Genomic DNA, 72,089 nt, shown 5'->3' on the forward strand with positions numbered 1-72,089 from the left:
AAGCCCAAATAGACATCCGCAGACACCACTGATACCTACTGAAAGTACTATGAACTGTTGTGACAGATAATTGAGCAATGTCAGGATGTATTTCTGCGGACTAGCGGTTAACGATCAAGCAGCTGCTCATTGTCTAGCATTCATGTCGTTATGAAAAGGTAGACGACACTACAAAACTGATAAAATTGTACATACTACCTGCAAACTATAATCAACCACTCCACATGTAGGATTTACGATTAGTAAAGTGTCATTCCAGGCTGCCGACGTAGCTTTGATGTCCGTTATGTGTTCCGTAAAACCGTAAAATAACTTTACGCACCGGTATAAACGGTGCAATGATCTCGTAACAGTGTTCCTAAATAGCAAGGAATGATGCTCCATCTTCAAGTGATATAAGTGCTATACTACACTGACTCGCCTTACGATCCCCTGGGGAAGTTCCGTTTGGACAATCTTCTTTGTTCGAGCTGATAATCCCGGTGCTCTTTACGTCTTATCTGCTCACGTCGGCGACAAATATGAGGACATTACTCAACATGCCCTACATGGACTCGCGCAAAGATTTTTCAGGGTTGCATATAGGTCAACTTGTTATCCCAGAAATACATAATACTGATAATGGGCTAGGGTGCGTTTGGCAGGCATTCTCAGATCATGAACAGCAGGTTGCCATTATCCCTCAAGAGAAAGTTTATAACAGCTGTGTCTTACAAGTACTCACGTACAGGGCAGAAACCTGGAGGCTTACGAAAAGGGTTCTACTTAAATTGAGGACGACGCCATGACCCATGGAAAGGAGAATGATAGGTGTAACGTTAAGGGATATGAAAGGAGCTGATTGGGTGAGGAAACAAACGCGAGTTAATGATATCTTAGTTGAAATCAAGAAAAAGAAATGGGCATGGGCAGGACACGTAATGAGGAGGGAAGATAAGCGATGGTCATTAAGAGTTACGGAATAGATTCCAATGGAAGGGAAGCGTAGCAGAGGGCGGCAGAAAGTTAGGTGGGCGGATGAGATTAAGAAGCTTTCAGGGACAACATGGCCACGATTAGTAAATTACCGGGGTAGTTGGAGAAGTATGGGAGAGGCCTTTGCCCTGCAGGGGGCGTAACCAGGCTAATGATGATGATTATGATAACAAAGCTCAGTAGTAAGTTTTATTCATGAAAATAAAGAAATGTGTCCTATCAGAAGACAAGTCGTGAAAGATGTTATTAACGCGATAGCGTTAAGGAGCTCGTGTCGCAGAAAAGCCGGTGTGGTCGGCGTCGGTGTCGGGTGTTGGCGTCGGCGTCCGCGGCGTTGACCGTGAGCGATAAATCACGGCAGGCGCTTCATAAATAAAAAGCAACTTCCAAGATTGGCTCGGTGGGAATCGAAGCAGGGTCTCCGTAGTGTGAGACGGAGACGCTACCCCTCAGCCACGAGTTCGATGCTTCCAAGCGGTACAAACGCGCCCCTAGTGAATGCGGTGTTGCCTTCGAAACGAGCCGTGGAAAGTTATGCTGCGGTGTATATCGGTAATTATGAACATATAACGTACAGAAGTCGCAATTACACGAGTTGCGAAGTGCGTCTCCGCTGCATTTCTTCTGCGCTTTCCGCACACGCAGAGCCTTCTTGCGGCAAACACAGAAGACCCCCTCCTCTCAATGTACGGCGCTGCCCCGACAGGAGGCGCGCCGCGCGCGCATTGGGACCGCTGCCAGGCGCGTCGCGGTCCCGACTCCCTCTCCCCTGACGACGCTTCGCCGTGCTTCCGGTTGCAGAAACAAGCGCCGTTCCTTTCTTTAGATTACTATCTATCTCTCTGCCCGTGCCGATCACGACGTTTGGCTGGCGTAGATCGTTTCCCCTCCGAGACACCGAGTTCTTTGGTTCGTTCCGTTCGCTCAAGCGCACGTTTCGTTGCCGCGCCGAACGCTGCGTTGCTCGACGCCCACCGCGTGATAGGTGGGCGCTAAGTCCGATGCGGGGCGCCTCGTAAGTGATCGCTGTGCCGTAGCACATTGTCTTATACCCCTTGGCGGGTCGACGGGAACGCTGTCGCGTTCCACTCTTGAAGGCGAAGCTTAAGCGTCCTCCAATTTTTTCAATTACCTCTCCGGTGACGACCTGTAAAACGTGTAATTTAGGATGCAAAAATATTCGAATTTTCAGCACTACTCACAAAGCTGCAAGCTAGAGTACAGATCATTTGTCCCTTGTGGAACAGACGGTGCCAAAGTCTGGATATATTGCGAATGCCAAGGGATTGAATTGATCGGCATGCGCTGCAGCTAAATGCTGAGTACTTGATGCGCTGTTCTTGCAGGCCCAGGCAAGGTTCGATCCTGAAAGCGACATGCGCGGCACGCTAGAGCTCGCCTCTGTAGTTTAAAACCAGAAGTGGTGAAAACCTAAACCTAAGCGAGCCGTGGTTTATTATTGGACAGGTTTGGGCATATAAACCGCCCACAGAATACTTGGGAGATACATTCTAAAACCAAAGAGAGGTCCGGGAACTCTCTTCGAGGGAGTACCTGCTTGTCTCATATTTCAGTCCATTATCGAGAGTATATCGACGCCATTTAGGAGAGAGTAGAATAACTCCGCCTGACAAAGTTTTGTTATTCCACCGCAAGGGAGTGCTAGTACTCTTCCACAGAGTGCCCATACTTCTCCAAACAGAGTACTTCTACTCCTCCAAAGAGAGTGCTTCCACTCCCCCAAGCAGATTGCTTGTATTCCTAACTGAGAGACTGTACTTCAGAAAAGAGTATTAGTACTGAAATCAAGAGTCCGACGAAAACTCTTCTAGAAATGTTCCCTTTGAACAAGGCCCCCGTATGGTAGCCGAAACGTTTTGTTTTCTTTTCATTTAAAGCTTTTCCTTGGCGTCCATTTTGCCCTTGACTGAGCGCTTGCACTCTTCCTAATAGTGTGAAAGCGTTCACGATGTAGAGCAATCATCACGTTAGAAGGGATTCGCAATAGATACGCTTGGCGGATATCTTATTCCCTCATAAGCAGCTGCTGTACTTATGCTTGGTGAATTGAATGTAAAATGTAGTCGCCGAGTTACTGAAATGAAACATTTTTCTCTTAAAAGGTCAAAATCTTTACCGATCAGTCACATGACAAACTGAATTTGAGAAACATACTGACACACTCACAAAATGAGATTACAATGATGCCCATGAAGTTTACAACACATCTTGTAATAAAACACAAGTGTATTCTCTAACGTTTCATGAGTGTTACAGTGTAGAAATTTTCTTTATCTTTAATTGGCTTAATCTTTTCATAAACATAGTATACAATGGAATGTTAAGCATAGAACAAACCTGCACAAACGAACTCACGAAGTATTGACACTACGATCGAAGAAAAATATGCGCCAAATTACCAGCCACGAAGCGCATTTCTAGCACAAAACGCATGCACTTATATGGAAGAGGTCAGCAGAAGAGCTGCTAAACATGGGGCTGGTAACGTAGATCAATTGTGCAAGAAACTTTTTGTGTCACATTCCAAGACAGCAGCTCAATAGGTAACGCCCTGTACAAGATATGGATGTTCCTACCTGAGTACAGTGAATTTAGAACTGTGTCGTATATTCTCATGTGAGGCCGCAGGTCTACCTTTGCTTTGAAATATTTCACATAAAGTTATTCACGTATGGACTGTACCCCATTGTTTCTAAGCGCATCTTGTCGTGGTATTGGAGCAATATCCCACCCAGTCTCAAAGCGTAGAGAGGCGTATCATATTTCCGATTCAGTTGGTGTCCTCACTAAAGTATTTTTCTGGTGCTGTTGGGGTTGATGGGTTACGCTTTCTCACAAATAAATAAAATTAAATTTACTATCTTACCTAGCGTTTTTTAGTTCACAATGTCCTAGCTGCTGGGGGACATGTAATTCAGATGACATACTCTGGCGGTGTCCCTTGTTACGAGAGGATAAAGACATCACTGAACAAAAGTGGAACTCGGCCATCAAAGGCTTTGAATGCCATCCTGAGCTTCCGGCTGCCCAGAGTGCCTGCTATGCGGCGGTTAGGTTAGGCTTAACGGTGCCCACGTGGAAGCGACCCGCGGTGTCGCCCTAAGGGGCGGTGCTTCTCAGGGTCCTTTTAATAAAGTTCTTCGTATCCGTATCTGTGTTACCTGGTGTGTAGCAAATGAGTATAAAAGTGCATGGAGCATTGCCATTAAAATCTTGCGCATCAAGTTTCTTGTCATATATGATAGCTTTTCATTCCGCATTACGGTATGCACGCTATACTTCTGGGGAGCGGCTTGCATAATTGCATGAACAGTTATTTTTACTAGTTCAAAATACAATCTAACTGAAATATGGCATGGCTTCATATGTGAACCAAAAATCTTATGTGAATAATATCCCGCATCAAAGGTGACGTAAGCATAAGTACAGGCCGGCCAGTGCACGAAAAAGACAAAGGAAATTATTAATTGAGAAAGGCCCCATCCTCTTTTACATATCCCTGCCATGCACGTGGATCTTGCATGCGGCTATGCATATACTTGCACAATGAACAAACTACCTGAGACCAAAGCTTTTTCCTACTAAAGTGGTAAGGTAGGCTAAAGTAAGAAACATTATCATGCTTTACAGAATCTTCGTCTCAAAACAAGTATGCGTGTATGTATGTATGTATGTATGTATGTATGTATGTATGTATGTATGTATGTATGTATGTATGTATGTATGTATGTATGTATGTATGTGTACTATATGTTCACATCCGCCACTTGATGTCCAAGTGTTCCACGCAGATGGTCTCAGTTCTTTGCATTGAACAATTCCCTGCCTCCACTAGCATACCTGGTTGGCAAGTGGATAGATTCACCCTATTCAAAATTTCAATACCTGCGAAAAGCATTCATATTACGATTTCACAGAAAGAGAAACCACAATTTTACATGTACCAAATAACTTTTCAATTGCAAGCGACCCTGTTACACTTGCTCATGTGTTTGTCTCAAGAGCCCCGCAGGGGCGTCTGCGTCAGCAGGCGTTTGGTGTGTTGCGACACCACGTACCCGAGCACACGAGGGTTGGACCCTCCCGCGTGTAGCCGTGCGCGGCTTAGCCGTGTCCGGGGAAAGGGGGATTCTGGGGCTTGAGCCAATGCCGGGTGCTCGGACCTTTAAGGCCCCCCGGCGGAGGCAACACGCCTCTTTGCCCTCTGCTTCACGTAGACGGCACCCCCGGACTGACCCACCCGGGGGAAATCGGTAGTCGCCTTTTCCTGTCTCTCTCTTCTCAAACCTTCGTCTTTATCTCTCACTTTACATCTTTCCTGTCTTCTTCTCTCTTCTATTTACTTCCTTCTTCTTGGCGGCAAGGGTCAACTCTGTGTGGCTATCCAACCTTGGGTACACCACATTTGGTTATAGTGGCGGCGTACGACTGGCGTCGTGCAGACTTGCATGTAAGCTCTGCCGCGTCCCCTTCGTTGGGCTCCATGGTGGGCGGTCGGCGCTGTTGCCGAATTTATTATGCCTATTCATGGAAAATTCTTTTCCCCCACTTCCTGATCGCCCTCCTAAACGAGGGCGCACCGAAGTCTTTCAATTTTCGGGCAACCCAACATGTAACTTTCCCCGCTTTCACGTCGTCCACTCTGATCAATCTGCAAAGACGGTGAGAATGATCTCACCTTTTCTGGTATCGAAATCCCTGAATGAAGTCTTTGGACCTGGCGGGTAACAGCATGAAAAACTACCTAAACTAGTGTCCTTTGGCGATGTGCCGGTTACAGTTACCCCACACCGTACCATGAATACCACCCGCGGCATCGTCTCCGATGCTGATTTGCTAGAGCTATCTGAAACTGAACTCCTGGAGGGCTGGAGTGATCAGAACGTCATCAGCGTGAAACGAATTAAGATGAGGCGGGAAGGGAAAGAAATCCAGACAAAACATCTAATACTTACTTTCGGCTCTAGTGTTCTGCCCGACACCATCGAGGCTGGGTACCTCAAGATTCGTGTTAGGCCATATGTGCCAAATCCCCTGAGATGCTTCAAGTGTCAAAGGTTCGGCCACAGCTCACAGAACTGTCGAGGCCGGATGACTTGTGCCAAGTGTAGTGAAAACGAACACTCCTGTGAAACATGCCAGAATACCCCACACTGTGTCAACTGTGATGGCGAGCATGCCGCGTACTCGCGGTCCTGCCCGTCTTCGAAAAAAGATAAAGAAATAGTGACCATAAAGTGAAAGAAAATACCACTTTCAAAAAGGCACGCAGGCGGGTTTCATACCTGCCCAAGAAAAGTTTTGCCGATGTGACGCGTCAGGGGGCAGCGACACAAAGGCTTCCAGCGGCTGTCCGACCCACAGTCAGAGAGTCGGCAGTTATGCCATCTGCCCCCGCGGCGGTTGCAGCTAGCGCTGCTCCGTCAACCGAGGAGAAGGGACCATCGACACCGAACGTGGGCGCAGCCGAGGCTGCCTCATCCTCCCAGGACCCTTCCAGCGCTGGCAACGGCCGGCGCAGCCAAATCCCCCAGGGAACCCCATCGACCTCCGGGCTGGTGGGCGCAGGGGTCTTGCCCTCCAAGGCGGGACTCTCCCTTGTAACTTCTCGCTCGCAAGAGCACGTGTCCGGCGCCTCACAAGAGGCAATGGACACTACACCTATCCTCCAGGGGCGCCAAGCGCCTAAGGAGCGGCGAGGTTCCCTCGAACCCTCCAGAAAGGGCAAGGCCCCGATTATGGGGCCTCGAAAGAGCTCTGTAATCTAATCTCTGAAATCTCTGTAATTAATACTTCTGTTTCCGTACACACAGCACCTATTTACTCTAAATATGGATACACAGATAATACAATGGAACGTCAGAGGTCTTCTTAGAAACCTTGATGATGTGCAGGAACCCATCCACAAACACAATCCAAAAGTGCTGTGTCTACAGGAAACACACTTAAAATCGAAACACACAAATTTCCTCCTACAGTATGTTACGTTTCGCAGAGATCGCGATGATTCTCTCGGATCATCGGGCGGTGTTGCCATTGTTATTCAGAAAAGCATAGCGTATCAACTTTTGCAGCTACAAACGCCCCTTGAAGCAGTGGCGGTTCGTGCTGTTCGCCTAAACAAACTTAGCACTGTGTGCTCGCTCTACATACCCCCACATTACAAATTAACTAAATATGAATTTCAGTCCTTCATAGATGAATTGCCAGAACCTTATATTGTTCTTGGCGATTTCAATGCTCACAACTACCTGTGGGGCGACCCTCGTATAGATGCGCGAGGACGACTTGTTGAACAGTTCCTTCTCTCTTCTGGTGCGTGCCTGTTGAATAAGAAGGAACACACATATTACTCTCTTGCAAACAGAACATATTCTTCAATATATCTTAGCATAGTCTCCCCGTGTGTACTGCTTGAACTTGAATGGAAAGTTGCCTACAACCCTAACGGCAGCGACCACTTCCCTATACTGCTAAGATCACCTAAAGAAAACGAATATCCACCACATGCTCCTAGGTGGAAGATTGAGATAGCTGATTGGGAGAAATTTCGATCTCTTACTAGTATCTCATGGGCTGACATGTCTTCGTTAGGAATGGATGCTGCAGTGGAGTTTTTCACAGCTTTCATAATAGATGCCGCATATAAATGCATATCACAAGTGAATGGCTTGGCATGTAAACGGCGTGTCCCGTGGTAGAACGATGATTGTAGGATCGCTCGAAAGAAACAAAACAAAGCGTGGGGGTTGCTACGCGCCTCCCCCACTGCGGAGAATCTTATCAACTTTAGAAAAGTAAAATCACAAGGCCGGCGAACCTGCCGACGGGCCAGAAGAGACAGTTGGCAGAAGGTTTTATCGGGTATCAACACGTATACAGATGAGGCCAGAGTCTGGAACAAACTATATAGCATAAGAGGTCGACAAACATACTCCTTCCCTTTGGTAAACACACAAGGCGATACCCTGCAAGACCAGGCTGATGCTTTGGGTGAACACTGCGAGTGCGTGTCTAGCTCCACTCACTATTCAAAGAACTTCCTTAAATATAAAGAAATAGAAGAACTCAAGCCTCTGAATGGGAAATGCACGCCAAACGATCCCTATAATCGCCCTTTTACCATTGCTGAACTTTAAGCCTCCTTGTCAGTATGTCGGAGCTCTGCACCGGGCCCCGATAGAATCATGTATGATATGCTTAAACACCTGCACTCCGACACACAAATCACGCTACTTACACTTCTGAATGCCATCTGGGCTGCTTGTTATCTCCCATCGAAGTGGAAGGAGGCTATTCTGATCCCCATTTTGAAGCATGGTAAAGACACTTCATTGCTCACTAGCTACCGTCCCATAGCGCTTACAAGCTGCCTTTGTAAGCTTTTCGAAAAAATGATGAATCACCGTCTGATACATCTCCTAGAGTCTAGTAAAATGCTTGACCCATTTCAATGCGGTTTTAGGGAAGGGCGATCTACAACCGACCACCTCGTGCGCATGGAAGCGAGCATTCGCGATGCCTTCGTACACAAACAATCCTTATGTGCATTTGGAATCCTGCGCGACCTTTCGGCCCTGGGCATCCGCGGCAATATGTGAACTATCATAGAGAGCTACCTAGAGACCATTTCGGGTGAAAATAGGTCCTGCACTGTCGCGTACATTCATACAGGAAACTAGGGTACCCCAGGGTGGCGTACTCAGCTGCACACTCTTTGTCGTAAAGATGAACACGCTTCGTGCATCATTACCACCAGCTATTTTTTATTCCGTCTATGTAGACGATATACAAATAGGCTTCAAATCCTGCAACCTCACAGTCTGCGAGAGACAGGTACAGCAGGTCCTAAACAAGGTGTCCATGTGGGCAGACCAAAATGGATTTAAAATCAACCCCCCCAAAAGTTCCTGCGTCCTCTTCACAAGAAACAGAGGCCTGGTCCCAAATCCTTTTCTATAACTGGGCGGACAGCAAATTCCTTTTAACAAAGAGCACAAATTTCTAGGCGTTATACTTGACTCCAAGCTTACTTTCATTCCACACCTAAAATGCCTAAAAACAAAATGTCTAAAAGCAATGAACCTACTTAAAATCCTATCCCACACAACATGGGGTAGCGACAGGAAGTGCCTGATGAATCTTTACAGGAGCCTAGTTCGATCACGAATAGACTATGGTGCCGTAGTATATCACTCTGCCGCCCCGAGCGCACTAACGATGTTAGACCCCGTTCAAGTCAACACGAGGACATGGTGTAAAAACATCAACACACTCAAGAAATAAGGTCACTGCCCTAAAATAAAGTCTTAGCTCTTAGTCTTCCTGCTGAAATAATTGCGGAACACCTAAATGACTGGAATAGTCAACTGGTAAAATTACTTCAATTTTTAGATTAAAGAAAAAAAGAAATACCTGACAGGTAATCCTTATTCAGCACCAATGTGGCAATACTCCTACTAACAAATAGAGTATTGCTCATTGTCAAATGTCACATGTTTCAAATGTTATCCAGAATGTCCAATGTCATCCACAATTTTTGGATCGCTGGAATGAATTTCTTAGCTCCCATGTAAATGAAAACACAAGACTAATAATGGCTGGTGACATTAATTTGCCGCATATTAACTGGGAAAGTCTATCAATGGGTAATGTAGAAATAAGGAGTGCAAATAAAATGATCCGGATCATGTTTTCACATAACCTTAAGCAAATAGTTAAGGACTTCACAATAGTTAGACCAAAGTCGCAGTCGTTGTTGGACGTTTTTTATTTTTTTTATAATGAGGTTTTACGTGCCAGAACCACTTTCTGATTATGAGGCACGCCGTAGTGGGGGACTCCGGAAATTAGGACCACCTGGGGTTCTTTAACGTGCACCTAAATCTAAGTACACGGGTGTTTTCGCATTTCGCCCCCATCGAAATGCGGCCGCCGTGGCCGGGATTCCATCCCGCGACCTCGTGCTTAGCAGCCCAACACCATAGCCACTAACCAACCACGGCGGGTGTTGTTGGACGTGGTTTTCATATCCAGTAGAATACCTGCCTATACTGTATCAGTTGAGAATGGTTTGTCAGATCATAAGATGGTTTGCTTGAATGTACCGCTGCACACAAGAATCTGTAAGCAAGCACACGTCGTGATGCATGTTAAGGATTATGGCCGTGCGAATGACACGTCTATCCTAGACGTTTTAGAAGAAAAGTTTAATGAATTTGAAATAGCATCCAACCGTGAATGTGTAGAACTATGGGACAGACTTAAAGGCATAATCATATACTGCATAGATCATTTTGTCCCCACACCTATAAAGAGATCAACGCAAAGAAATTCATGGATTACTAGGAACATCATACATCTTAAGCGTAAGATAAAAAGATTAAGGAAGAAAAAAAGCAGGGCAACAGAACTTTCAATAACCAAACAAATGCTGAAATCTGCATTGGTGGAGTCCAAGAAAACATTCTTCAATAAAATGCTTACAAAGTTCCTCAAATGCTCGCCACGAAAGTTTGGGCGATATTTCACAGATAGAAAGGATGAAATAGAACATATAGCGGATGGCGACGTAGTCGTGACAGAAAAAAAAAAGATATTGCAAACGTACTTAATCAATTCTTCCAATCAGTTTTCACCAAGGATAGATGTGATAGTGACAATGATCCTTTAGTGTGCGCAATACAATACCCAACGGAAGACTTACGCATTACAAGGGAAGGCGCGTTCCAACATTTGCTTTCGTTGGACGCAAAAAAGCGTGTGGCCCAGATGAAATACCGACGGCATTTCTTCAACGGTACGCTGAATGGATGTCGTATTATTTGCAGCTTTTATTCAAAAAATCTTTGCGGGATCATTCAGTACCTCAGGGCTGGCGCGATGCCACCGTCATTCCGATATTTAAAGGCGGCAATTTTTTATTTATTATGTGGTTTTACGTGCCAAAACCACTTTCTGATTATGAGGCACGCCGTAGTGGAGGACTCCGGCAATTTGACCACCTGGGGTTCTTAAACGTGCACCTAAAGCTAAGTACACGGGTGTTTTCGCATTTCGCCCCCATAGAAATGCGGCCGCCGTGGCCGGGATTCGATCCCGCGACCTCGTGCTCAGCAGCCGAACACCGTAGCGACTGAGCAACCACGGCGGGTAAAGGTGGCAGTAGGCTATTTGCAAACAACTATAGACCAGTCTCGCTCACTTCTGTGTGCTGTAAAGTCCTAGAGCATGCAATACCTAGACATATTCTGTATTGTTTAGAAAAAAAACCATTTAATATGCCCAGTTCAGCACGGTTTCCGATCTGGCCTTTCGACAGTGACACAGTTGACACAACTGTACATGACCTTTCTAAAGCTACAGATGAATGCCAACAGATAAATGTTGTATGTATAGACTTTGCGAAAGCAATTCATAAAGTTTAACATCATAAACTGCTTTCCAAATTGACAAGCCTAGGAATTAGTGAAAATATAGTATTGTGGATTCAGGTATATTTAACAAACCGTTATGAAAGGGTCAGAATCGGGAAAATTGAATCGGGGAAATTTGAAGTTGTGTCTGGAGTGCCGCAGGGGTCTGTTTTAGGTCTACTATTGTTTTTGTTATATATTAACGATATTCCTTCTAATGTTGATCGCCCTGTAAAAATTAAACTATTTGCCGATGACTGTTTAATTTACACGCGTGTAACCTGCACGGAAGATCAAAATAAACTAAACAGGTGCCTGCAATCATTAAACTCGTGGTGCCAAAGTTCGGGCATGGTAATTAATCTTAAAAAATCTACATACACTCACGTAAGTAAAAAACAGAACTTTATCAGATTTGAATATAATATAGGAGAAAATGCCTTGGTCGAGGTACAGAGTTTCCGATATTTAGGGGTGACAGTGACACATAATCTAGACTGGCGTATTCACATTGAGAATATCTGTTCGAAGGCTTACCAAAAGCTCTGCTTTCTTAGGAGAAAGCTTCCAGATGCGATTAAAGAAATTAAATTGGTCGCCTACAAAACGTTTATACGACCAGTTCTGGAATATGCGAACGCTGTGTGGAGCCCTCACCAAAAATGGTTAAAAAAGAAGGTGGAAAGGATTCAGCGGATATCAGCACGCTTTATATGCTCCAAGTATCGCCGTACTGACTCGCTTACAGAGATGATACAACAGTGTTAATGAAACAAAGTTGCACAAACAGGCCTGGAGTGCGGCCTGATCCCGGCGATCAGAACCGGTAACGCACTCTCTCACCAGAGCAGGATTGGCCATCCTGGTGCAGTACTTGGCCACAACCTCCCATATGAATACAACAATCAAACCCTGGCCCTCAGTCCCCAGCAGCCGCGAAGCAACTGACCACGGCAGCGGTCAGATCTGTGACGCTGCAGAGGGTGCTAAGAATACCTGGCTCCGGACAGGCCGCCATTGGAATCTGAACCTGGCAACGTTTAACGTTAGAACTTTATCTAGTGAGGCGAGGCTAGCAGTGTTATTGGAGGAATTAGAAGGTAGTAAATGGGATATAATAGGGCTCAGTGAGGTTAGGAGGACAAAAGAAGCATATACAGTGCAAAAAAGCGGGCATGTACTGTGTTACCGGGGCTTAGCGGAGAGACCAGAACTAGGAGTCGGATGCCTGATAAATAAGGAAATAGCTGGTAACATACAGGAATTCTATAGCATTAACGAGAGGGTGGCAGGTCTTGTTGTGAAACTTAATAAGAGGTACAAATTGAAGGTGGTACAAGTCTATGCCCCTACATGCAGTCATGATGATCAGGAAGTCGAAAGCTTTTATGAAGACGTGGAATCGGCGATGGGTAAAATCAAAACAAGATACACTATACTGATGGGTGACTTCAATGCCAGGGTAGGCAAGAAGCAGGCTGGAGACAAGTCAGTGGGGGAATATGGCATAGCCTCTAGGAATAGCAGAGGAGAGGTATTAGTAGAGTTTGCAGAACAAAATAATATGCGGATAATGAATACCTTTTTTCGCAAGCGGGTTAGTCGAAAGTGGACTTGGAGGAGCCCGAATGGTGAGACTAGAAATGAAATCGACTTCATACTCTGCGCGTACCCTGGCATCATACAAGATGTAGACGTGCTCGGCAAGGTACGCTGCAGTGACCATAGGATGGTAAGAACTCGAATTAGCCTAGACTTGGGGAGGGAAGGGAATAAACTGGTACACAAGAAGCCAAATAATGAGTCAGCGGTTAGAGGGAAACTAGAGGAATTCCGGATCAAGCTTCATAACAGGTATTCGGCTTTAACTCAGGAAGAGGACCTTAGTGTTGAAGCAATGAACGACAATCTCATGGGCATCATTAAGGAGTGCGCAATAGAAGTCGGTAGTAACGCCATTAGACAGGAAACCAGTAAGCTATCGCAGGAGACAAAAGATCTGATCAAGAAACGCCAATGTATGGAAGCCTCTAACCCCACAGATTAAATAGAACTGGCAGAACTTTCGAAGTTAATCAACAAGCGTAAGACAGCAGACATCGGGAACTATAATATGGACAGAATTGAACAGGCTCTCAGAAACGGAGGAAGCCTAAAAACAGTGAAAAAGAAACTAGGAATAGGCCAAAATCAGATGTGTGCATTGAGAGACAAAGCCGGCAATATCGTTACTAATATGGATGAGATAGTTCAAGTGGCTGAGGAGTTCTACAGAGATTTGTATAGTACGAGTGGCACCCACGACGATCGTGAAAGAGAGAATAGCCTAGAGGAATTTGAAATCCCACAGGTAACGCCAGAAGAAGTAAAGAAAGCCTTAGGAGCTATGCAAAGGGGGAAGGCAGTTGGGGAGGATCAGGTAACAGCAGATTTGTTGAAGGATGGTGGCCAGATCGTTCTAGAGAAACTGGCCACCCTGCATACGCAATGCCTCATAACGTCGAGCGTACCGGAATCTTGGAAAAGCGCTAACATAATCCTAATCCATAAGAAAGGGGACGCCAAAGACTTAAAAAATTATAGACCGATCAGCTTACTGTCCGTTGCCTACAAAGTATTTACTAAGCTAATCGCAAATAGAATCAGGAACACCTTAGACTTCTGTCAACCAAAGGACCAGGCAGCATTCCGTAAGGGCTACTCAACAATTGACCATATTCACACTATCAATCAGGTGATAGAAAAATGTGCAGAATATAACCAACCCTTATATATAGCTTTCATTGATTACGAGAAAGCGTTTGATTCAGTCGAAACCTCAGCAGTCATTGAGGCATTACGGAATCAGGGTGTAGATGAGCCATATGTAAAAATACTGGAAGATATCTATAGCGGCTCCACAGCCACCGTAGTCATCCACAAAGAAAGCAACAAAATCTCAATAAAGAAAGGCGTCAGACAGGGAGATACGATCTCTCCAATGCTATTCACCGCATGTTTACAGGAGGTATACAGAGACCTAGAGTGGGAAGAATGGGGGATAAAAGTTGATGGAGATTACCTTAGCAACTTGCGATTCGCTGATGATATTGCCTTGCTTAGTAACTCAGGAGACCAACTGCAATGCATGCTCACTGACCTGGAGAGGCAAAGCAGAAGGGTGGGTCTGAAAATTAATCTGCAGAAAAGTAAAGTAATATTTAACTGTCTCGGAAGAGAACAGCAGTTTACGATAGGTAGCGAGGCACTGGAAGTGGTAAGGGAATACATCTACTTAGGGCAGGTAGTGACCACGGATCCAGATCATGAGACTGAAATAACCAGAAGAATAAGAAAGGGCTGGGGTGCGTTTGGCAGGCATTCTCAAATCATGAACAGCAGGTTGCCACTATCCCTCAAAAGTAAAGTGTATACCAACTGTGTGTTACCAGTACTCACATATGGGGCAGAAACCTGGAGGCTTACGAAAAGGGTTCAGCTGAAATTGAGGACGACGCAACGAGCTATGGAAAGAAGAATGATCGGTGTAACGTTAAGGGATAAGAAAAGAGCAGATTGGGTGAGGCAACAAACGCGGGTAAATGACATCTTAGTTGAAATCAAGAAAAAGAAATGGACATGGGCAGGACATGTAATCAGGAGGGAAGATAACCGATGGTCATTAAGGGTTACGGACTGGATTTCAAGGGAAGGGAAGCGTAGCAGGGGACAGCAGAAAGTTAGGTGGGCGGATGACATTAAGACGTTTGCAGGGACAACATGGCCACAATTAGTACATGACCGGGGTAGTTGGAGAAGTATAGGAGATGCCTTTGCCCTGCAGTGGGCGTAACCAGGCTGATGATGATGTTGAGGATGCATATTTGCGAGTGGCATTACTTCGGTCTATACTCAACATGTAAGAATACATGCTACCATTTCAGTCAATATAAAAATTTACCGCATTGTGTTCATATGCGTGGCTTCAGCTCTACTACACCTGGCACGTTTCACGTGACGCCGTGGTTACTAGTTCAGTACTACAGAAACGTACCGCAAAATGTGAGTGTCTTTATTCCATAAGGCCACGAAAATATCCTTATGCACAAGGGCAACAGTTAAATACAAAAGCATTTGTGCCATCCACAGCAAACCAAATGCAAAGGGTACAATACGATTACCAATACCAGGGAGCAAGCTTTACTTCATTATTGCTTGTACCTTACAAGCGGAAGTCATCGCATAAAGCGGTAGTTCTAAAACAGAGCACTGAAGTTATTTATGACAGCGTGCTCATTTATTATTTCTATATGTAAAAATTGAGATCATTGCAGTAAGAAATCTTAAGCCAGCTCTCTGAAATATGCACGCAAGTTTGGCTTTCATAGTCAATGGATAAGGGCCGTCGATACAATGCCGAGCCACCTCGTGGCTACTTCGAATTGGCATGTCAAGCTACATATCAGAATTTTGGTTGGCCGAGAAAAGACTTAAATGATTATTTAGTATCTCTTGCCAAATTTTATTGTTGACTTAGTACGTCAGAGCTGTTAATAACGTATTAGTTACTTTCGCTTTCGAAGCCATATGACAAACCATTTCCAAAAAAAAAGAAACAGCGATGTTTATTTTGGTGGGCATAGCAGCAACAAATGCCCTAAAGTCAATACTTCAGTTTAGGCAAATATCTCCAAAAGGTTGCAAGTCCAATAAAAATATCCGGAAGAATCTTTACGAGCAAGAAACATGAAAGACTGACTTCAAGGCAATAACAAATTTCATTTGAATAAGCCCCGCAGGGGCGTCTGCGTCAGCAGGCGTTTGGTGTGTTGCGACACCACGTACCCGAGCACACGAGGGTTGGACCCTCCCGCGTGTAGCCGTGCGCGGCTTAGCCGTGTCCGGGGAAAGGGGGATCCTGGAGGTTGAGCCGATGCCGGGTGTTCGGACCTTTAAGGCCCCCCGGCGGGGGCAACACGCCTCTTTGGCCTCTGCTTCACGTAGACGGCACCTCCAGGCTGACCCACCTGGGGGAAATCGGAATTCGCCTTTTCCTGTCCTCCTCTCTAATCTTCGTCTTTCTCTCCCACTTTTACATCTTTCCTGTCTTCTCTTCACTTCTTATCACTTCCGTATTTCCTGGCGGCAAGGGTTAACCGTGTGTAATGTATCCTGCCTTGGGTATATTCATTAGGTTATAGTGGCGGTGTAAAGCTGGCGCCTGCAGATTTTCGGAACCTGCAGCGTCCCCTTGTTGGGCTCGGTGGTGGGTGGCTACCACCGCCGCCGAAATTTCAAACCATGTTATGGCAGAATCTTTCCCCCGCCTTCCAGATCGGCCTTCGAAACGAGGTCGCACCGAAGTACCTTTCGATTTTACATTCAAAGTAAATCCAGAGACATTTCTGCGTTACCATGTCATGCACAGCGAAGGAACCACCCCAATGCGACAACTCTCCCCCTTCTTAGTGGCAAAATGCCTCAAAGAAAAAATTGGAGAAGACTACAAAGCCTCTAAAATGACTAGTGGAGACATTCTACTGGAACTTAAAAAGAAAGAACAATTGGAAAAGATGTCCGATCTCACCAGTATTGGTGACATCAAAGTAACGATCTCACCACATCGATCACTAAATACATGCAGGGGCGTGATCTCTGAAGAAGATTTCCTTAACTTAAGCGACGAAGAACTGCTGGAGGGTTTCCAAGAGCAAAACGTAATCAAAGTGCAGAGAATAACAATCAGGAGAAACGACGAACAAATCCCAACCAAACATGTGATACTTACTTTTGGCACAAGCATTCTTCCCAGTTCACTCGAAGCAGGGTATGTAAAAATCAACGTGAGGCCATACATGCCGAACCCAAGACGGTGCTTCAAGTGCCAAAAGTTCGGGCATGCATCACAATCATGTAGAGGAAAAGCAACATGCGCAAAATGTAGTGCCAATGATCACCCTTCGGACAACTGCAATGCTCCTCCGCGTTGCGCAAACTGCAAAGGAGATCATGCTGCTTATTCGCGTTCTTGTCCCCTTTGGCGGAAAGAGAAAGAAATAATTGCACTCACAGTGAAAGAGAAAATCTCCTTCTATGAAGCAAGAAAGAAAGTATCTCACCTACCTCAAATGAGCTATGCCAGTGTGGCGCGACAGGGGGCAGCACCACATCGGTTCGAGGGGTCTACAGGGGTCACAGCTAGTGGACCCGTAGTACCTCCATGCGCCCCCTTGGTGGCAGCGGTCAGTGCTGCGCCATCGTCAGCTAAGGCGGGCCCCCAGACTGCTGTGACGCAGGGCCCAAGACTTAATCGAGCTCCGAGGCCCGTGACGAGCGTCTCACGGTCTCAGACCCTCGTTCGATCCTCCAGCGCCTCGGAGAAGGCTATGGAGATCGACCCAAAAACCACGGCGTCGTCGACGCCAAAAGACCAGCGCTCCCTGGAGCGCACTAAAAAAGACAAACATCTCGTAACTGCTTCATCAAAGGGTCAGGTAACCTGAACACAGTTACCGCCCTTGTTTAGACTAGCTATCTTATCATTACATGTCACCTATAAACTTCTAAAACACACACACATAAGTGAACCGTTCTAATTGTTTGACAATGGCTTTCATCATCCATTGGAACTGTAGAGGTCTGCTACATAATTTAGGTGACATAAAAGACATAATAAATAAGTATTCACCAGTGGCATTCTGCCTTCAAGAAACAAACCTAGGCCCCAAGAACAGTCAAATCATCAAATCCTTAAAGGTTTTACCGTTGTCCGAAAGGACCGCGAACACTCTAGCCGTCTATCAGGAGGAGTCGCCATAGTCGTCCAGGGCGGCACCCCTACATGAAATGTTCAGCTTAATACCTCTTTCGAGGCTGTTGCCGTCACCGTTCTATCCCATAAAACCATCACCATCTGTTCACTTTACCTACCACCCCACACACATTTTACTACTAGACAATTGGAAAATCTAATACACCAGTTACCGGAGCCTTTTGTTTTAGTAGGAGATTTTAATGCCCATTGTACCCTCTGGGGCAGCGATAAAACAGACCAAAGAGGGCAAGTAATCGAAGATTTTATTTTGTCTAACAGCATATGTCTTTTAAACTCGGGTTCACCAACGTATTTTTCACCAAGCTCACGCAAATTTAGTTGTCTCGATTTAGCCTTCTGCTCACCATCTGTCTTTAGTGATTTTAAGTGGGAAGTCCATGACACTTCATATGGAAGCGATCATTTGCCGGCTTTTATCAAGCTAACATCCCCATTACCTACCCTAAACTCCAAGCCACGTCGCTGGAAAGTACATCTTGCCGACTGGCCGCTTTTTATGAAACACGCAAAACTCGAAGAAGTCTTTTCAAACGAACTTAGTGTAAATGAAATCAATGAAAAGTTCACTGCGGTTTTAATTTCAGCGGCAGAAAAGTCCATACCACAAACATCCAACCGTCTGCACAAAAAAATCTACCCCTGGTGGACTCCCGAGTGCACAGAGGCAAAAAAGCTTCAAAATAGGGCCTGGGGCATGTTACGAAGACACCCCACCTACACCAACCTCTTACGCTTTAAGCAGGCAAAGCCAAAGCACGATTTATCAGAAGGCAGGCAGAGAAATCATCGTGGAAAAAAATTACCGACGATTACGTTACTTCCTAATGCGAAATTTGAGCGCAGCAAATAAGCTGTTTCACCTTTTCGATAGATTGAGGCAAAGAAATCGAGCAACACATGTATGCGCTATCACAGAATTTTTTTTTATTTTTCACACGTATTCCTTTAACAAAGACTCCACTAACAGTTCTTGACAGTCATGAAGGAAGCTTTGTGGTCGGAGAAATAGACTGATATATGTTCGACTTGGTACACCAATGCTTGATTCTCAAAGACGAGATCTATACAAGTGCCTCGCGAGGTTGTCACAGCCGTGGGACGCGTTACGAGCGAGAGGAACGGGATGTTCTCCCGCATAAGTGTTAGGAAATTGCTGTTTGTCTTTATGTCAACATTAAAGTCCCCCACTACTAACATCGGTGTGGATCGATGGACGGTTAATGCGAGTTGCAGGAAGTGCACGACGTCTTTCGTGAGTGCGGTAGGGGCGAAGTAGGCAGCTACTACCAGCAAGCCATTGGGCAACTTTGCGGCGCACAGTTCGCCAACTTCAAAGTTCGAGCCGGCGCTTTGACAACCGGAGACTCGTAGGAAGGGGTGGGAGGGGGGCGGCGTGTACACCCAGCGGCAAACGATGGGGGCAGAAGCGCGTGCAGCAAGCGGACAACACGATAAAGGGAGGAGGGAAGAGATAGCAGCGACTGACTGATGCCGCTGACGCCGATAGTGAGTCAACCCCAGCTGCGGAGTTGGTTTCAGGGACAACGCCGCCGATGCCGACACAAACAATATGATACCCTCGCTTCCGCAGCGCTAAGAACCAGGGGGGGGGGACCCTTTCCTCCTCTTTCTGCATGGCGGCGACGGTGTTCTATGCAGTCACGTTATCTTGACTCTCTAGCGGCGTCAGCGGCATCCAGCGGTATCAGTCGGTCGCTGCTAGCGCTGGGGGGATGAAAGGGGGGCGGAGCTGGTTACGAGGCCGACGACAACGCCGACGCGAAACCCAGGAACGGACGCCAAAGAGCTGCGCTCTAAAAATACGTATCGTCCATAAGCAGTTCAGTCACGTCTAAACGCATGTGGGAACAGGTAGGAAAGTTTCGGGGAGATTACTCATCTTACACAATACCGTTACTTACAAGTCCAGACACACAGACAACAATACAAGAACAGGCAGATATACTTGGCGAACATTTCCGTGGTGTATCCAGTTCAGCAAATTATACAAAGGAATTCCTACAGTACAAACAGTCTGCTGAAAAACAAAGGCTGCCCACTACTGGGGCATCAAACGAACCGTACAATTCCCCCCTCACACAACAAGAAATAAACAGAGTCCTTTCTGCAGGAAAAAACACAGCGCCAGGACATGACCGTATTCACTACGCCATGCTGGCTCATCTATCCCAGGCATCTGTAGAAGCTCTCCTTAAATTTTTCAACATAATCTGGGAATCAGGTATAATGCCCGAAGAGTGGAAAAAAGCTATAGTAGTCCCATTTCTAAAAGCCGGTAAATCCCCAACATCCGCGAGCAGCTACAGACCCATTGCCCTCACGAGCTATTTGGCAAAATCATATGAAAGCATTATCAATATCAGACTCTCATTTATTTTGGAATCAAGAAACCTCATAGCCCCTCACCAGTGTGGATATAGAAAGGGATGTTCAACTACTGACCATCTTGTCCGTCTTGACCATGAAATCCGACATGCATTTTTACACAAACAACACTGTCTTGCAGTTTTCTTCGATTTAGAAAAAGCCTATGATACCACATGGAGATACGGAATTTTAAGAGACTTGGCTGACCTCGGCATCCGTGGTAAAATGCTTCAATGCCTAACTGATTTCATGTCTAATAGAACATTTCAGGTACGTCTGGGTACAGTTCATTCTAATACATTTACGCAGGAAAATGGCGTTCCGCAAGGCTGTGTTCTCGGCACGACGCTGTTTATAGTAAAGATGAATTCAGTTAATAAGATTATACCGTCGTCTCTTATGCACTCCGTTTACGTAGACGATCTCCAAGTGGCTTGCCGTGCTTCAAATTTGACAACCTGTGAAAGGCAGCTTCAAATAACAATAAACAAACTTACACAATGGGCTAACAAAAATGGTTTCCGCTTCTCCACGCAAAAAACAGTTACTGTTGTCTTCTCTCAGAAACGAGGGCTACACAGTGATCCAGTCTTAAAACTGAACGACACCATACTGCCGGTGAAACAAGACCATAAGTTTTTAGGAGTAACCTTTGACTCCAAACTTAACTTCCTAACTCACATAAAAGCACTAAAGGTTAAAGCAAATAAAGCTCTAAATGTCCTTAAAATTTTGTCGCATAAGCACTGGGGTTCTGACCGAACGTGCCTTTTACGTGTTTACCGGTCTCTTGTGCGTAGCCTTTTAGACTACGGCTCCGTTGTTTACGGCTCAGCCAGACAGTCCTACATCCAAAGACTGGATCCGGTACATAACCTAGGACTGCGACTGGCAAGTGGTGCCTACCGAACTTCACCTATTCCAAGTTTATACGTCGAGTGTAATGAACCCTCCTTACAACAGCGCAGAGCATTCCTCACTTTTTCCTACGTACTCAGAATTCAGTCATCACCCCAACACATATGCCACAACATCCTCACACAATGCAACACACGCTTACACTACACAAATAAACCGAACACGATTAGGCCACTTGTCCTGCGGTATGAGCAATACTGTCGGGATTATGACATTCCCCACGAAGTCCTACAGGTTGCCAAGAAACCACAACGGTTGGCCCCGTGGTACGATTTCACACACCTATGTGATTGGACGTGAACACATCTAAAGAAGAGAGACACCCCACGCGAACACATTACACAAGAATTCCGTGCACTTCAGGACAAATATCAAAATAACATGCAATATTAAACTGATGGCTCTAAAACAAAAGATCACGTGGGTGTGGGGGTTGTAGCGGAAAATTGGGAAACAAGGATTCGATTACCACAACACGCTTCTGTGTTCACAGCTGAAGTTTACGCTATCTGGGTTGCTGTTAAAAAGATTATAACTGATAAACACAAACATGCAGTCATATACACTGACTCTTTAAGCTCACTGAAGGCTCTACAATTGAAATCTGAGTGTGAACCCCTGATAGGAGACATCTTAAACATGTTGGTGCTTAACGAATACGGGAGGTCAATTCGTTTCTGCTGGGTCCCAAGCCATGTTGGGATACCAGGTAACGAAGCAGCTGATAGATGTGCATTGATGGCAGCGCACAAAGATATTACAAACACGAAACTCCCATATAATGATAGCATCCGTGCAATTAGAAAAGCCTTCACGGTAAAATGGCAACGCGAATGGGACCGTTGTGCCGACAACAAGCTACATCTCACGAAACCCATAGTTGGCGAGTGGAAGTCATGCTGTCATCAGGAGCGGTTCATCGAAGTAGTTTTGTGCCGACTACGCATCGGGCACACACACATCACACACAATTACCTACTTAGGAAAGAAGACACACCAACATGCGAGAAATGTCAACAACCACTAACAGTTATGCACATATTACTCACATGTACGCAGATTGAAACACACAGACGAGCACTCTTGCACAAATTATATGAACAACACATACCGTTACACCCTGCTCTAATTTTAGGCGATGATCCACTAGTCCCATTTTGTGACGTCCGTAAATTTTTAAACGACACTGGATTTTTACATAATATATAGATTATTAACACAGTCTTTCACTTTATAAACTGTATTTTAGAACACCTCGTGCTTGGCGCAGCATAGCCTTAGCTGCTTTTGCGCCATTAAACCCCATTAAACTAACTAACATTTGAATAAGCGTTGCAGCTATTGATTAAAATAAATTGCCTTAAAGTGCAAAGCAGTATTAAAGAGGGCACAGAGTTCATTGGTACAGCTCAAACCTTTTGCCATTTGCTTACAAGCATCGACCAAAGAATCCAAATTGGACTGCCCTACAATATTCTGCATACGTTTAAACGTATTTTGTCTTACGAAGGGCCTACGAAGTGTCTATATGTGCATTTAATTGCACTTGTTTTGGTGCACTGCGTTATGCCTTGAAGCACGGTCGCCTTGCCCCAGCGTCATTCCCTCTTATGTGAAGGCGAGCTTTATCTCCCGAAGAGTAAAATACCATTCCACACCAGGAAAAACTTCAGCAACTTCACAGCATCTATTTATGCCCCTGAAAATTCTACTCGTAGAAGAGAAGATAACTCATATATGACACCAGTAAAATCAATTAGTATAGTAACTATTTACTGAGTGGTTGGCTGAGCTGTCCAACGCGTTAAACTGGCTTTGTCTTATCAAACAATGCAATATAGGTCTTGCACAACGTTTTGCGCGCTTAAATACTCCACTCGAAAGTATCATACTCGGCGTAGTAATTTCTGCCGGTTTGGAATTAAGCTTATAAACTGCAACTACTTTAAAAATTTCACCACTCAGAGGGCCATAAAAATTGCTCAAAGTGTTTCAAATGTGGCCATGCCGAAAACATCACCAGCAGTCATTCGCACACATCCAAATGCTTTTGATAGGTACCCTCTGTCTGCAAAATGTCCTTTAAATCTGGTCACGCCCCCCCACCCCTCAAAATAAAAGACGTAGACTGCTCTTAAAAACATTAAAAATAATTTGCGCCAAAACCACACACAAAAAAAAACGACGACACCGCAGGCGCTACTTCAACTATTTAATGAGGGTGAAAGCACACGACATATATAGCCCTCAAAAACACCGCGCACGCGCACGTGTGCAATGCAACATGGAGTAAAAAGTCTTGTTAGCGTAGGCGAAATAGAAACTTCAGCTCAGGCACGTAAAGAAAAACCAATTTGTCACTAACACATTTCGGACCCGCTTTCTTGATGTAGAAGGCTTCCAATGTTTCACGCTGTCTGATGCCAGCCTCTACCCAAAATCCTCGCATCGCAGAACCATGGAAAACAATCGGTGCAAGCCCTGTAGTGATCCACAAGTCGCTCACCTTCATTATTTTGTATACCTTTTGCACGCTCCTTAAGCGGGTCGTTCATAAACGCCCCGTCTGTCCAATGTACGATTTCCCGCAGGACAGAGGAAGTTCATATACGACATTTGTGGCACACTTTTTGAAACACTGGCCATGCTTCTTCTGACAGCCAAGCATTTGGCTTTCGCAAGTTATGAGACGGCTTAGCTGGGAAGCTTTTTGTGTACGTAGAAGACCACTGGTACATTATACCGATTAGCCACTTTTTTCAGGCAGTGCGTGACTTTATTGATGTAGGGGACCACTGTAGGCCACTCTTCTTTCTTCGGCTCTACCCTGCTTGCCCCAGCCTTCAACTTCTTCAAAAGTGTTTCTGCCACAGGGACCAAGACCGACTCAGGGAAGCCAGCTTCAACGAGCCTGCCCAATTCGTTGTAAAAACTGGCTTGCATCTGATGCACACACGATTTCCGGAGCGATGACTCCAGACACAGGTTGGCGATGCTTCTTTTCACTACCTTTGATTGGGCCGAATTGTACGGCAGGAGCCCTTTTTGCGCACGAGGAGAGTAAGCCCAACAAATGTGCCCATCTGAAAACTTTACCTGTAAATCTAAAAACTGAAGCAAACCATTAACCGATAGCTCATAAGTAAAACATAGCCCTTTCCCCAGGTTTCTAATATCATCTAAAACACTACTCACTGTAGCTTCATTCGCAACGGGGTACTGCTTGTTTAAAACCGCTAAAATTTGCATGTAACGAAACACTATAAGGACTTTGTATTTAGTAAAATGGTTAAAAAGATCATGTATAGAGCGATCGATAGGTGATAAAAAGATATTACAAAGTATAAGGGCTATGCAAGAGCCAATGCATGTGCCTTTCTTCTGCAGGTATGGTTGCTCGTCAAATAATACAAAATTACTTCGGAAATAAAATTGTAAAAGGACTAAAAAGTTGGAAACAGGGATACCAACGGCGTTTTGGAAAGCCACCGGGCCGCTGTCGTCTATGCAATCTCTAACAGAGGCAAGCAGGTCCGGAGAGGGCACTGAATAAAAGAGGTCTTCTACATCAACGAAAAAAGCATAATCTATGTCGTTCTTTGCATCGAAAAAATGGGCTACTTGCCCTGAACTTCTTGTAAGGAAGGGATAAGTTATTACGAGGATATTCAAACTTCTCTTAACCTTTAGGCGATTTCATTGGGGACAGTGTCTTGTTAAGTTCCTTGTGAACAGTAGTTTATAATTCTTTATAGTTTCCTCTATGTCCAAATGACCTGTTCATTCTTGTGTCGTTCTTTGTAGTTCTACAACCTTTTTTTTTCATATTTGCACGGTGACACATGAACTCAGTCTAAATTACTTGTTATTTCATTCTAGGCGTTGACGGCATTTTGTATCCTCCTGCTTCTTTGTATGTTTCTTCGTTTTTTTTTTCATCTTTTTCCCGATAAATTTTTTGCAATGCCAGCACTTTATGTGGCCAATGCTCCCCATATTTCATAACAAGTAAAATATCATAATGGAAAACTTTGGTGACGTACGCCCAGCAGCACGCCACTTTCTTAGAGGCGCGAATTGCCGGTTATTAGAAACTGTTGGTTAGTTAATCTTAGAACGCATCTCCTAAACAACGTAGATGCATGAAGCAAGCGAAGGCTTGTGACCGCCCATTCAAGTGGTCACAATCCTTCAAGATTTAGAACGCAAAGCGTCGCCACTGACATTCAAGCAGCTATCTGTGTTCAACATTTTATCATTGTATATGCGTCAATAACAGGAAATAGACAGGGCGGAATCACTAAATATGCGCACAGGGTTCATCACCCTCGCACGTGTGCAATTTACGAGACACAGCACAGGTCACCGGCGCATCCGACAACTAAAATATAGCAATTGCTTGTGGCGTAGGAGCACCCTTAAAGCTACTGAATTTTGAAGGGCAGATAGGTTACTTTCAAAAACATTCTGCGATTGCAACTAACGCATGAAAACCTGCAAAGCCAGTTTATTTTATTTTCCGCAACAGTTATTTATGCCATCCAAACGGAAGAAGCATGTCTAAAAATACCCCCCGAACTAGTTTAAAAGAGCATAATATAGCACAGCAGACACTACTCAGACCATCCACTTCAACTCAGGCTGCATACACTCCTCCGCCAAGCTTTCAAAGATGTTTGGTTTTCTCATACTTGTGTGCTTCGGCTTGACATCTTTTTCCAGCGTTCTATCGGCTAGCAGCGGTGAGTAATTTTTCTTAGTGTTTTCAATTGTGTATCCAGCATTGACACCTGTAGGTAGTCGGTAATCATTCTCCCAGCCTTCAGAATGATTATGAGCTGGGTGACTCAGCATATCGGATTACACAACAGTGACGTTTTGTACCTTGATGGATGATTAACAGGCTCGAACGTATGTAAAGATTTTATAGCATACAAGGAAGGTGGTCGTCACCATACTTAATGGCCCTGTATAGTTCAGTCTTATGTACCATGCCACCACTGATGTCTCAGAGCAGCAATGCCAATTCAGTGCGATAAAAATTGAGTTCTTTCTTGTAGCTTTGGCTCTGCATTGTCTGCAAGCCGGCGCTTAATCTTTATTGAAAACGATGTTTGCGCGAAACATAATTGCCCGATCGTCAACCAACGCAACTTAGGCACGGCAAGCTCAGCTTTAGCCGCAAATTTCCAAGAAGCCATTTCCGGTGACAAGTGATAACACAGAGCAAGCACAAACGCTCTTCTTCTTTCTTGAGCATTTATTTATAATGGAAACGTCGGTGAGAATAGCCTGCAAAATTACAATTTCGGAACATGCACGCTGCATTTTTCGTACATTAGTTTTTGTAATGCCTGGTTTCAACCCACTAGCTAAGTTTAATGATGGTGAAGTTAACAATCTTCCTGCAGTGAAAAAATCTCTAGGAAAGAGAGTTTCCATTTGTTGACGCATGATTTTGCTTTTCTTATTTCTTGAATATTTATTTGTTAGGAAAACGTATGTGAGATTAGCCTCCAGGATTACAATTTGGAAAGAAGCCGTTGCGTTCGTCTTAGAATAGTTTTTATGACTATTTTGCACCCGCAGATGAAATTTTGTGATAGTGAAGTTAACTATCTTCCTGCCGCGAAAATATTTGAGGGAAAAAGACATTAGTTTCCATTTATTGCCGAACAGTTTTGCAAACGCTAAACTGTACCAATGTGGAAAGGCAATGATTATTAAAAGTAAAGCTATATAGTCAGGTCTTGCTTAAGAAAGCTTTATAAAACCTCTGTTCATCTCACTAGTGTGTGCAGACCACCCTTGACAACCCCTGATCTATCAGGACTGAGCACTAGAAGTCAATTATTCCCCTCTGGAATGCGATCTTTGTGCAAATGTTATAATGCATGCAATGTATTGATAAAACAATGTTACCTTTCGCGCATTAGTGGAATAAGCACAATCATTAAGGAGTTGCCATGGTGAAAATGGCTCTGCAAGCTTTCGCTCCCCACAGTCACAGCCTACCCCTAAGGTTCCTCCCCAGCAATGGTAAATTTCATTTAGGGCGCAGTTCTTAGGCGCCCGTTCTTGCGGCGAGCGTCGGCGTCGGCGGCGTAACCCAGTGAACGAACACACCGAAAAAATGAGCGCAAACGCGGGGAGCAGCGACCAATGAAAGACGTGAGGAGGAAAGCGGAGAGGAGGGGGCAACGAATCAGTGACGCAGAAAAGGAAGGAGAGTTTAACGAGAGGGCGGCGAGAAAATCGCGCGTTGGCTACGAAATGGCCCCAGCGTAGCACGCGTCGTCTAGGGGGTCTGTTGGCGGCGAGTGCTGTGAATCGCGTCCACACGTCTCCCGCACGCTGGATCTCGTGATCTCCAGATTAGCGAGGCTGTCGCGCCGCACTTCGCTCCATTTGCAACGCGCCGCACTAGACAGATTGTCCCCTCCTGCCAATATATCGCGCAAAGAAAACATGTGTAGAGCTGCGCTCAAACTTAGCATCAGAGAGCATCGTAACTCTCGATTGACAATCGAAACTGACAATTTCGCCACAGGTAAGGATCAAAATTTGTTTCGCGATGAACAGAACGCTGGTTACCAGTGTTTTTTCTGCAGCAAGTTGTACATGCTGTAGGCGTATGTTATTCATGCTGCATAAGATATTTATTGTAGCCAATAATATGTTGAACGTCATTATCACACCTGCGTTGTGGAAACACAAAGCATTTGTCTAATAATTGTTACTAGCTTTATCCACACTGACCCGTTCATTGGTCCCCCAGTCTTTTTTTACTCCTCTTTGTTATATCAGCTTCATTTAAAATGCGTATGCTCAGGGTCCTTGTTATCTTATATCCTCGGGCCTATCAATGAGAAGTAGGTGACAAAAATTTTTTTCACCGAGTCTTCAGATTAATTTTTCGCACCGATTTTCGTCAATGTGTTACTCATTGGTCCTTTAGGCAAATGAAATCAAGAAAAAGCTATTCGTGGATGATCTGTACATAAGGCACTCTGTTCCAGGTTCTTGCAAGGATGTGAATATCCCGGATGTCAGCAACCTGAAAAAGGTATTTACCTGTGTTGACTGTGTATATATTCATATAATCAGCCAAAATAGATGAAAACAAAAGGCCACCAAAGCGCTGCGGCGATATCTGAAAGCTGCCGGATTGAGTCAGCGTCTGTGTTCCGGACAGAGTGACCGAGCGATACCCCTAGTACACTTCCTCTTCTTCTTTGAATCTTTCCGTCCCCTTTTCCTTTTCCCCAGTGTAGGGTAGCCAACCGGGCTCAGTCCTGGTTAACCTCCTTACCTTTCATTTATCCTTTGGTCTCTCTCTCTCCCCCCAAAATGTGCGAAAAGTTAGAGGCACAATTTCCAGTGACATTTCTGTGAACTGCTCGGCTATGACGTGAATATTTTCACAGTCAGAACGTCGTAACTAAGCACAGTATTTAAGCACAGTATATAAGCACATGTCCTAAGAAGCTTCGTGCTTCATTTTCCGCTGAAATGACAAGTCAGGTAGTTGCTATAGTTTCCGAAAACTCCTGTGGAATAATTATTTATAATTTAACAGATCATTCTGGTACTGTGCTTATTCAGGAAATTGTTCAAATGAATAAACATTCTTTTCATTAAGGAAGTACCTAAAGTTGCATTGAACGTACGCGCGAACAACACAGTTTGCCATCCTAATGATGTGGTGTTTGCATCAGCAAAAGCTTACCTGCTCTTTTTCCCCCACTCTCCTCTGGAATTTTTTTAATCCCATTCGCCTTCACTATGCAGAGTAGCATGCCAGCGGTTGTATATGCGCCGGCAGAATTCTATCTTTTTCTAATAAAGAGCCCGTCTTTCTTTCTCTCTCTCTGTCTTTCCCCGTAACGGCATCTTGCGAAGCTTCGCCCAAGCTCCAAACTGCAGCCACCGGGGTATACGCACAGAGGTGCTTATCCCACTTGCATATCTTCTTGTTATGAAATGCCCTGGGTGGACTCCTCTGCAAACAAGTGGCAGTCCACGGTCAGCAGAACACCCCGACGTCAGTCAGTGCCACCAAAACAGAAGGTTCGCCATCCTAGCAAAAGCTGCGTCTAGAAATGTCTTCAGGAAGTTAATACGTTATAGCAGAAAAGGCCAGAGCAGAGGGCACGAAAAGACCATCGGGAATCCCGCAGTGTGGTAACCCAGCTCTTCGAGGATGCATTTCCCTGTCGCTATGGTGGTCCGGTGAGTGAGTCACGCGCGTTGTTGGGCTTCGGCAATCTCCTCGGTGGTGTTATGTACCCACAGCTTGAAGGAATCCTCGGTATGGGTCCTGATAGGTAGCCCGAGAGCCCTTTTGACTACTTTGCAAATGAGAGCGTTGAGCTTGTCTTGCTCCGCCCAGAGCTAGTTGTGCATCTGTACGTGAAGTGTAATGGTATGAAGGCGTTGATCAGCCTGAGGAGATTATTTTCTTTCATTCCACGGAGTCGGTTTGCGGTTCTGCGAACGAGGTGGAAAGCGTTGTCCATGTTTGAGATGATCTTGCAGAGAGTCGTTGCGTTCCCACCGTTGAACTCCACAAATATGCCCAGGACCCTAACGATGTCGACCCTGGGTATCATCCCTGACGGATACTGATTTCGGAGACTGGCTTCCAATCTTTGGGCTGGCCTTCCTTGTCTTTTCTGTAAAGCAGAAGCTCTGGCTTGGTGGGGGAGCGCCGAAGTCCGGTAGGTCGGAGATACTCCTTGATGAATTCCAACGCCCCCTGCATGGCTTCTTCGACTCTGCCCTCGCAGGCACCGCAGCACCAGATGGTGATCTCGTCGGCGTAGATACTGTGCTTGACACCCACGACGCGTGTCACCCTTTCGGAACGACCAATCATACATTTGTTTAATAGTGTGGGGGAGATGAGGGCGCCCTCAGGAGTGCCCCGTCCTCCGAGGGGCACATCTTCGGAGCGGAAGTCTCCAATAAGAAGCTAGGCCTTCCTGTCCGTTAGCAAAGAGCAAAGGTAGGCAAACGAAAACTTGGGTGACTTGAAGAGCGCTCAATAGAGCTAACTCTTCGGGGGACACATGCTCTTTTGTTCTTCTATTATGTATTTTTTCTGCTGATTTCTTGATTGTTGTTCCGACTCTGACATCCTCGTAATTGTGGAATGCTGCAACATGAATACATTTGAACCGCTCATTTAACTGAACCTGTAGCGAGGCGAAATTGCATCATTGGTCCAGTTGAGAGAATCACGCGTTTTCATAATATGTATACTGTGTTGACGAGCATTGCATGGAAGGCGTTTTCTAGCTGTGAAAGCTGGCATCAACACTACGGAAGCAAATACGACAAATGCGTGGCTGCGCCGACTCAGGCACGTTGAACAATAATAGATACAGAATGACTTCTCACGTGAGCTGTTCAGCGTGCTTATTCAGGACGCGTCTTAACGTTAAACAACCAAAAAGCTACGAAATAATTCAGGCGTACTTCCATAGAAGCACTGCCGGATTCGTATAACGTACCTGCAGAAACGTTGAAGGGAGACTTCGGCGTACGTTTAGCCGTAGCCTTTTTTTAAACGTGGTTGAAGCTGTGTTAGTCCCATGGCATGCCATGAACCATCTTAAAAGCTCTCTTTTGATATTTTTTGAACATTCAACAGTTAAAATGTAGGGAGCCTACTGTTTCTTTCCCTGAATTTTTGAAGCTCCACATGAAAGATTAGGCGAGTAGGTTGCTGACGCTAGCAAAACTTTCCTCGAAGAAAGGAAAGGATATGAGGTTACGCAATACGACATAAATAAAACAAATAATTTCATAGCCAATGCATACTTTACGAATTTGGGAATTAGACTACGACAACAGCTCATATTACGCGGTTCTTTTCACAGACAAATCTTCCCGTACACATCGAAAAATCAAGCCGTCTAAGTACATGGCCACATTTCCCCAGGGAAGTTATTCATAAAATATGCGTTGCGTTCATTAGGCCCAATACTTCCTTAGCTTATATGAGAACCTTCACATACTCCAGACACATTTTCGTTGTCAATAATGCTACGATATATGCCGTCATTCTTGTGCACTTCACGTGGAATAAAAATTTGGAATGTTCATCAGCTGCGTTTTCACTCAAAATACCTTTATACTTTTTCGGAAAATATTATTCTCCAAATCCTCATAATTCCATCGGCTGCTGTTCTTGAATGCAGCGAGGGAAACATTAAGAAAATTTAATAGTCCTTTTTAAACTCCAAGACGTAAGCGACCGTACTTACTGCCATTCAGAGCTGTATTTTCCACGTCGACGCTTTTTGCTTTCTGCAGGAAGGTTTTTCCCCCGGCATGAGCTGAACATACAAAGAAAAATAGACATGTAAAACCTCAAGGCAAATTTTTGTCTTCATTATTTTTTGCCTTTATGATAAGAATGCCCCACAGTTTCTAGTTCCCCGCAGGGGCGTCTGCGTAAGCAGGCGTTTGGTGTGTTGCGACACCACGTACCCGAGCACACGAGGGTCGGACCCTCCCGCGTGTAGCCGTGCGCGGCTCAGCCGTGTCTGGGGAAAAGGGGATCCTGGGGGTTGAGCCGATGCCGGGTGTTTGGACCTTTAAGGCCCCCCGGCGGAGGCAACACACCTCTTCGGCCTCGGCTTCACATAGATGGCACCTCCAGACTGACCCACCTGGAGGAAATCGGCAGTCGCCTTTTCCTGTTCTCCTTGCCAATCTTCGTCTTTCTGTCCCACTTTTACATCTTTCCTGTCTTCTCTTCACTTCTTACTACTTCCGTATTTCCTGGCGGCAAGGGTTAACCGTGTGTAATATATCCTGCCTTGGGTATATATATTAGGTTATAGCGGCGATGCATGGCTGGCGTCTGCAGGTAATCTTCCAACCTTGTAGCGTCCCCTTGTTGGGCTCGGTGGTGGGTGGCCACCATCGCCGCCGAATTTCCCAGCTCTATATGGCAAATAACTTTCCTCCGCTACCTGATCGCTCCCTGAAGAGAGGGCGCACCGATGAAACATTCACTTTCTTCATGCAGCCAAAACAATCTTTTCCAAAGTACCACGTTGTACATAGTCAGCACGATAAGAAAATCGTCAGAATGATCTCACCTTTTGTTGTAGCGAAATCTCTCACTGAAGCAATTGGCCCAGGCTATAAAGTAACGAAGATGGGAAGTGGCGATCTTCTTCTCGAACTCCGCGACAAAGTGCAGTATGACAAACTGTCGAAAGTTGTAGCATTTGGGGAAATTCCCGTCTCAGTGGGCCCACACAGATCAATGAACACAGTGCGCGGGGTCGTCTCAGAAGATGACCTCCTCGATCTGAGCGAAAGCGAACTGCTTGAAGGATGGAAAGACCAAAACGTAGTCAAAGTTCAAAGAATACCATTGAGGCGAGATGACAAGCAAATACCTACCAAACACATAATCATTACTTTCGGAACCTGCAACCTACCTGAAACAATAGAAACCGGTTACTGTAAGCTTCGCGTGAGACCGTATATCCCAAATCCACGTCGATGTTTCAAGTGTCAGCGCTTTGGGCATGGGTCACAGAACTGCAGAGGACGTGCTACTTGTGCCAAGTGTAGTTCTTCTGAACACGCTTTGGACATCTGTACATCAACAAACCACTGTGCCAACTGTGAAGGAGACCACCCTGCCTACTCTCGATCATGCCCTACATGGAAAAAAGAGAAACAAATCATAGAACTGAAAGTAAAACTGAACCTATCATTTCCAGAGGCACGTAAGCGTTTCGCACTCCAAAATCAGTCCACTCCTTCCTACACCGATGTGGCGCGCCGTGGGGCAGCGCTACATCTTCAGGCGGCCGCGCAAGTCACACGGAGTGTGACGGCGGTTACGCCATCAGCCCCCCTGGCGGGAGCAGCCACGGCTCTTCCGCCCCCTACGACGAAGGGCCAGCAGACCTCCGAGCCTGCCGGTCCCAGGGCCACTGCTCGCAAAGACAGGCCTGAAAAACCCCCGCGCGTGCCCGCTGAGCGGGCGTCATCCAGCGCCTCTGACGAGGCGATGGATGTAACAAAAACTTCTCCGGCGTCTCAGACGCCGAAGGCACGGCGTTGCTCCCTGGAGCGCGCCAAGGAAAAAGAAATACCCCGCATCAAGGGGCCTGGAAAGGTCCCTTGAACCAACTTAAGTGATATCTCTTGACACACAGCACATAAACACAAACAAGATGGATACACAAATATTACACTGCAATGTGAGAGGCCTGATCCACAACCTCGATGATATCAAAGAACTCTTACACAAATACAATCGAAAGGTGCTGTGTATTCAGGAGACACATCTTAAATCGACACAAACAAACAAAGACGGAGATGATGCTGTTGCATCGTCCGGTGGTGTCGCAATAATAGTCGAGAGAGGGGTTCCTTGTCGGCAACTGCAACTCCAAACTCCTCTTGAGGCAGTGGCATCGAAGCAGTTCTATTCAATAAACTAGTTACCATCACGTCTGTATATATCCCCCCAAGTTATAAACTCTCTAGCGCAAGATTTCAAAGCTTTATTGATGAGCTTCGTCACCCTTACATTGTCGTCGGTGATCTAAACACGTATAGCACACTGTTGGGGGATTCGCGCTGTGATGCGAGAGGACGGCTTATAGAAAACATCCTATTCACTTCAAGTTCCTGCTTGCTTAACAAGAAAAAGCCAACATTTTACAGCCCTACACATAGAACATTTTCTTCGATAGACCTAAGCATAGCGTCTAGTACAATTGTGCCATATCTCCAGTGGGATGTCATTAATAATCCTTATGGCAGTGATAACTTCCCCATCGTACTAAACCTTAAAAAACAAAGTGATTGTCATGCATATTTTCCTCGATGGAAAGTCGACTCAGCCGACTGGACAAAGTTTCGCGAACTAACGCAGCTGCCCTGGAATGATAACTCTGAACTTAGCTTAGATGACGCAGTAGCGTACATAACAGCATTCATTATTGAGGCTGCATCGGTATGCATTTCCCAAACAAATGGTTCGCCCTCGAAACGACGTATCCCATGGTGGAATGAGGAGTGTAGGGAAGCCAGGAAAAAGCAAAACAAGGCTTGGAACCTCCTCCGTAACTCACCAACCACAGAGAATCTGATTAATTTCAAGGCGATCAAGTCGCAAGGTAGAAGAACGTGCCGCCGCGCTAAACGCGAAAGTTGGAAAAACTACATAAACAGCATTAACTCGTATACAGACGAACGAAAAGCCTGGAGCAGGGTTAACAAAATAAAAGGCCGCGAAACTCACCCCTTACCTTTATTAAATACACAAGGAGACACTCTGGAGGATCAGGCAGATTGTCTAGGAGCACGTTTCGAGCACATTTCTAGTGCAGCCCATTACACAGAAACATTCCTAAAATACCAGCGACTAGCAGAACAGCTGCATTTGGGTCGGAAAAGCACATCAAATGAACCATACAATCGTCCATTTAGTATGGCTGACTTCCAGGCCTCACTGAACTGTTGCAACAAGTCCGCTCCAGGAAGTGACAGAATAGTGTATGAGATGATCCGACACTTACACCCTGAAACCCAAGAAACACTACTGTCACTCTTCAATTCCATGTTCTCTGCCGGCTACATTCCTTCTGCCTGGAAAGAAGCAATCGTGATTCCTATCCTCAAAGAGGGCAAGGACCCTTCCTCACGCAACAGTTACAGGCCCATAGCTCTGACTAGTTGTCTATGCAAACTGTTTGAGAAAATGATTAACCGTCGCCTCATCAATTTTCTTGAAAGCAACAAGATACTTGATCCATTTCAGTGCGGTTTTCGGGAGGGTAGATCCACAACAGATCACCTTGTCCGCATCGAGACAAATATCCGAGATGCCTTTGTCCACAAACAATTTTTTCTATCAGTATTTTTAGACATGGAAAAGGCATACGACACAACCTGGCGCTATGGAATCCTCCGTGACCTGTCTGAAATGGGAGTTCGAGGCAACTTGCTGAACGTGATTCAGAGTTACCTCTCCAATCGCACATTCCGTGTTAGAGTTGGTAACGTCTTGTCTCGTCCATTTACGCAAGAGGCTGGTGTTCCACTAGGTGGTGTGCTGAGCTGCACTCTTTTTATTGTCAAAATGAACGCTATCCGGACTGCCATACCACATACTATGTTTTATTCCGTATGTGTGGATGACATCCAGATAGGTTTCATATCATGTAACTTAAGTATTTGCGAGCGACAAGTACAGCTTTGCATAAATAAATTATCTAAGTGGGCGGACCAGAACGGTTTCAAACTAAACCCACAAAATAGTACATGCGTCCTATTTTCTAACAAGAGAGGCATAATGGCGGACCCCGCAATAGATCTAAATGGAGAACGGCTATCTGTGAGCCATGAACACAAATTTCTAGGAATCCTTTTAGATAGTAAGCTAACTTTTGTACCACACTTGAAGTATCTGAAATCAAAGTGCCTCAAGTCTATGAACTTGCCGAAGCTCTTGTCACGTACATCTTGGGGAAGCGACAGGCGGTGCCTTTTAAAGCTCTACAAAAGTCTAATATTAACTCGCCTTGACTACGGAGCAATAGTCTTCAATTCTGCTGCACCTAGTGCTCTGAAAATGCTTGATCCTATTCACCACTTAGGTATCCGCCTTGCTACAGGCACCTTTAGGACTAGCCCTGTGCAAAGCCTCTACGTCGAATCAAACGAATGGTCATTGCACTACCAAAGGACATATTTAACTTTCTCCTACGCCCTGAAACTTAGCTCAGATGTTAAACATCCTTGAAATTCCACTATCTGCGACTTGTCCACTGCTAGGCTGTTTCGTAACCGCCCGGCCACTAGGCCTCCTCTGTCCCTCCGGTTGGAAGCACTCTCAGAAAACACAGGGGTCCCTCTTTTACACAATGTCCTAATGCCTCCTACAATGCTTCCACCGCCTTGGTAGTGGCAGACTATAAGATGTGACATCTCCTTCTTAGAAATATCGAAACAAGCACCTGAGGCTCACATACAATCGCATTTTCTAGAACTTAAAGAGAAGTATTCCTGTGACGAATATTACACTGATGCTTCAAAGTCTCCTGCTGGCGTTGCTTACGCAGCTCTCGGACCCTCATTTTCAACATCTGGGCCACTAAACCCACACACCAGTATCTTTACGGCAGAAGCATACGGTATACTTTCGGCGATTAAACACATAAGGCGCAGAAATGTCGCTAAGGGTGCTGTCTTTACAGACTCACTAAGTGTCGTGAGAGCCCTGATTAGCTTACGAAAGCATAAGAATCCCGTTTTGAAAAAGCTGTATAGTTTGTTGTGCTCCGCATATATCTGCAACCAAGTGATTATCCTATGCTGGGTACCTGGTCATAAAGGTATAAAAGGCAACGTAGCTGCTGACGAAAACGCTACGTCAGTGAGTTTTAGCGACACAGATGGAAACATCCCCATTCCTGCCACAGACCTAAAGCCCTTTCTGCGCCGTAAATTGAGGAAACATTGGCAAACAGAGTGGGATACACAAACATTGAATAAGTTACATATTATAAAACCAAGATTGCGGAATTGGATAAGTGAAAAAACAGCACGGTACAAAGAAGTACTTCTTTGCCGATTAAGAATAGGACTCACTTACAGCACTCACTCCTACCTCTTGACTGGCGGGGACCCTCCTACTTGTAGTAGGTGCGGCGATGGCCTGACAGTCATCCATGTTCTTATCCAGTGCCCTGCAATAGAAACGGAGAGGAAAAAGTATTTCCCTTCTGCATATCGCGAAAATATACCTCTCCACCCTGCATTTTTTCTTAGTGACGAACCGTTTTTCAAACTGCAAGCAGTCTTAGATTTTTTAGACGAAACTGACATCCTGAAAATCATTTGGCCAGGCAATTTTTAGCACGTGACTAACAGCCCTGCATTGAAGGGCTATCTTAAAACTCTGGTGTCAGTGTTGTTTTATTGCACAATGTATTAACGACCACCCATTGACATAGCCCGCATCACTGCCTAGTCACCGTCATTATTTTAGCAACTATATATCCTACGCCACTTACAGCTACAAATTTTAGGCCCTTTTACAGCCGTATCACATCTACCATGATGAGTTCATTGTGCATGTCATCCACAATACATCGTCAACATTACCACCTGTCATGGCGCTCTTTGGCCAAACCTGGCCCTTGCGCCATAAAACACCACACATCATCATCATCACAGTTTCTAGTTACGGAGTGCATTTCACACACTGTGATTACATCAACAATGCTCCTAAGCTCCGCACATCCAAAAACCGTGTGGGGAATGATACAGTGCAAGTTCTGCAATCGTCCGGGCCTAACCTAAGAAAAAAAATGCGATTTTTTTATGATTAAGACGTAAATATTGCAAGAAGAGGACCGAAACAGGATTTTGGTACACTTCAGGCAAGCAGCGGGTTAGAGCAGTCTCCCAACATTTAGCGAGTGGGAGCTACATTGTGCCGGAAAGTTTCGACAATAAGCAATAACTTTAAGTTTTTAAGAGGCACGACTACTAGAGTATGAAGAACGCCGGTGTTAACTATGAACTTCTGTCAAGTTGCCAAGGCCTACGGATTTCCCTAGAATAACCGTTCTGTTGATAGCTACTGTACATGTCTTACATGTCTTCCTGTAATCTCGCTACTATCGCTAGATTTTACATTGTTGCTCAACCTACTAGCTCAATGTAGCACACTCACGAATGACCTTGAAGGCAAGTTTTGAGATCGTCTAACGTAGTGTTTATTTGGTTTTGTGGCAGCAGAACTGCTTGACGAACAAGACAGCAAGGAAACCTTCGTCCTGCCCACTCTTTCGTTCGTTTGTGGCACTGGTCTTGAGTCAAGGAGTCAATGTTTAATTTTCTTACCCTAAAGGACGTGTTTATAGTGGACACAACTTTACATAACCTCACAGTGTTTCCGATATGCGCTCGTCTAGGAGTTTATACTAAGCAGCAAACATTCTTCATTATTCAAATCATGTGGCTGCATCTCAGAAGTTAAATATAATTTGTAAACTATGCTATTGAGTCGAAGCACTCAACTCCATAAAAAACAGTGTGCTAAACTTCAATATGTGTTCTGCTCTACACTTCTTGAAAAGAAATTTACTATCGCATTAATTCAATTGGGCTTTTTCAAACAATTGAACAAACCGTTCGCAATACACTAATTGCTTATTGTTGCTTTTTTTTACAGTGTCTCACCCAAACTACCTGCAGCGCCTCACAGGCAAGTGCATGTACTTTCTGCATATCCTCTTTGATTTCTGTATATCCATTGATTCATGATACTTATCTTTCTAAAGCCGCACTGTGGCTCTGACAGCCATCTTAGTGGAAGTGTACGGCATAATTTGAACACATGGGTGTCTTCAATGTTAATCTAAATGAAAATAGCCGAACATTTACGCGTTTTGTCCCAATTAAAACCCAGTCGCTTCAGCTGGGTGATTCGGGATCTTTAGCTGAGCAGTATTACGTCGCAACCGCACAGCTCCCGAGGCAGCTCTTTTGTGAGACTCTAAAAGGCAGTCAATGAAACAATAAAATTCATGCTCGGGCATTACTTGGAGTGATGATACATTCTCCTTAAAATATTGCAAGTGATTTTGACAGGAGGTTTTGGAAATGCTTCAGTAGTAAAATAATCTTCCGCCCCGAACTGGGGCATAAAGTGTCATGTGATTATATCTTTATTTCACGAATACGTAACGTCATTTCTTCATGACGTATTCTAACGAGCAGGCAGGTGTAACATTGGGTAATTTTAGAGAGCAATTTGCCTCTCTGATAAGTACGAATCGGGCATGCCAACCTGTGCCCTTACTGGCGCTATGAGCTTTTAGTACACCTCGCATTACCGTGTAACAGTAATGCAGAGGGGAATAAAAACAAGTTGGATAGCAAGAATAACAACTTACATGCGCTGATGTCTTTACCTTCAACGACATGATGTGTCAGCTCCAACATATATTTACCTTTATAACTTGGGTATACACCATAATTTCTAGGGGCCTCTTTACCTGACTCATGTAGATTCCCTTGGGCACCCCTTCAAAACGTGCACCACTCTGATGAATCATAAATGTCTGTATACTTGTACTAAAACTAAATCGGTGTTGGCAATAAGGTCACCCTATTGTATTGGTTGCAAAACGACAGAAAGCCTACAGGTTCCCATGTCCAAAAACCAACACTATTTAGGCCCACTGTCATTAAGATTGTAAAATATAAATTGGAATTACCAAAACTAAATAAAAATGATGATTTGAACATCATGTGCCATGTGGTGGCAGCTATAAGAAACAAAGCTTTTAAGCACTGTGTCATAAAGGAGCCAGCCTGTGATATTGGAGCCCACTTCCGCAAACCAAACCATTATGTTGACCTCGCTTTATGATTTTGGGGAGTCAAATCTTGTGCCGCCTCCTGTAAGTGCTTTTTAACGCACTGTGGCGTGCTCGACAACTTTTCTCAGGCGAAAAAAAAATATATTTGACGTGCTAAAAAAATTCCGAAAACCTAACTTCGACTTATATTTTGTTTAGGATTCATTTGAGTAGCCTGTTGCTTTCGCAAAGTGCTTGAAGCCGATATTGAAATTGTCAGGAATAATTACTAGCATCAAAAATAATTTTCTTAGGATTCACATTGTGCTCGTTGTCTAAGCTTGAGCTGTCCTTGAAGAGCAACGTTGCTGTATTGTGGTTACACAAGATGCCTAAATTAACACATTTTCTTTTGTCTACATTTTGTTCTAGGACCCTATTGATGCTGTGAAGCCTGTCGTCACGGTAAGATGCGCTGAGTTTTCATAAAAGCACTTATTTTCCAACACGAGTGTTTTATCGTTTCATATGCAACGGCTCTCTACCTTTGCTTACACTAAAAGTATGAAGCGCAAACGCAAGACATGTCACCTGGTTAACAGTCCCGCAATATTTTCACGGGCTTCTGTTCAACGTGTCGTTATCACAGCGTAATAACCTTTAGCGAGAATTGATGCAGTGGTTCAAAATTAGATTATTAAGTACGTGATGCTTACTTAAGCTCTTTTCTGCAGAAATGTTATTTCAGCAGTTTTGCTCCGCCTATGGAATATACGTTGTAAGCAAAAGTAGGGGCGGAGAAATCCCTAGTTCATGAGATAATGGGCTCTGGTATGCGCAATTACTGGTTTTTTTCCTGATAGGCATTTTGTTTCGACGATATTGCGCAATAACTGCAATACGGAGGGCGAGCAAGTAAACTTCTGGCGGCGAACTTTACATTTCAGTGCGTGTATGAAGCCCTGAAGGAACAGAGCACGGCTACTGACGTGGTGGTCGCATATGGCGATGTCATTTATGCCCTCGTCAGTGCAACAAAGAACAAGGACAGCTCCGCTCGTAAGTTGTTCAAAGTGTGAAAATTTCTCTTATTTTTAGCAGCTGCTGTAGGAAAGCCGCTTTAGGTCATACTAGAAAGAAGCAATAGACGAATGTGGTCAAGAAGAAACGATGCAAAAATTCAGTAAAGTTCATTGGAAAAAAACGTTCATTCACGAATGTGCGTTGAAATGATGTTTGTTTACTGTGGTGGTCACACCTTCTGAGGAAGGCCTCTCGTGCACGCGTTGTGCTTCGACAAGAGAACTAAAGAAAGAATACAAGCTTAATGTGTTATTTTCCTTGTCAGCTGCGGTTTCTTAGGACTGACAGTGGAACAGTGCTACATGTATTTATCTTCTAATTGACGTTTCCTATGGCCTTGAATAAATATACAAACGTCTTCGTTTCATGATCACTGACATAGTAAAATCGTAGCGTTGTCATAAGGACACCTTTTATTTAATGTTTCTATTATTCCCTGGTTTGAACGCATGCAGTACAACAGCGCGTTCAGCTTGGGCAGTGCCAGATGACCAAACCCACCGGAGTTTTCCTGTCCCGGAGAATTCCAACTTGCGAACCGCCGCCCACGAAGGTGGCTCAGCGCGCTCATTACTTTCGTCTTTACTGGAGTGCACCGGTTCAAATCAGCCACGCTGCATTTTCGCTTAAGGAATCTATTATCGCTCTCCAGGTTCTTTTTTTTTCTTGTTTCTTAACAAGCGACACCATCTTTTCCGTTCATTTATTCCGAATAAAAACTAGTTGCTAAACTCGTGCGAGCCCAGCTCAGCAATTTATTACACCTATCGCTACTATCCGAAATGATAATTTGCTACCTAATTTAAAAGCAGGACGAACCGTTGTTTATGGTACATATATTTTCTGCAGTGGCCAAGGACTTCAAGAACTCCGTTGACCAGACTAAGCCTGGCACCGTCAAGCTGACTCGCTGCACTCACGGAACCTTCTCCGTTTCGTTGCCTAGTAACGTCGTTGGCAAGGTAAGGCGACCAATTACTAGCTGCGCCGGTAGCTTTCGAGATGAGCTTCAAGAAAATTTACGTATGGCAAAACGCTATCGGTCAGATGCATTTCCGATAAATCATCCATTTTCTGTTATGTTCTCTTCTACTCGCTGAATTTTTCTGTTTCTTCCGAAGCGCTGTAAATACATCATTCATAAGGTAATTTGCAATATTGGTAATATTTCCACTGTTCAAAATAAAATTCATCGGAATCCCCCAGTCTGTCCAGTGTCTCAATATTTTATTTCTGTCATAATTTTTGAACCGTTTGACTTTTCCTGGCAGCTGTTGGCGTTTCACTGGGCTACGACTTCAAGCCACTCGTAATAAACCGGTGGCACCCCCCTGAAACAAGTTAGATGCCGGAGTGTGTAAATCCTATGTCTTAGACTTCCCAACGTAGCTTTAAATACTGCACAGAGAATTCAATTCGAAGTTCGAATTTCTTTTTCGACCTTCTTCGCGTGTCGACGCTTATCGTACTTACGGCATTCCGTGACATGCGTCTCAACACGGTCACCTTACACCTGCAGCTTTCTGAATTGGTTCAACAACAGGCGACGTTTCTCAACAGCCATCATGAACAAAAGAAACCAGCAACTTGTTCTGGGCACAATTTCGGCTAATTTCTACTGCTCCCTTGTTTTGTAAAGAAACATTACACTTCTTGCAGCAATCTGCATACACTGGTAGGACACGTGAGGCAGCTGAAATTACAGTTTACACTTCATGCCATGTAAAAAGCGCCATGTGAAATGCTTTGACAGGCCAGAACAAGCATGGGCTTCATACCTTGTTGACACATGATCAAAGCAAACAAAACACGAACACAGTGACCTCTAGGAGACAGGACAAGTTCACATCTTTTGTTTTCTCCGGTGCTTCATGGTGATTTTGTAATCTCTTGTGTTGTATTTCCTCTGCAGTGCTCCAGCGACTTCGGCACCGACTGCCAGAAATCAAGCGTAAGTTCACAAGTTCCATACGCACCAGATGTTATCCGAAACTTCCCGGACCGATGTTGTTACGTAAAAACTAACAAGGCTGCGTGCTTGTGCAATTATATGCAGCTAAACGCATATCGCATGACCGGATGTATAGAGTAGCAGGATGATAGAATTGTTCATTCGACAGAGGGCACGCTAGAGTGATAAGGTGTCAGAAACCGCCTGCGTTTGGAGAAATGAATGAAAAAAGTGAGCAGTGCGTTTGCGGGATATTTTGCGCGAAGTTTGAGAACTTGGCCACTGGAAATCTTTCGTCAGGTATATGGTGAGGCTGTGATTGCGCGCAGTCACTGTTTTGAGTGGAATTATCGGTTCTAGGGTGGTGAAATCGCAGCGGAAGTTAGGGAATGTCCGGGAAGGCCATGAACCACTACAACACCAGATAATGTTGCGAAAACTCCAGGACTGATTCAAGGGAAACGCCACCGAACAATTCATGAACTGCGTCAATAGGTTCCAGTCGGTTACGCGCAGTGCCAAGAAATTTTCGCTTATGGGCTGGTTCAGTGATGCGGTGTTTATCCGCACCGTATCAGCGCGAAGTTCACTCCCAGAGTTCTGACGATGACCACGAGCAACGGCTCATTCATGCATGCATGGAGCTTCGCGCCACTGCACGGGGAGACGCAAATTCTATGAACAGCGTCATCACGGCTTATGAATCGTGGGTTTACGTGTACAAACCCAAAACGAAGCAGCAACCTTCCCACTAGAAGAGCCGGAAATCACCGAGACCAAAAAAAGCAAGAAAATGTGAACTGCTACCTAAACTACGTTCATCGTTTTCTTTGATGCCAAAGGGGTAGTCCGCCGGCAATTTGTTCCCAAAGGGCACACTGTTAATTCATGTATGTACTGTAACAGTCTGCGTCGCCTTCGAAACGATATTTGCCAGAAATTACCTGAACATGGGCGCAACAAGAGCGGCTTTTTGCATCATGACTACGCGCTCAGTGGTACTTCCTTCAAGCCCACCAATGCTTGTCAAAGAACACCGTCTAAATCCTACTCAATTCTCCCTTCGTGCTCAGACTGGCCCCGTGCTACTTCGCCTTGTTTACGGAAATGATGTCGAACCTCAAAGCGGGTCGCTTTCACACCTTGAACATCATTCAAATGGAAGCGCTGACGTTCCTAAACGGCTTCACAGACAGTGATATGAAAATGTGTTCTGATTCAAGTAAACCTGGTCGAACAGATGAATTTTGTTCCACGGCGACTACTTCCAAGGGCACTAAGCCTAGACACGGTACGATAACAATAAACAGTTCTGTGCACCTAGACTGGGAAGTTTCGGATACCACCTCATACAAGTGTTCACTTGCTTTTTTAGTCGTATATGTAGAAAAGGTCGCTTGTTTTACTCTCAACCATTTATTACCCCGAATTTCAATTTCTTAAAATTGGTCTCAACATTATGAATCATACCGAGCATAAAGCAAGAGGAAACTTAGAAAAAAACATTTGTTGTGTGGCGATGAGCGACCACGTAGACCGGTAAAGTCTCGGGCTCTCGCAAGAGAGGAAGAACCGACGGAGTGTCAGTTCTTCCTCTCCTGCGAGAGCCTGAGACTTTACCGGTCTATGTGGTCGCTCGTCGCCACAGTTGTTTATATAAAATTTCGAGACGACTAGCTATAGAGAAATTAAAATGGGCATGAAAGCAACTTGTTGCAGGTAGGAGCGAAAACCATAACGCATGCCGAGGTTGCGGCATGCGTTATGCATTGTGACTATCACCAGCTTCAAAATGTTTCCGTCCACTTTCATTTTATTTACATTGTTTTTTTTTACATTTCATCTAAATATATAATTTCCTCAATGCTTTTCCTTGGATTTATTAGTCTTGGCTTCTCATTGTTGTGACTTGCAGAAATGAGATCTCAGAACGTACTTTCTTGCCATACTTCTCGTTTTATAAAACGTGGCTCTGCTACTGTACGTTGGATATTGTAGAAAATTTTCTTGATGGCCTTAAAACGGCTGCGTCCTCTCACCACCATGTTATACTACAGCCCCAGAACAGCATTTGCTTTAGAGCCTCTTGTCCTGAAGAACTGTACTGAAGAGCCACAAAAGTGAGCCCCATTTGCGCATGTCAGAGTGCTCTCTGGCAACCTCACGCGAAGCGGCTTTCTTCGAAAGCAAAAATAGCGTTTCGCACTGCGGCTTCCTTCAAGAAAAAAAAATTATCACCTTGCACTATGTGTGCAAGCGCATGCCTGACCGGTCATTTCCCCGTTTCATGCCACATCTTCTGGCATCGCTCTCCTCTTCGGCTTTTCACTGGCCTGCACGTACTTTATTATGATAACGTGAACGTTGAGAAAACCTACCGGGTTTCCTTAGCGTGGACCTGTAAAAGAAGAATTTCTCTTAGTTCTAGCAACACTAAAATTTTAGCAGGATGACTTGTTGTTGGGCTACTCGACGTTTACTTAACGGCATATTGTAGTGCAAAACCATTAGTACCTATGACGATAGCTCTTTGTCTCTGTGGCTGCGCCTTCGCGCTACAATAAGTTGTGAGCCAAAACTTAGACATCTGTTTATTTGCATATCAACGCACGTGAATGCGAAATTCCCTAAATGCTTTAGGCAAGCGCGCTTTATCATAGCCACTTTGCTGTTTCTCGTAGTGCAGTGTTCTATCACATAAATATCTTAGTCACCCGGTAGGGACTAGATAATCCCTTATGTTCACTCACTGATCTTTTCTTTTTCTCTTCTTGCAGACCGCTCTTGTGTCTCCGCTTGTAAAGTATGTTTTGGTAAGTATGCACCAAGTTCATTCGATCCATGAGTTAAACTGGTCCAAGAACAGAGTTTGCCACTCCATGGTAATCACAAACATGTGTGGACCAGGCAACCTATAATGATGGGAATATTTGCATCTCAGAGGCCATGGTTACCACAACAAGGTTGATCATTGTGACAACCGGATTACTATTGTCTTGAAAAGACTTCAAACAGGGCCGCGCTAGACCTGCTCTCCCTAACGCGAAACCGGTTTTCTCATGACCAAAGAGCATGAGACTGTTGCAAAGAAACTTTTCTTGCGGCAACATAAAATTTTTCATTCCTTATGAGTATGTTTATGCCTAAAATATCGCGCAATTTATTGTCGCAACACCGCAAATTTCTCTCACTTTTTTCCATATTCATTGAGTTGGAGAGTCCAGCCTCAGTATAGGTTTGCAATAGCTTCTGCGTGAACGCTTGAAGACCTGCTCCTTTGAGTGCGCCTGGAGCAGGAAGACTTAAAGGAACCCCTCCTTCCTCAAAGAAGTTGTCAATGATGTAGATTGGGGAAGGGCCGCAATTGCCTCAGAACAAGCGACGAGCGCCGAGGCCAACAGCGTGTAAGAAACACTTAACAAAGTTACGCTATGTGTGCAAGTAGCTTTCTTTAATACTTCTTCCGGCGCAAAGAGTGGCAACATCGCCAAACCGAAAAACACGTACATAAAAGGCAATTGAGTTGTTTAAGGGAACTCTCACTCACTCCAGAAGTCTTAGGTGTCTCTTCTGCCACTGCCCGAAATCTGTCGAACACTTGGCAAGTGCCCTTCTATATATGGTGCAATTATTTAATGTACATGACACTTTTCACAGTATGCTTCACTATATCCGAGCTTTGGGCAGAGATCTTCGCTTTTCCTTTGAAATCATTTTTAACGCATCATTCTAACGCACTCATAAGACCTGATGCTAACATAGTTCTTATTCAGAAAGGCAGACCACGAACCTACTCCTTCTTGGTCCATTACGTACCCTGTTATTGAAGCTCCAACACGGAGCATGTGAAAAGTTACGCGAGCTACAAAAAAAAAAACAAATTCATGCAGAGACTGCTCTAGGAGTTAGTTACTGTCTAAGTATGCGTAAGCATTATGGCGCTTGCTCATCTCCACGCAGACTGGTGTCATTAACAACATTATGAAACTTCATTCGACCTGTATAAACGACAGCGCTGCGGCGACACGGACTGCAGCGGATGGAGGCGGCCGATGCACTGATGACCTTCCGATCATTATAAGCTAGTATCGCTCTTTCGCGCATTATCCATCCTCGTCGTAACATTATCACCCATGAGCAGCCGTTCTCGGGAGGCGGTCCCGTACGCCCAAGGCCTCCTAGATAGCACAAGACCTGTGCAGTTCAATCCATGACCTTATGCTACCTTGCCCGACTGCCATAAAATCTAATGGGGATGCTCGCTAGTAAGATGCGGTGATTTTGACGTCACCGCTTTCTTCACACAGCACTTGACAGTGGACCATTCCGTCCCAGTATCATGACGTCATAAAAGAGAGTGCACAGGCCTGCAATCTAGGGGGCGTCGGTATGGCAGGGCTGCATGGCCCCCTACTAGAAAGTAACCTGTAACGGGCCCAACGAGTGCGGCGAGTGCTGATTGCTTCATGAATGCTGTGTAACCGATGCTTAGTTGATGTTGAAGTGAGAGGCTGCACGAAGGTGAATTCGCTCCCTGCTGCGGGCTCTATCTTGAAAACAATCGTCTTACAGGACGGACAGACGTACGGTTTTGCTCGTTGGATAAGGATAGAAACGCTTACGGTTGTCAAAATTACGAAATACTAAGATAAGCTGCGCAAACACGTTTTTACGGCATTTCTGCTGCTTGTAAGTTCGTTAAAAACACTTCAATTTCGATTCAGACTTGCTTTCTGTGCTATTTTCTGCACAGACTCAATTTTGCCTAAGGCAGTAATTCATTCTCAATGACGGGGTAGTGTCAATGCTCTAATGAAAAGTTCAAATAGGTGTTCGGCAACAGCGGCTGCACTCCTACCTTAAGAACGTTTCTTTGTTGGTGCGAAACAACGAAGGAGGCGTTTATCTTTTAACCTCGTATTTAGCATACGTCCCTGTCGTCTATCGTCCGAGCAGCTTAGAAAGTCGTATGTAAAGATGTGGGAGTTTGTGACAAGCACAGTACTTGATCGTGCAGTTCTCGCCGGTACATGCACATAAACAGGAGAAATGAACTAGACAAACGTAAAGAAGTAGAAAAAGAATTACTTGAAATACTAAACAATGACACATTCACTATATAGTTATTTGTCATCTGCACTGAAGTGAAAGAAACTGCATCTGAGCATTAAGGAATATTACTTGTTAATGTTATTGTGATTCTGATAACGTAGCTTACAATGTACCTAAATATTTCCGGCAGTTCTTCTATATTTTAAACATTATTTACCAATATTAATATCCTGCATGATATTGCACTCGTAGTGGCGTAGTGGCTTTGGCGTTGCGCTGTTAAGCCCAAGGCTGTGGGATTGATTCCTAGAAGAGGCGGCCACATGTTGCTGGAGGCTACATTCAAAGTTAAAAAAGAAACGCTGTTCACCCTGCATTACCTGCACGTTAAAGGCACAGACAACCGATTAGAACACGAATCTGCGTAACCTCGCTGATGGAATGATTCACTGTCATAGTGGCTAAAACGAGCCATGTTTTTCTCAATCAACAAGGATTTATATGTTTTACTCGTCACTAAATGTCGCGAAATATGACCTGTGGCTCCCTCTCCGCAAAAGCATGAAGCTGCATAAGAGGGCGAGCCCGCGATCGCCTACTAGTTTAGGTGCTTACTGGTCTTTTTATTAGTATTGAAATGCAGCATACATTTTATTATTATAACTTTTTCCTGACTTACAATGGGCAGCTAGGCCATTCATGTGTAGTGAGCAGAAAATTTGGCATGGATTATTTGGCATGGATGAGCCAGCCATGACGTCGGCTTCTACTTGGGGAACAAATGCCGTACAGATATAAGAAATGTCTCTACAACAACACGAACTTATTGCACCAGCTTCTTGATTTTAAAAGTGGATGAAAAGGTCAAAATGTAGGTGGTTAACCACAGTTACACTCCCTCCTGTGAAAGGAGAACGATGGGTGGCTTTCACAATTTGCGAGCCGGGCTATCGACATCGCTCTCACTTCTCAGCGTTGCTCGAGGAGGAACTCTTACTTTTTGAGAGGCTGCTCTGATCGAAAAATTCCGCTTACTTAATATCCACACGCTTTTGGAAGCCTCCGCTACAGACGTAAACACTACCGAAGGTGAGCTTTGCGTTGCACTATAAAAAACTAGGTTGTTAAGAACCGCTTGTCAGGTTCTTTAAAGAACACGAGGTGGTCAAAGTTAATCCACAGTCTCCACCTACGAGGTCCATCATAATCATATCGGGGTTTTGCCTCGTCAAACACCAGACGTTTCTTTTTGTATATTACTCGGCAAGTAGATCCAGGTATACGAGAGTTTCTTTTTTTCTCAGTGGGCAAATTCTGTAGTCGTGTCGCATGTAACATGGCGCTCCGCTCAGTATATTATACTGCAAGCAATGTAACCTATTTTTGTTAGCTGTTTTACATCAGACATGCAACCAAACAAAGAGATCACAAGCATTTTTCACGTTCGAAGGGGCTTTACCTGAAACCGTATGCTCTAATGCTACTTCCTTCTTGTTCCTCAGTGCCTGGTGAATAACGCCCTGCCCAACGCCTCTCAAGACAAGGTTGTCGAACTCGTGTGCGACCTCGTAAAACGCACCGACGTTTCTTCCATGGGCGGATCGTACCTTGCTACCGCCGTCAAGGACATCAACCAGGTCCTTTGTGAGTCATATGCTGACAGCCAAGCAGCATTCAACTGCTTGCTGTCAACTGAACGTGATATTGCTGCTTTGGCGCAAAACTCTTTCACTCCTGCCTTTAGAGATTAATTTTAAGCTCCCGAGATAATATTATAGCTATGGGACGTAATCGCACTTCAAGGTCATTTTTGATGTCGACTGCTATGTTCCGAATGTGAAAATCAATGTTAAAATTTAAATACCACGGTTAATTGTCAAAAGGTGCGTCTCCGTGTTTTGTAACGAAAACAACTTTCTCATCATGTCTGCTATGAAAAAACGGCATTTAAGGGCCTAAGCGACGATATGAAGATGAAACTACGTACAGTACATTACTATGTTGCTGCAGCGTGTGGCATTTGCACGCAGTCTCAGTGATTTCGAAGCGCACCTCAAGGTTGCTTTCCGGCGTATGGAAAGACACCGAGATCTAGCCCAATTTAGTGTCAAATTTCTCGAAAGCAGATGACAAGAGTATGAGTAAACCACTTAGTAAGTAAACCACTTAGTAAACACTTACACACGCACTGCAGTTCATACTCAGAAGGAATATTTTGCATAATCACTTTCGAGTGAATTTTGAGAAATAAAAGTTCAAGGCTATGTGCAATGTATTGCACAAAGGGTCTTAGCAGGTTGAATCAACGAATCAATCAAGCCAATCGAACAAAGCTTTATTTCAGTTTTCAATACAGTGTGCAGTACAAACTACGGGTAAGAGAATAACCAATCTCCACGAACGCTTGACAAGGCTCTCGAATGCATTTAACAACATTGACAGTCGTGACAGGAGAAATTGAGATTTCGCCTGTTTTCATGCCAGCTTTTTCTTTCAGCCATTGGGAAAATTTGGAAATCACTTTAGGGCAGTTGAGGCGAAAGGTAGAAAGGTCTTTTTGAACATACCAAGCGTAGCACCTCCGTGGCCCGTTGGTACTGTGTAGGCCTATATCTATATTATTGGTTGTTGTTTTCTTCTTGTTTATTCCTGTCGATACTTATTGACGAAAGAGGCAGCAATAAATGAGTGCCACAGGGTTTCCTCCCCTATACAGCGGAGGCAGCAGCGACAGTAACAGTCGACGAAATATCCCTGTGCACATAGCCATAGTGGCAAACCAAACTTTGGCATGGTTGAACCCTATAAGATACATAAAAATCGCCGATATAAACAGAACTCGGCAAAAAAAACTAATACAAAATGTATATGAAATGAAACATTGTAACCGGCTCATGAGTATGGCTACATTAACGGCGCTGTTGGAAGCGCTTGATTCGTCGCGTGTTTTAGGCAAGTTTCCGTTGCAGGAACTCGGGTAGTCATACAAATAGAGTACAGACGCTTCTTCGGTACTTCACTCTGTTTATCCAGGAGGCATAAAATTGCATTCTTGTCAAACTGATAGAGCGAATGCCTCCTAAAGGAAAAGCGAGTTCAAACAGCTCAATAACTACGTCCCGTCGTCTAGTTTGAGCGCGTCAGCACTTTAAGCACAGGACGTTTAAACATTTTCAGCAATCATTTATTGATTTATTGTTCAAGTGCACTTCTTACCGGATCACAACTGCACAATAAAAAGGGTCATTGATTCAATAGCCGCATGAGGCTTCTTGGCAGTCCTCTGCTGCCATTAAATTGCCACATGTCTGCCTGAGCAAAAGCCACAGTGGCGGCAGTGATGAAACACAACGGAAAATACCTCAAAAGCCGGAAAAATATATGCAGCCATACTCCTAAAAAGCTGACTTCCTCTGTGGCCCAAACAATAGTCCAACCAATATTTGGAGGTATAAAAATTGTAAAATTTCCGTTTGAGGGACATTGAAGAGTTCTTTTTAGAACGCTGGAGTATTGTAGTTTGACTCCTTCATTCTGCCATGGCTTCATACTTTGTGAAGAGCATAAGCTGGCTGAAACCAATCTTTGCAGAAAAAACACATATAGCTTTGTTTTATTTACAGGTTCGTGAAAACCTGCCCTGTGTGCACTGGGATTTCCAGCCACAAGAAACGTGCCTTATTAATTTCAATAAAGCCTTCTGTGGTGAATTTCTAACCTTGTGCAGGAGTTTATCGTAAACGGTTTCGACTACAATGTCACGTTGTAATGGCGGTAAACAACTGCATTGGCCCAACACCAATCGCGAAACTGGCATTTCTTTGGGAGATTCTGTGCCCAGAAAAACATGTAACACTCAGCACAATAATGCAGCAAATACTCGTCGATCGTCGAAATCGATAATGCAGGCCCGATGCGTTGGTTGATAAAACTTGACTCACATTTTGTCAGGATACTTGACAGGACATCTTGTCCTGATACATGCAGGCAAGTCTTGCGGTGAGCGATAACAGTTAACATTTGTTAGTCGGTGAACAAGCGGTCACCTGAAAAAGATAAGCGAGTGCACGTGTCAACAACGCGGAGATCCGCCGGCGCCAATCTAGAAACACGTCCCCATAATGCTCTTAGGAACGACTCACTTCAAATATGCCATGCGCGGTTAGAGTTAGCGCAGCTTCACACTTACGGAGCCAATGGCCATAGCTTAACTGTGTACTGGACAAATGCATTTTCACATCAAATATTTTAACGATTCCTTCCCCTCTATATCTGGACATGTGGAAAACGTTTGCATAAAATCAATTACGTGTTATATCAGTTATAACGTAATGAGTAAACTATTTAATAATATCTTTGCATAGCTATCCACAATTGCAAACTCGCTCCAAATCTCTACCCTCAATCTAGGGTAACATATTCTGTGGTGCACTTGACTGGTCCCGTTCATTGACATGATTGATTCCACATGTCTACTAGCTTCCTTTAACTTGCCTGATAGCACTTGGCTGGTCCAAATGACTGGTCACTCTCTTTGATTTGACTGACCGCATTTGACTGTCTGTTTTCGTTAACTTGACTGATCGGACCTGAGTGGTCGTACTTCACTGGTCGATTTCGTTCGCTGGACGGGTCACACTGGACTCGCCGCTTTTGTTGACTTGACCGATCGCAGATGAGCGGTCACTTTCGTTGGCTGAGGAAACCAACGCGGCAGAAAGACTCATCTTTGAACATGCTTCGTAAACAAAGACTTGACGTTGCATATAGGTCAAACGTTTCCTCACCTAAAAGGCGTAAAGAGTGAGTATAGTAAGTGACATTTCCCACACCAGGCAATATGCATCTATTGATCTGTCGCTCACTGTCTACGATACAGGATGTTTTTGCATGAATAAGTTTTCAACAACAATAGTCGCTCCTCAGTTATCACTTCATAGGTTACGACGACGCCTCAGCGCAAAGCTAGGACTTCTAGTTTGCGCTATGCATAGAAATGATTGCATAGAATATGACTACTGCTATAAAATGACTGATTGCAAGAAAAAAATTGATTGCAAGAAAATGACTACTGCTATAAAAGAAAAAGATATGCTTTGGAGTCTGTGTCGCCGAGCCCTTAACTGCAACACTCTTCGGTTAAAATTTAAACTTTGCAGAAACAGGGTTAATGCAGCTATTCGCCTTGCTAAGCGCAATCACTTTTGCAAGAAGTTTAGGAATGCCTGGCTTAATAGCCGTAAAACCTGGTCCCTAATAAATGACCTCAGAGGTGTTGGTAAAAAGCTACGCAATGATAACTACTTCCTTTCTCACTTTTCATCTGATAGCCCGAGTATAGCTAATGATTTTAACGATTTATTTTCTAGAATATCGGATTTTTCTAGACCACACCCGGATACATGTACATTAAAAGCAAGTAACCTACAATCGGCTTATCTACCGTTGCTCACTGATTGTGATCTGAAAACAATTCTTTGTAGCTTTAAACTCAACAAGTCCGTAGGTGCCGATGGCATCTCAGTCATCTAGCTGCGAAGAAAGTACAGCTACATCAAGGACGTTTTGATAGCAATAATTAATCATATCTTGTCATGCGGCGTTATTCCAATCAGACTGAAAACGGCAATCATTATACCACTCCATAAGAAAGGATCTCGTGACAAAGTTGAAAACTACCACCCCATATCAGTTTTACCGTGCATAGCACAAATTTTAGAGAAACACATGCTGCTCACAATGAATAGCTTCCTTGATACTAACAACATGTTAGCACTGCAGAAATACGGCTTTATAAAAGGCAAAGGCACTCAGGCACTTTTGGATGATTTTTCTGATTTCCTAAACCTCTGTTTCGAAACTAACCAGGTAGCGTGCGCATTGTTTCTTGACGTAAGCAAGGCATTTGACAGCGTCTGCTATGACTTGTTGTTAAAGCTTTCTATGATGGGATTCCGCGGTTTGTTTCTGTCACTTCTCGATAATTTTCTCTGGGACCGGTTTCAGTACGTTTCAGTCCAAAACTTTCACAGCAGCCTTTCTCCAATCAAAGCCGCTGTTCCACAAGGTTCTGTATTAAGCCCTCTCCTATTTAACATTTATGTTAATGACCTGTTTAAGGCGATCCCCATTAAGATATTTCAGTACGCAGACGATACAGTGTTAGTTTCTCATGCAAGTCAATATTCTGATGCAGCTTCTCATCTACAAGAAGCAGCAACGAAGGCAATGGACTGGTTCGCCACAAATTTAATCGACATTAACGTATTAAAAACACAACTTGTCTGCTTTCGCAGTCCATTAAAGAAAGTACACTTGACTAGGGAAGTAGCATTACATAATTCACATTGCAATCCACGTTCTTGCGCCCCTATCAACTACACATCATCCGTAAAATATGTTGGTTTGCGTTTTGACAGCGATCTGTCATGAAAATCGCATGTATCTTATGTCTGTCATAGGATTCGCTCAGTGCTTTGCTTACTTTATAAAATCCGTCACCTCATGCCCATATCAGTCAGGGAAACCACCGCGCATGCGTTGTGCTACAGTGTTGTCCGATACGGAATTACTGCCTACGGACATTGTGCTCTTCGTTATCAAAAAAGAATTAACTCACTAATGCGCTCCCTGTTAAAAGTTATAGAATATGACTTGTGTCTTGAAGGCAACACCGACATTTTTAAGGCATTATGCATGCCAGATTTGTCTTCGGTTCTACTGCACACAATAGCCCTCAGACATTTCTGGGACAATCGTTATAAAGTACCATATGTAACTCCCCGTAGCCTTAGACCAAAATGGCATTATCAAATACCTCGTTGTGCAACAAAATACCGCAAGAGAATGCGCGAATACTATGTCCCTGCGTTGTTTAGTTATTTACCCCGTAACGTGCTGCAGTCAACATCCAAATACAAGCTCAAGAAAGCACTAAAGCGTGCGGATTTAAGCGGCGATAACATGTAAAGAAATAAACCTCGCTTACCTCCTCCTGTATTGCGCCCACAGAGTGGCTTTGATTAAAAATGTGCTCGGAAAGTTTGTTCCTGCACAGCTTTTATTGAAACAGTTGTGGTTTTTGACTCATTTTGTTATTTATAATCTACTCATTTTGTGGCACGCAATGTAATCATGAGGCATGTTGATACTTGTACGTGCCAGATGCCTTCTCAAACCTGTATATGTGCATATACGTACACCTATTATAAATGCGTACAATGTGAGTATCAGTGTATGTATATACATTTATCGGTTCCCTGTATCTCTATTTCTTTCTTTCCTTTTTCTTCTCTTTTTTTTCGATATTGTAACAGTTTGTACGCTGCCTGTCACGCTCTGCCAGTCAAGCCCAATGTGGCTTTGGCAGGCCTGATGAATGTATTTGGTTTTATAGAAATAATAAAAGAGTTATTATTATTATTATTATTATTATTATTATTATTATTATTATTATTATTATTATTATTATTATTATTATTATTGTTATAACCGCTATTTCATTAAACATTTATTGGGAAGCAGTAGTTCATCCGTAATGACATCCTTCTAATACCTTTACAGCTGTACACTTGCATTGCATGCATTTCAGCAGTTCGTAATTGAAGCCGATTACACAAATTGTTAACACCTGCCCCTTCTTTTATCTTCACTAACCATATGGCATAACTACTTGTTGCGTCAGCTGTAGAGCCCTGGTTTCTCTTCACATCTGCGGTATAACATGGCCAACTGTATGGTTCCCTTGTTCCGACATTTGCTTTGACTTTATTTTCTTTCTTCACTGACTGTATGGTGTACGTAATTATTCTAGCATCTGGAGTGGGATCCGTTCCTCCTGCACTAATTCTATGTTACGGCTAACTGTATCGTAGCACGGACCGTATGGTATGCGCTACTGTATGGTATACTTGTTGCGGCAACTGTAGTGACTAACTTTCTACACTAACTCAATGGTGTACGTGCTTGTTGTGACAACTGTTGGGGCTTGCTTTCTTGCTCCATCAACTCTATTCTATTACCAACTGTATCGTATAATTGCTCTGGCAACTGTAGTGAGCTACACTACTTCTACCCTAACTGTATGGTATACTTCCTTCTTTTAGCACCTGTACTGGCTTTCTTTCTTCCTGCACTAACTGTATGGCATGGCCAAATGTGTAGTATACTTGATGCACCAACTGTAGTTATCTATTCTCTTTCTACACTGATTGCATGGTAGACTTACTTCTTGTGGCAATTATACTCACCTGCTTTCTTTCTGCACCACCTACGCGGTATGGCCAACGGTACAGTATACTTGTTGCTGCAACTGAAGTGGCCTGCTTTCATTCTGCATCGAATGTACGGTATGTCCCACTTTATAGTACACTTACATGTTCCAGCAGGCGTAGAAATCAGATTTCTTACTCTATCGACAATACTCGATGTCTCGCCGTATGGTATAGTGGTCACAGCAACTGTTCTGGCCTGATTCCGTTCTGCACGGACTGTACCAGGCGTGGTTCCAAGCTGCTTTCAGCAGCTGATGGCAGGCGGCGCCACTAGTTTATGCTAGCATCGTCACGGCAGCAGCTCACATCATCATCAGCAGCAGCAGCAGCCTGGTTACGCCCACTGCAGGGCAAAGGCCTCTCCCATACTTCTCCAACAGCCCCGGTCATGTACTAATTGTGGCCATGTCGTCCCTGCAAACTTCTTAATCTCATCCACCCACCTGACTTTCTGCCGCCCCCTGCTACGCTTCCCTTCCCTTGGAATCCAGTCCGTAACCCTTAATGACCATCGGTTATCTTCCCTCCTCATTACATGTCCTGCCCACGCCCATTTCTTTTTCTTGATTTCAACAAAGATGTTATTAACGCGAGTGGTTCCCTCACCCAATCTGCTCTTTTCTTATCCCTTAGCGTTACACCCATCATTCTTCTTTCCATAGCTCGTTGCGTCGTCCTCAATTCGAGTAGAACCCTATTCGTAAGCCCCCAGGTTTCGGCCCCGTAGTTGAGTACTGGTAAGACACAGCTATTATACAATTTTCCCTTGAGGGATAATGGCAACCTGCTGTTCATGATCTCCATAATGCCTGCCAAACGCACCCCAGCCCATTCTTATTCTTCGGATTCTTTCCGTCTCATAATCCGGAACCGCCATCACTACCTGCCCTAAGTAGATGTATTCCCTTACCACTTCCAGTGCCTCGCTACCTATTGTAAATTCCTGGTCTCATCCGAGACTGTTAGACATTACTTTAGTTTTCTTCAGAATAATTTTTAGACCCACTCTTCTGCTTTGCCTCTCCAGGTCAGTGAGCATGCATTGCAATTGGTCCCCTGAGTTACTAAGCGAGGCAATATCATCAGCGAATCGCAAGTTACTAAGGTATTCTCCATTAACTTTTATCCCCACTTCTTCCAGTCCAGGTCTCTGAATACATCCTGTAAACACGCTGTGAATAGCATAGGAGAGATCGTATCTCCCTGCCTGACGCCTTTCTTTATTGGGATTTTGTTGCTTTCTTTATGGAGGACTACGGTGGCTGTGGAGCTGCTATAGATATCTTTCAGTATTTCTACATACGGCTCGTCTACACCCTGACTCCGTTATGCCTCCATGACTGCTGAGGTTTCGACAGAATCAAACGCTTTCTCATAATCAATGAAAGTTATATATAAGGGTTGGGTATATTCCGCACATTTCTCTATCGCCTGATTGATAGTGGGAATATGGTCTATTGTTGAGTAGCCTTTACGGAATACTTCCTGGTCCTTTGCTTGACAGAAGTTTAAGGTGTTCCTGATTTTATTTGCAATTACTTTAGTAAATAGTTTGTAGGCAACTGACAATAAGCTGATCGGTCTATAATATTTTAACTCTTCGGCGTCCCCTTTCTTGCTATTCACAGCGTGTTTACAGGAGAGATTCAGAGACCTGGATTGGGAAGAATTGGGGATAAAAGTTAATGGAGAATGGCTTAGTAACTTGCGATTCGCTGATGATATTGCGTTGCTTAGTAACTCAGGGGACGAATTGCAATGCATGCTCACTTACCTGGAGAGGCGCAGCAGAAGAGTGGGTCTAAGAATTAATCTGCAGGAAACTAAAGTAATGTTTAACAGTCTCGGAAGAGAACAGCAATTTACAATAGGTAGCGAGGCATTGGAAGTGGTGAGGGAATACATCTACTTAGGGCAGGTATTGACTGCAGATCCGGATCATGAGACGGAAATAATCAGAAGAATAAGAATGGGCTGGGGTGTGTTTGGCAGGCATTCTCAGATCATGAACAGCAGGTTGCCATTATCCCTCAAGAGAAAAGTGCATAATAGCTGTGTCTTACCAGTACTCACCTACGGGGCAGAAACCTGGAGGCTTGCGAAAAGGGTTCTACTCAAATTGAGGACGACGCAACGAGCTGTGGAAAGAAGAATGGTGGGTGTAACGTTAAGGGATAGGAAATGAGCAAATTGGGTGAGGGAACAAACGCGAGTTTATGACATCTTAATTGAAATCAAGAAAAATAACTGGGCATGGGCAGGACATGTAATGAGGAGGGAAGATAACCGATGGTCATTAAGGGTTACGGACTAGATTCGAAGGGAAGGGAAGCGTAGAAGGGGGCGGCAGAAAGTTAGGTGGGTGGATAAGATTAAGAAGTTTGCAGGGACAACATGGCCACAATTAGTACATGACCAGGGTTGTTGGAGAATTATGGGAGAGGCCTTTGCCCTGCAGTGGGCGTAACCAGGCTGATGATGATGATGATCGTTTTATATCCATGTCAGCATGGTTGGTGATCATGCATGGGCTACCGAAAAACATGTAAGGCCACATGACTCCCTTTACCGCGAGATTTGACGTTACCTACATGTACACCATCGCATAGCTTTCGAAGGCCCCATTCGTTTTATATCCATATGGGCAGAGTTGGTCACTAGCCATAGTCTGGCTAAAGTTACTTGCTGTCACGTGACTCTCTTCCACGTCGTCTGAAATACGCTAAGTGCGTACCATCTGGAACGTTGTTCGAAGCCCGATCATTAGATAGCCATGTCAGCATGGTTGAAGATCATGCATGGGCTAGCGAGAGCTACGTAACGTCACGTGACACACTTTACCACTTGCTTTCACGTTAACTACGTGTACACCATCCCATAACTTTTGATTTGCCCGGTCGTTCTATATCCGTGTCGCCATGGTTGATAATTACCTATGCTGTGGCTAAAGTTACGTAATGTCACGTGAATCTTTTCCACGCGGTCTGAAGTACGTGAAGTGCGTATCAAGCGAAACCTTCTTCGAAGCCCGATCGTTTCATATCCATGGCAGCATGGTTGTTGATCATGCATTAGCTAGCGCAAGGTACGTGGGGTCACGTGACACCCTTACCACGTGATTTCACGTTACCTACATGTGCACCATCGCATAGCTTTTGGATGCCCCGTTCATTGGATATCTATGTTGGTATATGCAGTATAGGGTCGCCCCCTGCCAGATCTCTGTGTTATCATACATTTATGTTTCGTAGTAGTTTAGCTAGATGGCGCACCCCCCTCCTGTCACTTGACGAGCTGGGACCAATCAGGAGGTGTCATCTGGCATGTGAAGTCCTTTTTAGTAATAAACGGCCGCGAGCCGGCTCAGTCCTTGTCCGGTATTCATCAGGAGCAGTTACCTCCTTGTCTCCTTCACTGCGTCGGCACTCGCCGCGCGTTCGCTGGCCGGGGGCCCCCACTTGCCTGCCGCTGCCGACACAACATCTTTTGGCGATGAGGATGGGTATCCCACTGCGGTTCCGACCGAAGCCCCAGGAAACCAACGAGCTTCGTAAGTGAAGCGTCCTTTACGTGTCTGCACGGTCTGCAAACGCAGCCGACGCACTTGGCGTCGCGAGGCTTCTGAGCCTAGGCCTTCTCGCCCCCTTCGTTCTTCCTTGCCCCACTCCTGCTGCGAGCACTGTCTCCTGCACGCTACCGGGCATGGCGTCTTTTACGGCGAACCTTCCCGTTTATTCTGGAATTTCCCGGGCCACCGTTATTTCCATGATATCGTTGGAAAAACGCCGCGTTCTGCGCGACAACGAAATGAGCGCCTGAGCAAGCGACGCACGCCTGAGCCTTAGAAACAGCTCATTTCTAAGGCAACACCGCATTCACTAGAGGCGTTTTTGTACCGCTTTGAAGCATCGAACTCGTGGCTGAGTAGTAGCTCTCCGTCTCACACTCGGGAGACCCTGGTTCGATTCCCAGGAACGCTAGCGGGAGGAACGGGAGTTAGGCCGCAGCACCGGCTATGCGACCGCAGGCGAGCGCACGAGCTGAGACCCGGCTATGTAGCTACGTGGCCGCAAGCGAGCGCACGAGTTGAGCCTCCGCTTTTGTAGCAGTTATGACGTCATATGGTAGCTATGCACGTAGCTAGCCACGCTCTTCCTTGCTGCACCGCGCGCGGTGCAGCAAGGAAGAGCGTGGTTGTACGGCTAGTATGCTTCGCATAAAAAATTTTTCAGGCCCCCCTCGAAGCGGCCGGCGGTGGCGACTGGACGGACGCGTGACGAGCGCCCGCGCTCGTCAGCGCTCTCGGGCGTGAGGGACAACGGAAGTGCTTTGCAGACGAGGAGCAGGAAGCAGCAAGGCAGTTAACCAGCGCAGCGTCAGCGTCAAGCGAAGCAGCAAGGCAGTCGACCGGCGCAGCCTCAACGTCAAGTGATGCGGTCCCTCCAGCGTCAGTTCCAGAAACTCTTGCAGTGGCTTGACCGGCTGTTCGCCGCGTCAACAAATGTTCTGGCGGAGAGACACGAATTCGCCAGTCGAAGGCAGTTTGAGGGAGAAGGATTCCTGGAATTCATGACCGCATTGAAGGAGAAGGTGGTGCAGTGCAACTTCGGCACAACCTACAACGAGCGCGTCCGAGACCAAATAATACATGGGGTAGCGAACGTCAGCGTTCGCGAAAAGTTATTGGCTCATGGCGAAACCCTGTCCCTGGACAAGGCAGAAGAAATTGGACGCTCGTTAGAAGCTCTGCATTGAGCGAACCGCGCGTTCGACTCCGAAAAAATACAAAGAATCGAGGCAGCTCAGCTTGGCGCTCCGTCGACGAGCCAAGATGGCCGACTTGATGGTAAGCGCTTTTGAAACTAAAAAAAGATTTGGAAGTTCCGGTCGTAGTTAACGGCGTCTCCATGCGACTGCTGGTGGATACGGGAGCGTCTGTGTCATTCATGACGGCCGAAGATTTTAGAAATCACTTTGGTCGACAGCACAGGCTGTCACAAACAACAGTGGACTTGAAAAATTTCTCCGAGCAACGCATCGACATTCAAGGCCTGTTTCAAGCCACTGTCCAGTTTTTCCAAAGGTCATGCTCCATCACGTTCCACGTAACGACTACAGGAACATCACTGCTGTGTTTAGACGCCATCCAACGTTTGGGCATACAGATCTACTGTACGTAGCTGACATGTCGTCTACCATCGCTTCCTTCAGTACAGAGCCCCACAGGTGTGCCTCCGGGTTTTGATCACCTCTTCAGTGACGATTTGGGTCTCGTCAACAATATTGTGCATCGAATTCATCGGCAGCAAGATGCGAAACCAGTATCTTCAGAGTTGCGCCGACTACCCCTGGCTCTCCGTGACCAGGTAACAAATGAATTGCGACGTCTCGAAGACTGTGACCTGAGCGCGTCGAGGCTTCTGAGTGGGTGTCTCCACTCATGCTGGTGCGCAAGAAGGATGGAACCATGCGGCTCTGTGTAGATATACGGGAACAGGACAGTCTTGTGTCTCAACTTCAAGAAAGGGTCGTGCAGAAACAGTCGCAGACTAAACAGTACGTATACAAACGTACTGTTTAGTCCCAACAAGTCCTGGGAGGCTACCGATTCCCCCACGGAGTCAGAGACGACTGCTGACTGTGCAGACCCGGAAGTGATACAGTCAGACGAACTAGTTAGCTGATGCTTATAACTATGAGAAGACGCTGTCACTACAGACGAGTCATAGGAATGACTATCCAGATCGGTCCGGTCGCCGTTAACTACGACCGGAACTTCCAAATCTTTTTTTAGTTTCAAAAGCGCTTACCGTCACGACAGACGCAGACGGCTGCCCTGCGGAAGTTGACAGCGTCTCAGGCAACTCGTATCAAGGTGGGAGACACCGTCAGAATAAGATTTAACAGGAAAGGATTTTTTAGGTACAGTAAACCTCGTAAAGTCAAGGCGCACATAGGACCATCTACTTTTCTACTCAGTGATGGGAAGACGTGGCATGTGTCTAAATTAACCCTAGTGATAAAGGATTCAGCAGATAGTACATTGTGTACAAGTGATACAGACTTTTTGTACTCACATTCAAATCTGGATAGCCATTCCGATGACTCGTTTGTAGTGACAGCGTCTTCTCATAGTTATAAGCATCAGCTAAGAAGTTCGTCTGACTGTATCACTTCCGGGTCTGCACAATCAGCAGTCGTCTCTGATTCCGTGGGGGAATCGGTAGCCTCCCAGGACTTGTTGGGACTTCGAGAGGAGCTTCCTGGGCAACCCTCTCTAGCTTTTAGCGACAACCACATTCAGTTTTCCAACCAGGAGGAGAGAAATAGTAGTGGGACGACTGGGTCTTCAAAGTCGACCGATACGCGTCGCAACCCCCAAAGTTCCTCTGAGGTACGCACGCGTCCTCATCGTGACAGAAAACGGCCTCCGTGGCTCGATGATTGTTTCTTGAATGTAGAGCGTATTGCCGTCTTTGAAATGCCACGGCTAGGGGCCTCACTGTGACATTTAGAAGACAGTTCATTTTTCGTTCACACAGGTATAAAATGTGTTCATTGTTGCGGTGCAGTGAGTTTTGTGTCGTGTTCCTTGTCGGATTTGTTTTGACTGTTTGCCTGTGTTGTGGTGCTCAAGACTGGTGCGCGTGTATGTGATCTTGGGCGGGGACGGACTGAATTTGTTGTGGACTGAAGTGCAGTGCCTTATAAGCATCTTGTGCGCGTGTGCGTGAACGTGGGGGGGGAACGAACTAAATTTGTCCTTGGACTTAAGTGCGCCTCTTGTGTGCGTGTTTCACTGTATGCTTACTTTGTTTCCACGGGGGGGGGGGGGGGGATGATGCAGTATAGGGTCGCCCCCTGCCAGATCTCTGTGTTATCATACATTTATGTTTCATAGTAGTTTAGCTAGATGGCGCATCCTCCTTCTGTCATGTGACGAGCTGGGACCAATCAGGAGGTGTCACCTGGCATGTGAAGTGCTTTTTAGTAATAAACGGCCGCGAGCCGGCTCAGTCCTTGTGCGGTTTTCATCAGAAGCAGTTAGGTCCGTGTCTCCTTCACTACGCCGGCGCTCGCCGCGCATTCGCTGGCCGGGGGCCCCCACTTGCCTGCCGCTGCCGACACAACAGTATACTTGGTAATTACCCAAGGTCTGGCTAAATTTACGTGATGTCACGTCACTCTTCCATGTGGTCTGAAGTACGCGAAGTGCGTACCATCGGAAACCTTTTCCGAAGCCCGATCATTTTACATCCATGTAAGCGTGGTGGGGGATCATGCATGGGCTAGCGAAATGTACATGAGGTCACTTGACACCATTTGCCACGTGCTTTCTCGTTAACTACGTGTACACCATCACATTACTTTTTATTTCCCCGTTCGTTGGATATCCATGTCGGCATGGTTGGTAAATACCCATGGGCTAGATAATGTTACGTGGGGTCACGTGACTCTCTTTCACGTGGTCTGAAGTACGCGAAATGCGTGCCTCCGGAAACCTTGTTCGATGCCCGATCGTTTGATATCCATGTCAGTGAAAATAGCATTCAAGGGTAAATATATACCCTCGCGTGTTAAGGTGGGACACTTCAGACATGCAGTGCGGCCTTTCATTGAAAAACCTCTTCAGTGCCGCAAATGCATGAAACTGGGACACGTGAGCAGCGTCTGCGAAAATCAGGCAGCATGCCCCCACTGCGGAGAGCCCCACGCTGCAGGTAAATGTGGCGCGACTGTAATGAAGTGTTCAAACTGCGGAGGATCACATGAAGCTTCATCGAAGAAATGCCCACATATTAAGAAGGGAATGGCCATCTTGCAAGAGATGGCGAGAGATCATTAATCTGATCGCGAAGCCGCCGATAAAATCAGGAAGCGACGATCACGTTGCCGGCGCTCCTCAAGGAAGGCGCATGACACTTCCTACAACACTACCTTCTCCTCCACCGCCCAGCCCAGGAAATGTGGAAAGGACCGCGAAGAGCATGTCCACTGAGAAGACCACATCTGCTGAATCTTGGCCGGCTCTACCGAAACGACAACATTCACCAGCAGAATCACAGCAAACTTTCCCTGGACAACCCCCGACGTCTACTGTCGGCGATTTGTGCAACCAAGACAGGCAGGTGGCTGATATGCTGGAATCGCTAATTAATGCAATGCGCATTAAACTGAACAAGCTGCAAACACCAGCAGCTCGAAGCGCTTTACAAATACTGGATGCACTAAATTCAGTGCTTGCTAGCATCGTTTAAGCATCATGGCTCGACCAATAGTCCCCTTCCGCACTGAACTTAATAAGAGTGCGTCGATCTTTCAGTGGAATGCGAGGGGTCTAAGGACCCTTATATTAGACTTTCGCCAATTCATTTTTACAAATCGCTTCCCCATACTGGTCATTTGCGAACCAAATACGTCAGCTCCATTCAGACTGTCCGGTTATGAATCTTTCGTCACGTCCACATGTGGTGCGAGCACGAAAGTGATCATCTACATCCGCACGGATTTAACATATGTCGCTAACGCGGTAGAGCTTCATGACGACAACCAATATGTCTGCCTAAATGTCCAAAAGAAGAATGTGTCATTTACACTAATTGGAGCCTACATATCTCCAGCGGGTCGCTTTGATGGCGAACGACTTAAGAAAATATTACTGATGAATAATGGCCCCTGGGTTATCACACGTGACTTCAACGCGCATCACCAGCTATGTGGAAGCACTAAAATTGACTTCAAAGGCTGGAGTCTTGCCTCCTTTGCTGCCGACCATGATTTGTGCTGTGTGAATGACGGCAGCCCTGCATTTCTGTAAGGCAGAAATGGTTTACGGACAATGGTTTACGGACATAGAAACACATGGAAAGGACCATATTCCAACATACATTAAGATTAGAGGAGTTGAGCAGCGCTCCTCCACTGTCTTGCGTATACTTGATTGGTCAAAGTTTAAGAAAGATATGCATGACACATGTCGAGAAGGCCTTTCACACACTATCGAAGAACCAGTCGCAGAGGCATTGAAAACATCCATCTGCTCGCTTACAAGGTCAGCAAGGCGAACAGCTTGGACATGGAACTGGAGAGGCTGCAATGCGGCACGCCGACAGGCAGAAAGAAGGTATCGCCTATAGGCGCACGAAGTCCGTCTTGCATCTGAGGGCGTCACGACGCATCCAAAAGAAAGTCCAGCGTCGCATGGATAAATTGGAAGATAAGCAATGGAAAAGTTTCTGTCAGTCGCTTGATCCCCGAAAATCGCTCTAGCACATATGCAGAACGGTTAACGGTCTTCGCTCCTCTCCGCATCGAAGGAAGCCCTTCGGTGCTCTGGCCCTCTACCAACTCCGCTTAGAACTTCAAGTGGCTGAAAAGTTCTGTGCACGGGTTGCTGGGTCCATGGCCATCATTACTGATGGAGCATTGAATGACATCCCTGAGGCACGTGCACCAGAAATGAACGTGATATTCTCACTCGAAGAGCTCGATGCTACGTTGGCGACCAGTAGGCGTTCTTCGTCACCAGAACCTGATGGCTTCACGTATGCTGCCCTATGCCAACTTGGACATGACGCACATGATGAGCTACTCAACTGCTACAATGAGTCTTGGCAGAATGGCGTCGCTCCCAAAGAATGGAAATCGAGCCGCTTGGTCCCCATTCTGAAAGCTAGAAAGTCTCCGCTTGAGCTCTCATCATACCGTCCGATTGTGCTTTCGAGATGCGTCGGCAAAGTGATGGAAAGAATGATTCTTGCTCGCTTGGAATGGTACCTAGAACAATTCAACATCTATCCGGACGCCATGACAGGCTTTCGTCGAGGTCGCACGTCTATCGACAACGTTTTGACATCGTAACATGGGTCCAAAATCAAAAAAAGCCTCAAGCGTCCATCTGCGGCACTTTTTCTGGATATAAAAGGAGCATACGACAACGTCGCCCATGAGGCCATAATGAACTCACTTGAGGCTGTTGGAGTTGGTGGACGGATATATAAATGGATTCGGGACTACTTGACTGAGAGGCGTTTTTTCTTACAGACCAAAGACGGCCCAGCTTCAGAACATTACATCTGCCGTGGCGTGCCGCAGGGTGGAGTGTTCACCCCTATTTTGTTCAACCTCGTCCTGGTAGGACTAGCGGATTACCTACCGCAGACAGTTCGTGTTTCAATATACGCCGACGACATTTGCATCTGGACTTCTACGGTGACTCACCCTCAGCTAAGAGCCAGGCTTCAGCGGGCGGCAACCATGACGGCGCCTTACTCCGAGAACAAAGCCTCACTGTGTCTACTGAAAAGTGCGCATTACTTGGTTTTACGCACAAACAGATGTCATTCTATCCTGTTTCCATCAATGGTCAAGCTGTATACTATGTTAAGACGCATCGCTTTCTGGGCGTCATCATTGACCGCGACGTCTCCTAGAGGCCTCACTGCGTCTATCTGAAGAAGTTAGTGCCATTGCTCAGGTACTCAAATTTCTCTGCGGAAAAAACTGGGGTACACCAGCCCATTCTATGTTGCAGCTGTACAGGGTTTTGTTTCTCGGACACCTACGTTACAGCCTATCACTGTTGTCAGATGCATGCAAGATGAACTTTCGCGCCTTGGAGAGCATACAAGGTGAAGCCCTACGCACGTGTTTAGGGCTGCCTCGGTGCACCTCAACAGCAGCAACAATCACCATCGCGGGAGATCATATAATCCAGACACATGTAGCTGTCGACTCTATCAGAGCACACATTCGCCATCTATCAAGGATCACCGACCATCATTTTGCCTCCCTACCAGCCGAGAGACCTCAAGCGACCTTTTCACGAGTGATTAGCCTTCATCAAGAGTGCATACCGGCATCTTTTACACCGGCGACGAAGCCCTCCTCTCCCCTGTGGTGCCTGCGACAGCCTCACGTGAATTTTGCTATTCCGGGAATTACAACAAAGTCCAATCATCCAGCGCCGGCTCTGAAGAAACTTACGCTCCTATTACTGCACCAGACGTATCATGACCACATACATATATATACCGATGGTTCGACCTCACCTACCAGCTCAACTGCCGCATTCCTCGTTCCAGCCAAGAACGTTAGATTTAAATTCAAATTGTCGCACAAGACTACATCTACATCGCAGAACTTGCAGCTCACCATGCCGCTATGATGTACATCACCGAAGAGCCAACAGAAAAATGGGTCGTATCTTGTGACTCTAAGGCAGCCCTTCACAGCATCAAGTCTGCATTACGTCACAGAACTTACAAGTAGATGATATCTGACATCAGGGAAGTGCACCACCATGCTCTTGAAAGAGGACGCCACATTATATTTCAATGGATCCCTGCTCACTGTGGCATCGTCGGCAACAACCTAGCTCACAAGGCTGCCCGGTGTGCCCACTAAGATACCAATACGCGCCCAACACCTTTGGCGAGGTCTGATGCTGCCAGAGAACTTCGCCTACTTGCACGCAAGAAGTCACAAGATCTCTGGATTTTAACTGCCGTCGATTGCAGATTACGTAAACTGGACCCCACGCTACGGCTACAACTACCATCTAGCCTTTCCCGCGGCGAAACAACCTTGTTGTGTCACTTGTGGCTGGGAGTGGCGTTCCCCGTTCGTTCGATATCCATATCGGCATGATCGGCAATTACCTATGGCCTGCCTAAAGTTAGGTGATGTCACGTCATTCTTACACGTGGTATGAAGTACGCGAATTGGGTGGCATCGGAAACCTTGTTCGAAGCCCGATCGTTCTATATCCATTTCACTATGGTTAAGAATCACGCATGGGCTAGCGAAAGGTACGTGAGCCCACGTGACACCCATTACCACGTGATTTGACATTAACTACATGTACACCTGGTCATCATGACCAGGATGATGATCATGACTTCCTGGTCAACATCATGACGATGATCAGGAAGTCGAAAGCTTCTATGAAGACGTGGAATCGGCGATAGGTAGAGTGAAAAATAAATACGCCATACTAATGGGCGACTTCAATGCCAAGGTAGGCAAGAAGCAGGCTGGAGACAAGTCGGTGGGGGAATATGGCATAGGTACTAGGAATAGCAGGGGAGAGTTATTAGTAGAGTTTGCGGAACAGAAAAATATGCTGATAATGAATACCTTCTTCCGCAAGCGGAACAGCCGAAAGTGGACGTGGAGGAGCCCGAACGACGAGACTAGAAATTAAATAGACTTCATACTTTGCGCTAACCCTGGCATCATACAAGATGTGGACGTGCTCGGCAAGGTGCGCTGCAGTGACCACAGAATGGTAAGAACTCGAATTATCCTAGACCGGAGGAGGGAACGGAAGAAACCGGTACATAAGAAGCCGATGAATGAGTTAGCGGTAAGAGGGAAAATGGAGGAATTCCAGATCAAGCTACAGAACAGGTATTCCGCTTTAAATCAGGTAGAGGACCTTAGTGTTGAAGCATTGAACGACAATCTTGTGGGCATGATTCAGGAGTGTGCAATGGAAGTCAGTGATAACTCCGTTAGGCAGGATACCAGTAAACTACCACAGTAGACGAAAGATCTGATCAAAAAACGGCAATGTATGAAAACATCTCACCCTACAGCTAGAATAGAACTGGCAGAACTTTCGAAGCTAATCAACAAGCGGAAGATAGCCGACATAAGGAAGTATATTATGGATAGAATTGAACATGCTCTCAGGAACGGAGGAAGCCTAAAAACAGTGAAGAAAAAACTAGGAATTGGCAAGAATCAGATGTATGCGTTAAGAGACAAAGTCGGCAATATCATTACTAATATAGATGAGATAGTTGAAGTGGCTGAGGAGTTCTATAGAGATTTATACAGTACCAGTGGCACCTACAACGATAATGAAAGAGAAAATAGTCTAGAGGAATTCTAAATCCCACAGGTAACGCCAGAAGAAGTAAAGAAAGCCTTTGGAGATATGCAAAGGGGGAAGGCAGCTGGGGAGGATCAGGTAACAGCAGATTTGTTGAAGGATGGTGGGCAGATTGCTCTAGAGAAACTGGCCACCCTGTATGCGCAATGCCTCATGACCTCGAGCGTACCGGAATCCTGGAACAACGCTAACATAATTCCTAATCCATTAGAAAAGGGAACGCCAAAGACTTGAAAAATTATAGACCGATCAGCTTATTGTCCGTTGCCTACAAACTATTTACTAAGGTAATCGCAAAGAGAATGAGGAACACCTTAGACTTCTGTCAAGCAAAGGACCAGGCAGGATTCCGTAAAGGCTACTATACCATAGACCATATTCACACTATCAATCAGGTGATCGAGAAATGTGCAAAATATAAACAACCCTTATATATAGCTTTCATTGATTACGAGAAAGCGTTTGATTCTGTCGAAACCTCAGCAGTCATGGAGGCATTGCGGAATCAGGGCGTAGGCGAGCCGTATGTAAAGATACTGAAAGATTTCTGTAGCGGCTCCACACCACCGTAGTCCTCCATAAAGAAAGCAACAAAATCCCAATGAAGAAAGGCGTTAGGCAGGGAGATACGATCTCTCCAATGCTATTCACAGCCTATTTACATGAGGTATCCAGAGACCTGGATTGGGAAGAATTGGGGATAAAAGTTAATGGAGAATACCTTAGTAACTTGCGATTCGCTGATGATATTGCCTTGCTTAGTAACTCAGGGGACCAACTGCAATGCATGCTCGCTGACCTGGAGAGGCAAAGCAGAAGGGTGGGTCTAACAAAAATAATCTACCAAAAATTAAATTAATGTTTAACAGTCTCGGAAGAGAACAGCAATTTGCAATAGGCAGCGACGCACTGGAAGTCGTAAGGGAATATATCTACTTAGGGCGGGTAGTCACTGCGGATCCGCATCATGAGACAGAAATAATCAGAAGAATAAGAATGGGCTGGAGTGCGTTTGGCCGGCATTCCCAGATCAAGAACAGCAGGTTGCCATTCTCCCTCAAGATAAAAGTGTATAATAGCTGTGTCTTACCAGTACTCACCGACGGGGCAGAAACCTGGAGGCTTACGAAAAGGGTTCTACTCAAATTGAGGACGACGCAACGAGCTATAGAAAGAAGAATGATAGGTGTAACCTTAAGGGATAAGAAATGAGCAGATTGGGTGAGGGAACAAACGCGAGGTAATAAAATCTTTACTGAAATCAAGAAAAATAAATGGGCATGGGCAGGACATGTAATTAGGAGGGAAGATAACCGATGATCATTAAGGGTTACGGACTGGATTCCGAGGTAAGCGAAGCGTAGCAGGGGCCGGCAGAAAGTTAGGTGGGAGGATGAGATTAGGAAGTTTGCAGGGACGGCATGGCCACAGTTTGTACATCAGCGGGGTTGTTGGAGCAGTATGAGAGAGGCCTTTGCCCTGCAGTGGGCGTAATCAGGCTGATGATGATGATGATGATGATGATGATGATGATGATGATGATGATGATGATGACATGTACACCATCGCATAGCTTTTGTTTTCCCCGTTCGTTGGATATCCATATCCGCATGATTGGTAATTACCTATGGCCTGCCTAAGGTTACGTGATGTCACATGACTCACTTTCTCGTGATATTACGTACACGAAGGCCATACCATCAGAGAACCTGTTCGAAGCCCGATCGTTTGATATCCATCTCAGGATTCTTAGCAATCATGCAGGGGCTAGCGATAGGGACATCAGATCACGTGACACCCTTTACAACGGGATTTGACGTTCCCTACGTGTACACCATCCCATAGCTTTTGATTGCCCCGTTCGTTTCATATCCTTGTCGGTGTGCTTTGTAATTACCCATGGTCTGGCTGAAGTTACCTGATGTCACGTGACTCTTTTCCACGTGGTCTGAAGTACGCGAATTGCGTTCGATCGGAAATTATGTTCAAGCGCGATCGTTTGATATCAATGTCAGTATGGTCAGGAATCATGCATAGGCTACCGAAAGGTACGTCTGGTCACGTGACCCCCATTACCACCTGATTTGAAGTTACCTACGTGTACACGAGCTTTTTAGTTCCCAGTTCGTTGGATATCCATGTCATCATGGTTGGTAATTAGCTACGGTCTGGCTAAAGCTACCTGATGTCACGTGACTCTTTTTCTCGTGGTAATACGTACGCGAATTGCGTACCATCGCAGACCTTTTTCGAAGCCCAATCGTTTGATATCCATGTCAGTGTGGTTGGGGAACATGCATGGGCTAGGCAAAGGTACGTGAGGTCACGTGACAGCATTTACCACGTGATTTGACATTAACTGCGTGTAAACCATGGCATAGTTTTGGTTGCTTCGTTCGTTTCATATCCATGTCGGCAAGGTTGATATTTACCCATTGAGTGGCTAAAGTTACGTCATGTCACTTGACTCTATGTGAGGTGTTATTACGTACGCGAAGAGCGTTCCGTCGGAAACATTGTTCGAAGCCCGATCGCTTCATATCTATGTCAGTATGGTTAGGAATTGTGCATGGGCTAGCAAAAGGTATGTGAGGTCACATAACACACTTTACCACGTGATTTGATGTTAGCTACATGTGCACCATACCATAGCGTTTCATTGCCCCGTTCGTTTGATATCCATATCGGTATGGTTGGTAATTACCCAAGGTCTGGTTAAGTTATGTGATGTCATGTGACTCTGCAACGTGGTCTCAAGTACGTGAAGGGCGTACCATTGGAAGTCATGTTTGAAGCCCGATCTTTTCATATCCAAGTCAGAAAGGCACGTGTGGTCACGTGACACCATTTACCACTTCACCGGACGTTACCTACGTGTGCACCATCGCATAGCTTTTGATTGCCCCGTTCGTTGGATTACCTATGGCGTGGCTAAATTTACG

At 45.2% G+C, this 72,089-nt stretch overlaps 1 protein-coding gene and 1 pseudogene across 3 annotated transcripts; one reads left to right on the forward strand and one right to left on the reverse strand.

Moving 5' to 3' along the window:
- Positions 1 to 24,432: 24,432 nt before the first annotated feature.
- LOC139050450 (uncharacterized) lies at positions 24,433 to 51,693 on the forward strand. Of its 3 annotated transcripts, none has more exons than XM_070526843.1 (10): positions 24,433 to 24,516; positions 28,551 to 28,597; positions 38,759 to 38,791; positions 40,323 to 40,355; positions 40,838 to 40,949; positions 41,823 to 41,935; positions 42,886 to 42,924; positions 45,702 to 45,737; positions 49,479 to 49,620; positions 51,600 to 51,693. In XM_070526843.1, the coding sequence occupies exons 1-10, from the start codon at positions 24,501 to 24,503 to the stop codon at positions 51,605 to 51,607; spliced, it is 579 nt and encodes a 192-aa protein (XP_070382944.1). In that variant the 5' UTR covers positions 24,433 to 24,500; the 3' UTR covers positions 51,608 to 51,693. The 3 variants fall into 3 exon arrangements, with proteins under 3 accessions (XP_070382944.1, XP_070382943.1, XP_070382942.1); XM_070526842.1 differs by lacking the exon at positions 24,433 to 24,516 and adding an exon at positions 26,157 to 26,273; XM_070526841.1 differs by lacking the exon at positions 24,433 to 24,516 and adding an exon at positions 27,954 to 28,081.
- Positions 51,694 to 52,863: 1,170 nt separating this feature from the next.
- LOC139051109 (U4 spliceosomal RNA) lies at positions 52,864 to 52,943 on the reverse strand (annotated as a pseudogene).
- Between the last annotated feature and the right edge of the window lie 19,146 nt (positions 52,944 to 72,089).

The sequence above is a fragment of the Dermacentor albipictus genome, chromosome 10, assembly GCF_038994185.2.
Source record: "Dermacentor albipictus isolate Rhodes 1998 colony chromosome 10, USDA_Dalb.pri_finalv2, whole genome shotgun sequence".
In the NCBI taxonomy this organism is placed as follows: domain Eukaryota; kingdom Metazoa; phylum Arthropoda; class Arachnida; order Ixodida; family Ixodidae; genus Dermacentor; species Dermacentor albipictus.

Coding starts and splice junctions, on each gene's coding strand:
- LOC139050450 (XM_070526841.1), top strand. CDS start 28,000: ATGTGTAGAGCTGCGCTCAAACTTAGCATCAGAGAGCATCGTAACTCT. Junction 40,356..40,837: donor CTGTGAAGCCTGTCGTCACG/GTAAGATGCGCT, acceptor TTTACATTTCAG/TGCGTGTATGAAGCCCTGAA. Junction 40,950..41,822: donor GAACAAGGACAGCTCCGCTC/GTAAGTTGTTCA, acceptor TATTTTCTGCAG/TGGCCAAGGACTTCAAGAAC.